General features: G+C 39.3%; 7 protein-coding genes and 1 pseudogene across 7 annotated transcripts; all 8 read right to left on the minus strand.

Moving 5' to 3' along the window:
- Window positions 1-1,388: 1,388 nt before the first annotated feature.
- LOC131488642 (olfactory receptor 52Z1P-like) lies at window positions 1,389-2,354 on the minus strand. The gene has a single exon (XM_058690504.1). It carries the CDS (start codon window positions 2,346-2,348, stop codon window positions 1,389-1,391), a length of 960 nt encoding a protein of 319 aa, XP_058546487.1. The 5' UTR covers window positions 2,349-2,354.
- Window positions 2,355-8,474: 6,120 nt separating this feature from the next.
- Window positions 8,475-9,413, minus strand: LOC131488643 (olfactory receptor 52A1-like). The gene has a single exon (XM_058690505.1). It carries the CDS (start codon window positions 9,411-9,413, stop codon window positions 8,475-8,477), a length of 939 nt encoding a protein of 312 aa, XP_058546488.1.
- A 6,308-nt stretch (window positions 9,414-15,721) lies between these two features.
- On the minus strand, window positions 15,722-16,660 carry LOC131488644 (olfactory receptor 52A1-like). The gene has a single exon (XM_058690506.1). It carries the CDS (start codon window positions 16,658-16,660, stop codon window positions 15,722-15,724), a length of 939 nt encoding a protein of 312 aa, XP_058546489.1.
- A 13,888-nt stretch (window positions 16,661-30,548) lies between these two features.
- LOC131488645 (olfactory receptor 52Z1P-like) lies at window positions 30,549-31,515 on the minus strand. Its single transcript, XM_058690508.1, has one exon. It carries the CDS (start codon window positions 31,507-31,509, stop codon window positions 30,550-30,552), a length of 960 nt encoding a protein of 319 aa, XP_058546491.1. The 5' UTR covers window positions 31,510-31,515; the 3' UTR covers window position 30,549.
- Window positions 31,516-38,094: 6,579 nt separating this feature from the next.
- Window positions 38,095-39,033, minus strand: LOC131488646 (olfactory receptor 52A1). Its single transcript, XM_058690509.1, has one exon. It carries the CDS (start codon window positions 39,031-39,033, stop codon window positions 38,095-38,097), a length of 939 nt encoding a protein of 312 aa, XP_058546492.1.
- A 6,587-nt stretch (window positions 39,034-45,620) lies between these two features.
- LOC131488647 (olfactory receptor 52A1-like) lies at window positions 45,621-46,559 on the minus strand. Its single transcript, XM_058690510.1, has one exon. It carries the CDS (start codon window positions 46,557-46,559, stop codon window positions 45,621-45,623), a length of 939 nt encoding a protein of 312 aa, XP_058546493.1.
- Window positions 46,560-56,021: 9,462 nt separating this feature from the next.
- LOC131488648 (olfactory receptor 52Z1P-like) lies at window positions 56,022-56,958 on the minus strand (annotated as a pseudogene).
- A 10,335-nt stretch (window positions 56,959-67,293) lies between these two features.
- Window positions 67,294-70,264, minus strand: LOC131486590 (olfactory receptor 51V1). Its single transcript, XM_058686498.1, has 2 exons — window positions 70,199-70,264; window positions 67,294-68,256 (listed from the first exon to the last, which is right to left on the minus strand). Exons 1-2 carry the CDS (start codon window positions 70,262-70,264, stop codon window positions 67,294-67,296), a joined length of 1,029 nt encoding a protein of 342 aa, XP_058542481.1.
- Window positions 70,265-72,089: the final 1,825 nt, after the last annotated feature.

A 72,089-nucleotide genomic window follows, 5' to 3' on the forward strand; every position in this document is an offset into this window, starting at 1 on the left:
CAAGGGTCATGGCAACATGCTTTCATTTCCCACATTGATTGTTATATATATATATATACACACACACATATATATATGATATGATATATATATGTGATATATATATGATGTATATTACATCATGTGTATATATACATCCTATATCATATATATATCATATATATATCATTAGCATGCATGTGTATATATGTGTGTTATTATATGTATATATATTACATTGTACATATATTAATGTGTCTAGTGTATACAAACACACATCACATATACATAATAGAAAAACAAAGAAAAAAGACTAACCCTAAAGAGGTTGCAAGTATTCAAGGTAATGCTTGAAAGTTCATTGTTTGTCTATCTTCAAGTGTATATAAGGTCAGATTGCACATTCTCAGAGCATGTGCTAAGGCCCGCTGAAGGAGAGATTGTAAGAATACTATCTTGAATGAAGAAATTACGGTACAATCTGGAGACAAGCTTCTATAAAATAATATTTGGTGTGAATAGAGCCTCTTGAAATACAACTATGTGTAAACATCTTATTTAGTCTTTCACTGCCTTTTAATTTTGGACCTGGGTATGGTATTTTTCATCTGTTAGTCCCTCCCTTGGTGAAGTCTGTTGACACCAGGATGCTTCATTAATGATTTGGGCCCAAAGTCTTCACTATGTAGGGAACAAAGCATTAACTTTAAAGTTGTCTGTGTGGTCTCAGGTGGGTTGATTTCACTTATTATTTGTTTTAATTCAGTATTATCTGTTCATTCAATAAACCTATACGATGTGCCTTTTCTATACAGTAGACTTTCTATCAGTGATTCAGAAAATATCTCATTTTAGAACTCGCATTTTAATTGCTGTAAAAGGTACAGATAGAAATAATTATTGCTTATTGTTTATTGTTTATTGTGGCTTCAAGCTCCTGGCCCAAGTATTTACTGACTGTGGTGGGAGTGTTTTATATTTCAGCAGAATTTCAACTGTCTCTACAAACACTCAATGACTCACTATTTTCGCTTCCCAGATCTACCCAACACAATTCCATCTGGGTTTAACCCTAAAATATGTTTTTCTTAGTGTTATCTTGTGTATGCTTAAGAATAAGTTAAAATGCAAGATAATAGGATATCTAGGAGAATTGAGAATATCATTCATTTATTTTTCTCAACAATTTTAAGTGCTTTAGGAAAATACATTGGAAACTTTGGCATTTATTATCCTTCTAAGTTTATTGAGAGTTACTTATGGATTCTCTTTATTCCCATTGCTCATTCAGTGTGTGTGTGTGTGTGTGTGTGTGTGTGTGTGTGTGTGTGTATGTGAGTGAGAAAGAGAGAGAGAAAAGTTGGGGGTGGTTATTCAGAAATAGCCAGCATTTCGCATTATTCTCCATTTTAACAATGCGTGCTGATGGGGCAGAAAAGCAAAATTACTCGGTCTTGAATGTGTTTGGTCTTCACCCCGTAAATGATGGGGTTTAGCATAGGGGGCACTACCACATAGAGGTTGGCTTCCAGGAGGTGGATGTGGTGAGAGATGGTTTTACCCCCAAAGTGATGGGCAAAAAAGGAAAAGAATGCTGGGGCATAGAACATAAGTATGACACAGATGTGGGAACCACATGTGTTGAGGGCCTTGAATCGGGCAGACCAGGAAGATATCTGAAACACTGTGCAAAGGATCATCGCATAGGACATAATGATGAACACAATGTCTAGTCCTGTAGACAGTAGGGCCACAGTCAGGCCATAAATGATGTTGACACTGATATTGTCACATGACAATCTGGCAATGCCCATGTGCTCACAGTAGGAATGGGGAATGATGTTTCTCCCACAATACGTAAGTCGGTGTACCGGGAAGATGAATGGAAAGCAGATGATAAAGCTCCTGACCACAGCTGCGATGCCAATTTTCCCAGTGGCTGAGGAGGTTAAGATTGTGGTATGTCTCAGTGGGTGACAGGTGGCCACATAGCGGTCAAATGCCATGGCCAGGAGAATAGCAGATTCTACCGCAAAGAGGAAATGGATGAAGAACATCTGAGATACACAACTCCCAAAGGATATATCCATGGAATGGAACCAGAAGATAGCCAGCATCCTGGAGGCTGTGGTTTTGGAGAGCAGGACATCTGATAAGGCCAGCATGGAAAGGAAGACATACATAGGCTCATGGAGACGGCGCTCAGTTACAATCAGGAAGATCAAGAAGATGTTGCCTATGACAGCCAAAATGTACATAGAACAGATAGGGATGGAGATCCAGGTATGAGAATCTTCCAGTCCTGGGATTCCAGTCAGGACATACCACATGTCCTGGGGATGGGTGTGATTGTAAGAGAAAGGGGCCATCTGGGGCAGTATATTCCAGACCTAGTATCTGGATTAAAGACCACAGGGCTGACTGAGGATTGAGAGGCAGCACCACTTTAGGTTGAATGACGTCTGATTAGATTGTTTCACAATATTTTCTTCTCTGTGAAAAGATAGTGAGATGTATTAATGCGCCCAATATTGCACTCTGACTCCTTCCATGGAAGAATTAAGTCGTATCTTGGGAAAAAAATGCTTCACATTAATAAGTGCTTAATATGTGCCATAGCACTTTATAAATATCACCTTATTAAATCTTCACAATAGCCTGTTGAAAAGACCTTTACAATGATCCTCAACATGAATACTGTTGTTATTCCAACAGATGCAAAAGTATTCCACAGACTTTCAGCTTCTTGTCCCAGGTCCCATTGGATTCAGGGTCAGACAGCATAGATTTGAAAGCTCTGATTGCAGCCACCACCCAATACTCCCTGTAAAAATAAAACTAGACAAAAAAAAACATGTCATCAAAATGTTCACTCTCATATCCCTGAAGTATTATACTGCGTAAGGAAGAGGGAGGTAATTCGTTTTTACCAAAATACATTTTGGGCAATACAGTACATATGTCCTTCTCAACCTTGATGGGCCGCTGGAATGATGCTAAGGGCCATGATAGGCACTAAACATCCACAGGTGACTTCATTGATTCTTGTCAGCTAATCAACATTATTTCTTAAAATTATATGATGAATATTATAAAACCTAAAGAATATGCAGCCTCAAACTGAGTTGGACTCTTAAATGGATGGATATGCCTGACAAGTGGTGAAGGAAAAATACACTGTCTCATTTGGGTCCCTGCTTGAAAATTAGACAATGTATTACTTCAAAATACCCCCAAGCAGGAGTAACAGGGTTGCACATTAGGGAGTAGGGGTCCCCAGGCTTTCAATAAAAGAGAGGGAGGGTAATCTACTGGTTACTACTTATCTGTAGTTGCAATAGAATGGATAAAAGCAAGGGATGTGTTGGGTGAAATGCCAGCAAGGAGATAGCCCATTTGAGTGGGATGTGTGTGTGAAGGGGCGTGTTCCTATAAACACATAGCTATGAGGGAGGGTATAGATATGGATACAAAGCAGGTGGATGACAAGTGGCTTCCATCCTCCCCCAGTCCCCATTCTCAAATCAAAGGGGGCTGAATGTATTTGCTTAAGAGGAACATGGGCTTAAGAGATGCCTGCCTTTTTACCTCTTGATTGCATTGGAGTCAGTATCATTGTCCAGCATAGTTTTACCACCTTTACTTTCAGTTTTTATTAGGTGTTCAGTATTCCAGTACTTCATATCATATGATTGAAATATTTGGAATCCATTTCTCCCTTTTTCTTTTTTTTAACTGAAGTATAGTTGATACACAATGTAGCATTAGTTTCAAGTGTACCACACTGTGATTCCACAAGTCTATATGTTGTAGTATGTTATATACTTGCCATGAGTGTGGTTCCCATATGTCACCATGCAATCCTATTACAATCCCACTGACTAGATTCCCCATGCTTGGCTTTTATTCCCATGACTGATAGCTTCTATCCCTCTCTCCCTTCACCCATGTTGCCTGTCCTCCGACCTGTGGCCTGTTTGACAAGCATTAGTTTGTTCTCTATATTCATTTGGACGCCATTTTTTGAGTTAAAGTTTAGCGGACATAATACTCAAAGGGTCAGCCCATTAGGACTTTCCTTAAGTTGGTATATGATTCTTTCAAATAATGTAATAAAATGTTGAGATGCTTAAGTCTATCGATCTACTTTAGTTCCATAAACCAACTGTGTAGCCATTTAACATGAAGCTAAAATTAATTGCTGAAAATTTATTTTCAATGGGATTATGGTGTTTTGGAGACAGAAAGAAAAGATTAATCTGTGAGTGAAGTGCAGTTATGGGGAGGGGATGTTTAGCGAGTGGGGATTCATCAGGACATCTGAGATGGGGAAGAGGAGAGTCTAAATGATGGAAGAAAAAGAAACAGAGGTAGAAGACACATAAGCCAAATTTTACAGATTTCCTTCTAACTTTCCTGGTGATCTTTTGGGACACCAGTGAGTGATCTGTTTTATTGTATTCCTTTTTGTTGTGATATAGCATTATCACCAGAGAGAGCAAGCATGAACACGGGAGGGCCAGAGAAAGAGGGAGAGAGGGAGAGAATCCCAAGCAGACTCTACGCTATCAGCACGGAGCCTGATGTGGGGCTTGAACCCACTAACTGCAAGATCACGACCTGAGATGAAATCAAGATTCGGCAGCTTAACCAACTCAGCCACCCAGACACCCCAACTTTAAACGATTCTTATATCTTATGATCTATTTCTTGTCTATTTCTGTACTTTGTTTTCTTATTTTATTCCCATATCTACCAATTATTCATAGAGAGAATGACTTCAGATTGAAGAAATATAATGTAGTTTCTCTAGGACACACAGTTTCTCTAGTTGGAGTTTCTAGTGTGGTGTGTGGGTGTTCATGCAGGGGAGACAGAGCATTTATCACCAGAAACATTTTTATTTTCATTTTAATTTTATTTGTATTTTTATTTTCTATTTTCAACAGAAGCTCTTCGCTGGAAATGCTTCCTGTTTTCCAGGAATATTGATAACAGTTGTGTACAGGAGAGTGAGGGGGTTCTTTCAGAGGAAGGCAGTTACTAGTTTTTTGTCAGTTTTAACTGACAACCATTTCTGTCATGGTTTTTCCTCCCACAAAATCAACACTTGCTCAAGAGTTTTCCATGCACTTTCCATGCACTTTCCTATTTCCATGCACTTTCAACTACTCCTATTAATTCCCCATTTGAGGAATATCTGACTCAAAAGGCCTCAGACCTGTTGACATTACTTTCCATCACAGGGTGGACTCTCTTTTTTGGCATTTGTGTCGGGGTTTGTGGTATTTCCAGTGTTTTCGCTAACAGTAGGCCACTGTCCCCCAACCCTCTCTCCCTAGACAGTCTTTTGTGGTGTGGCTTGGGGGCTGGCTCAGAAAGTAGGAGATTGTTTTTTTCCCTATCTGTGAAAATATGGGTTGGCTCTTCTTCTGCTCTTTATTGATTGAGTGAGGACAAGGAACGTGTAAACATACTGATATACAAGTGTCTACTGTTATCGTCAGGATCCCAGGAGCTTTCCTCAACATTTCGCAGGGATTTTATGCTATCTTCTAGATCTTGTATTACTGTGGAAATCGGCAAGGGCCTTCTGGTTTCCAATCCTATAGGTATCAGCTCTTTGTTTACTAACTTATTCGTTTCCCTTTTGAAGCTACTAGTGTGTCCTTTTTACTACTCCCATTTTATATAAAAACTTAATGATTGCCTGTCTGATTTGTAAACAATTGAGCCAATATTGATGCATTACTATTAACCAAAGCCCACAATTTACATCAAGATTCACCTTCTCTGTTACAGTTCTGTGGTTCCAATAAGTCCAGATCTATCCAAGAGTAGAACCTCCCTATGGAAACTTTCCTCAGCTGAAATGGCATAAAACAAAGAAGCAATTACCATTAATTCATATGAAAAATTGTTTTAGCATGTCCAGTCCCCCAAAATAATCTCTGTTAAGGTTTTCTGGCACCTTCAGACATGTCTTGCTAATAGATGCACAAAATTAATCCGGATAAAGCACAGATGCTCAGAGACATGTTTCAAAACTCTGGGGGGTTGATGCTGTGATGTTGAGTGTGGGTCCCCAGGAAGGCTGGCCTCCTCTCTCTCCCTCTGTAATGGCTCAATGCAAAACACACACTGAATGCTTGTTTTGCTTTTCACTTTTTTTGTAAAAGTGAAAATACTCTTCAGAGTTCTTTCAAGTAGTGACAACAGGTACTGAGGTAGGTCTTTCCGAAGAGCTAAGGGGCATGACGTGAACTTTCAAAAAGTGGGGGATACCTGTACATAATGTCATGTACCCACCATCACAGTATCATACAGATCACTTTCACTACTCTACAATTCCCTGTGTTCCACGCATTCAACCCTCCCTCTCTCTTCCTACACTCCTGGCTACACTCATCTTTATGCTATTTCTAATTTCTATAGTGTTGCCTTTCCAGAATGTCATATATTTGGAATCATATACAGATGTAACCTTCTCTGGATGGCTTATTTCACTCAAAGGCTCTTCCATGTCTTTTCATAGCTTGATAGCTCTCTTTTTTTTTTAATTTTTTTTAATGTTTATTTGCTTTTGAGACAGAGAGAGAAAGAGTGTGAGCAGGGGAGGGGTAAAGAGAGAGAGGGAGACATGGAATTCGAAGCAGCCTCCAGGCTCCGAGCTGTAGCGCTGAGCCCGGCGTGGGGCTCGAACCCACAAATGGCAAGATCATGACCTAGGCCAAAGTCAGAAGCTCAACCCACTGAGCCACTCGGGCACCCCTAGCTCTCTCTCTTTTTTTTAATCAAATACTCACATTGCATTTTAAAGAGGTGCCACGGTCTGTTTTTCCCTTCATCTTAGTTGCCTCCAATTTTTGGCAATTAAAAACAAACCTGCTCTAAACATTTATGTGCATGTCTTTGTGTGGACATAAGTTTTTAACCCATTTGGTACCATATCTAGGAGTGCAAGGCCAACCACATGGTAAGACTATGTTTCGTTCGGTGAGAAATGCAAAACTCTCTTTCAGCCTGGCTGTACTATTTTGTATTTTCACCAGCAATGAACGAGAGTCCCTATTATTCTATATCCTCACCAGCATTTGGTTTTGTCAGTATTTCAGGTTTTACCCATTCTAATAGGTGTGTATGGTATCCCATTGTTTTACTTTGCAATTCCTTAATGACAAATGATATTGAGCATCTTAAAACATGCTTATTGCTCTTTGTTATGTCTTTTTGGGGTGAAATATGTTTTCAGATTTTTGCCTGCTTTTTAAGCGACTTGTTTATTTCCTTATTGTTGAGATTTAAAAGTTCTTTGTATATTTTGGATATAAGTCCTTTGTTAAACATGTATTTTGCAAATACTTTCTGCCAGTCTGTAGCCATAGGCTTTTCATTTTCTTAACTTACTATGAAATTGTATTCTTTTTTCCCTGGGTACACGGTGGATACTCCCAATTTGGATTTGTGTCCTTTGGTTTTTGGAATAGTTTTGTATAATTTTCTAATATGTTCCTGGTCTAGTACAGTCCACCTATAATTTTATCTTCCTTGACTTTCTAGAACTCCTGTTTAGTGATATGTAGGTGTTCTTGTATTGGCCCTATATAGTTTTTCATCGCAGCCCCCATACTTAACACTTGTCCTTCTGTTCTACTTTCTTATATCTAACTTCTGAGAATTTCATTGTTTTTTTTCTTTTATTTCTCATATTGCCGTTTAATTTACAAATTATCTTTTTGTTCTCTAATTATTTCTTTTAGCAGTATTCTGTTCTATTTTTTGAAAGACAGAGAAAGACAGAGCACAAGCAGGGAAGGAGCACAGAGAGAGAGACGAAGAATTCGACTGCTCTGAGCTGTAGCACAGAGCCCTACAGGTGGCTCAAACCCATGAATTGAGAGATGACCTGAGACTTAGTTGGAGGCTTAACTGACTAGGCCACCCAGGTGCCCCTTCGATATTTTTATCTCATTACATCCTTAAAGATTTGGCTTCTATGTACATGTTTGCTCTTTGTTTGTTTCTTAGCCCAATATGCTTAAAATACACCTTCTCAAAAAAAACCTGTTTAGGTGACAAAAAGTTCAACCCAAATGAACACCTTGTTTTCTTTGAGTACCTGCATGTTCTAAAACAAAGAGTTTGGCGGCATTTGATTTCAATGATAGATGCATATTTATGAATCCTTCTGGAGAAGAATCCATAGAGAAGAAACTCAACCAGGAAATAAAAAATAAAAGAGGAAAGGAAACAATATATTTTCACTATTTTAATCTTTAGGTTTATTCCTCTTATTAGGCGGTAGCATCCCAAAACCGACCAAATAATAGTTGTCATGGGGTATAATGAAGTGAAAACCATAAAATGCAGACAAAATACACAAAACCAATATACAAAACTGAAGCATTGCAGATAATGTGGCTTCTTAAATGTTGTATTTAATTTTGAGAGATTGTTACTAATGCGGAGTTTGAAGAAGTTAATCACAGTGAATTTTATGAATAGAGCATCTTTAGCAGGTGATTCCGGATCTGCTTGGTCTTGGCACCATAGACAAGTGGATTGAGAAATGGGGGGACCAGCAAGTAGAGGCTAGAAAAGAGGATGTGTATATAAGGGGGAACATGAGCACCAAACCTATGTGTGAAGAAGGAGAAGAAGGCAAGGAGGTAGAACTGGAGGAAGACACACATGTGAGCGATGCACGTGTTGAATGCTTTCAACCGAGCCTCCTTCTGGGGCAAACGAAAAACTGTGGAAAAGATCTGTGCATAAGACAAAGTGATGAATGTGAGGTCAAACACTGCAATGGTGAATGCCACAAACAAGCCATAAATTTTGTTGACCCGCACATCTGATGCAGCCAGTTTCACAATGGCCATATGCTCACAGTAAGAGTGGGAGATGATGGTTGTATGGTAAAACTGAAACCGGAACTTTATCAGTATCAGGCACGGGGCTCCTAGGACAGCGGCCCTGAGTGTTATCACTGCCCCTATCTGGGTGACTAGGCGGTGCGTGACAATGGCAGCATGTCTTAGTGGATAACAGATGGCCACATAACGGTCCAGAGCCATGGCCAGGAGGATGCCTGACTCTATGCCCTGAAATGTGTGGATGAGCCACATTTGAAGCAAACAGGAATCAAAATAAATGTCTGGCACACGAAACCAGAAAATTCCGAGCATCTTGGGCATAATGGTGGTAACAAGCACAATATCTGTGACTCCCAGCATGCCTACGAAAATGTACATGGGCTCATGGAGGCTGTGCTCTGACCTGATGATGATCAGAAGCATGGAGTTTCCAATGATGGCAATGAGATACATGACACAGAATGGAATCCCAATCCAGCACTGCACAGTCTCTAGGCCTGGGATCCCTATCAGTGTCAACACAGAAGGCATGAAGACTGTGATGTTGGAAGTGGACATAATGTCTTTGGGCTTCCAGAAGCAAATGAAAGAAGCTTCTCAGTCAGTGGCACTCTTCTCCTCTATTCTTGTTTTTATAAAGTCATCATAGTGGGTCTCTGATTTTGTCAGAACTCTAAGATCATATCATCCTTCTTATTTATATTATGGAAGGAAAAACATCCGCCGATACACATTGTGTTTTCAGAACGGACATCCACGAGTAGTGTAGCACAATGAGAAGTTACATAGAAGGCAAGTCAATTGCATTACAACCAGCCAGATCACGTGGGTAACAGAGTAACTGCTGATCTCTCTGTTATGTCCCTCTGCACCTGGGGTTACAATAATTATACCTGTTAAACTTGCTTGGAAATGGCATTTCAAGCAGAGTTTGATGAATCTGCATATTCCACATTCCAACTACCTGATAATAGTCTGTTATTTTCCATTGTGTCTAGGTCTGGAACTGACACTTTGGATCAACAAATCTGACTCTGACCAGTACATTAGTAGATAAATCTCCATAAGGTTTATATTTTAAGGTTTTTTTTTTTAATAGAGAGAGACAGAGATCACAGGAGGGGCAAAGAGAAGGGAGAGGGAGAGTATCCCAAACAGACTCCATACCATCAGCACACAGCCTGACATGAGGCTTGAACTCACCAACCGCAAGATCTTGACCTGACCTGAAATCAAGAATGGCACGCTCAACTGAGTCACCCAGGAGCCTCTTTTTCTGTTTAATTCTCTTTTTTATTAAGTGAAAAAACTCCTTATGAAAGAGAACAGAGAAACTGGTCACAACCATAAGCACAATATACTCATCTATCTATATCATTTGTATCTACGTAAGACTGGATGTCTCTCTTTTCCATTAACAATTACACTTTTTAAATTTAAATCCATGTTAGTTAACATGTAGTGTAAGAAGGGTTTCAGGAGTAGAATTTAGTGATTCGTCATTAAATATAATACCCAGTACTCATCCCAACAAGTGCCCTCCTTAATGCCCATCACCCATTTAACCCATCCCCCCCAACACCACCCTTCCAGTAGCCCTCAGAGTGTTCTTTATACCCAGGAGGCTCTTATGGTTTGTCCCCCTCTGTTTTTATCTTACTTTTTCTTCCCTTCCCCAGAAGTCCTTTCAAAAGAAAGTAATGGAAGCGCTTTGAATAGATCATCCAAACCCATGCACTTTTGGTGAGTCTGAGTGAAAATTTCATGCCATTTTTACATGCCTCAAAAAACTCTATTTTATTTTGCCCACATATGAACAATTGAATTCCTGAAAATTAGTGGTGTGCTTAAAATCGCTGACATTTTGGAATACCCATTTCTGAATACCTAGATGGAAGGAATCTCTAGAAAACATGGAAACTCAGAGGCGATAATGTATAGAGGCAAGAGGACTCGATCTTGCTGACAACAGAGTTGGGAAAATGGGTACATGGGTAATTCATGGACGAGAGGCTAGGTTCTTGGGCTTAAACTGCTCACAGCTGCCAGTAACATGAGATTTGGCCAATGTAAGCTCATTAATTCTTAATGAAATATATATCACTTGAACATTTGAATTTTTCATGAGCTCATGCATGAGAAAAGAGTCAAAAATAAAGGGGTGAAAGGACACGTTTCCCAACAGGAGTCCAATATGGACGTAGGAATGGAAGACAGGGAGCAGACTTGGGATACCAGAAATGATGGAGGAGAGGGCTCAACTAACGAACATTTAATCACCTCGATTCATGATGACTGACTTTTCTGAAAACTAGGCTCTTAGTCTAGTTCAGATACATTTGTATCTGAAAAGATCATTGCTTTTTAAAAATCACATATCTTAAATTAGAAAGCCTCAAGCTACATTAGAAAGTTTCTATTTGGTGAAAACAGGATTCAGTTGTTTCATTCTTTCCTAGTTGGTCCAACATTGTTGCTTTCTGTCAGCAAGCCCATGATCATTTAATCATATATTTATTGTCACTAAAAATGCCAGTAATGCAGGAAGGGCTGTGGTTTATGTGGCTAAACCTCAAGTGAAGGAACCCACTCAACAGGTCCATTCTAGAAGCAAGTCTGTATCAGCTGATGCATATTTAGAATAGACCAGTTAGTCAACTAAAACATGATTTCCAAAGCTTTGCTCCCCAATGCTTAATCCTAGAGATTCCTCGATCATGGATTCGTTTATTCACTTCTTCTTTCTAGAGTTAATCGGAATTAGAAGAGAAATCCTTCAGTACCATTTACATTGTCTGGCATAGTTAACAGTAAGGAGCTGATGTGGCAGCATTACCTGACAGGGACAGGTGGTGGGAAGGCAGGTGGGAGAGGACCTAAGTGAGTACAGGGCAGGGGGGATGGAGTGGCTATCACTGGAAAAGCTGGTAGTGAAACATTATTGGGTGAACATGGGGAAGGAGACTTCATGCTTTGTTATTGGGGGCCAGTTGTGTTTTTACAAGACACCTGAAAACCATGGTCCGTCTTCGTAACCCTATCACTCATCACTCATCACTCATCACTCATCACTCACCTGTCATTCACTCTTTTTCCCCCTGATACTCTCATCTCATTCACTTGTGCTTATGCTGGCAGCGTCTCTTTCTTCTCTCTGCACCCTCTAGAACAGCCCGCTGTAAATATAATGAACTCTTATCCATTTGCTGCTCGGCCATCTGCGAAACTGTGCACATCTCTGGATTAGACTTTCCTCTCTTCTTCTGTCCCTGAAAAACAGACTTGCACCCTCTTTTGTGAATGTGTCTGAGCTCCTGTTGGTGGGATCACACTCCAACAAAACTCACAGGAAGGTCTATAATTTGCTAGACACAGCATAACTTTATTAAGCTTGAATTGGCAAGTATAACGTTCCCCAGTGTACATGGAGAGGGAGGAGGTCTGAATATGAGATTTCCTAGCCACTAACCCAAGCCCCCAGGGACCCAACAGCTCATAATGAAGCCCTCTTTTGTCCATCCACATCTAATGTCTCTGAAGCCATTTCTGCAACTTGCAGAATCCCCTTGGTCTCTTCATTTCCTTTTCTCCACCGGGGAGATGTAGAGAAATTAATATATACAATCTGCATTTTTTGACATTCCTTAAAAAATAAAAAGATTTCTGTAAAAATTAAGTAATTACATTTACTTTTGTCAGTTTCTTTCTGCTGTCCTCATTTGGAAAAAGATCAAAAGGACACTTAAACTTAAATGTATGTTCCTGTGCCAATGAGTTACATATAAATAAGTATTCTGTGACCTTATTTCACTGAGACACTTCTGGAGACAAAATCTGTATCCACAATGGCTCTCTGTCACACATTTAACACTCATTCTCTTGTAGTATCATTTTTTAGATGTTTATTTTATTGAAGCTTTGTAAATTAAGTAGTATTCTCACAATGACCAGTTATGATGGACATTTCCACATTCCGCTGATTAGTAGACTTTCATTACAGAAAACTACACATCTGATTGTTATTATTATTATTATTATCAATTGTAAATGATACATAATTATATATAATTATATCAAAATTTTTTTGGAATTATGCTTGTCACTTTTTATGTAAATACTTACAAAATAGTCTTTGTTTCCTTGCCCCCCGATAACCCAAACTATTTATTTGCATAAATGTTTGCTGAACTCTGACTAGAACATTAAAATTGCCTCCGATGTTTTTTTACTTTTATTTCAAAGAAATTGTTATTAAAGCACCACAACCCCTATTGGTAATCCAAGCAAATCCTATCTGGTAAATACTGACATTTATTTTTTTTCATATGAAATTTATTGTCAAATTGGTTTCCATACAACACCCAGTGCTCATCCCAACAGGTGCCCTCCTCAATGCCCATCACCCACCCTTCCCTCCCTCCCCCCCATCAACCCTCAGTTTATTCTCAGTTTTTAAGAGTCTCTTATGGTTTGCCTCCCTCCCTCTCTAACTTTTTGTTTTCCTTCCCCTCCCCCATGGCCTTCTGTTAACTTTCTCAGGATCCACATAAGACTGAAAACATATGGTATCTCTCTTTCTCTCTATGACTTATTTCGCTTAGCATAACACTCTCCAGTTCCATCCACGTTGCTACAAAAGGCCATATTTCATTCATTCTCATTGCCAAGTAGTATTCCATTGTGTACATAAACCACAATTTCTTTATCCATTCATCAGTTGATGGACATTTAGGTTCTTTCCATAATAAACACTGACATTTAAAACAGCCTCCAAAGATGCCTCAGGATAGCCTCTGGATTTACAAAGTGATCAAATTCAGTATTCATTGATAAGGCCAGTCCATAAAACAAGCCAGAGTATCTACATCCATGTGACGTGCAGTCTAATATTGCTTATGTATATAGTATTTTAAGTGTCCTAAATCAAAGTATGGACATCTGCACACTTGTGAATATTTTCCATGCTCTTTTTAAAGTGATCCATGAGATCAGGTTTTCAGGAACAGCCCACAAGCCTTAAGTTCTCAAGTCATTAATTTGGACAGAACCCTTCATGTGTTCATTAGTACAATAACCTTGAGTGATTTAAAAGCATGATGTTTTAAGCCCACTGAGAAGATACGCTGCCATGTGTCAAATAGATACACACATTCACACACATGCGCATTTTTGGAGTGAAAACTGGCCAGTGACATATGATAGCTTTCAGAATAAATTTCAAAAATTTTGCATAGTGTCCATAACCATTCTTGATATTTGTAGTTTTCTTGTCTCTACAAGATGTGCATTACATTGAGAAAAACTGTGCCATTTCTTGATTCTCTATTTAAGCTCCAAGACCACCTACCTGGCATGGTATGTCCTTACGTACCAGCCATTCATCTGTCATTCCTTAAGACTCCCTACAGGGAAAAACTAATACCACATGATTTCAAGCATATGTAGAATTTAAGAAACAAAACAAACAAGCAAAGGGAAATAAATAAGAGACAGAGAAAGAAAGGACTCTTAACTGTAGAGAACACATTGATGGTTACCAGCAGGGAGGTGTGTGGAGGGATGGGTTATATTGGTGATGGGGATTAAGAAGTCCACTTGTCATGATGAACACAAGGTGTTGTATGGAAGTGTGGAATCACTATATTGCACATCTGAAACTAATATAACACTGTGTGTTAACTAACTGGAATTAACAAAAAACTTAAAAGAGGAATCAGACTTTGTAATTAAAAACCAAAGAAAATAATAATAATTCTACAGATGCTGCTTTCCTTTGGATTTCAATGCTTCACTCTCGTGGCTAACCCCACATTCCAGAGGTACCTCTATTACTTCTTTCATTTTCGTTCCCTGGTCTCTCTCTTTCTCCCAGTAATATTAAGCTATAATGGCTATAAACCCAAAACACATAAACACTGTCAATTTGTCATTATGCTTCTATTCTTGAGTATAGCATTTATAATATTGTAGGGTTTTGATAACACTTGAGGAATTAATAAAGGCATAATTGGTGAGTGTGCATAAAAAGTCCTGAATTGTAAAATAGAATGCTGGATTGTTCATAATGTTTAAACCTTAATGCCCTGAATGACACCGGAAATGTTGAAGTTTGAGGAATATGTGTCTTTAGATTGCATACAGTTTTTTGTTTCTTTGGGTTTTTTGTTTGAATAAGAACAAAATGCTTCCTCTCATTTATTTTATTTCTTAAGTTTATTTATTTATTTTAATAAATGGAAAGAAAGTGCACAAGTGAGGAGGGGCAGAGAGAGAGAAGGTGAGAGAGAATCTCAAGCTGGCTTTGTGCTCTCAGCAAAGAACCCAGTGCAGGGCTTGAACTCATGAACCAGGAGATCATGACCTGAGCCAAAGTTGGACACTTAATCAACTGAGCCATCCAGGAACCCCTCCTCTCATTTACTTTAAAGATGATGAGGATGATCCAGAAACAAAAAGAATCAACAATGTGATTTCATCAAGTACCTGGACAATGCAAGACAATGATTCTTGGGTGCTTGGAAATTCACTGAGAAATAGATATTTATGGATCGTTGTGGAGAAGAATACTTAAGGAGAAAATTCAATCAGGAACTGAAAAATAAGAAAAAAAACTGGAAATGATACATATTCACTATTGCTGTTTCTACCATTCCCAACTCATTACCTACTAGGATTTAAATGGCACTGACTGATAGGTGTCATGGGCTGTGATGTGAAAACTGCCTAAAATGCAGGCAACTTTCACAAAACAATTAAGGAGACAAGTCAAACATCATGAATAATATGCATTTTTCTGTTTTATTCTGTTTTGAGAGATTGTTATTTTGCAGAAAGGAGAAGGTTGAAGGTGTTAATCACAGTGAATTTTATGAATACAACATCTTTACCAGGTGAATCCGGATCTGCTTGGTCTTGGCACCATAGACAAGTGGATTGAGAAACGGGGGGACCAGCAAGTAGAGGCTAGAAAAGAGGATGTGGATATAAGGGGGAACATGAGCACCAAACCTATGTGTGAAGAAGGAGAAAAAGGCAAGGATGTAGAGCTGGAGAAAGACACAGATGTGAGCAATGCATGTATTGAATGCTTTCAACCGAGCCTCCTTCTGTGGCAGACGAAAAACGGTGATAAATATCTGTATGTAGGACAAAGTGATGAATATGAGGTCAAACCCTGCAACGGTGAATGCCACAAACAAGCCATAGATTTTGTTGACTCGTACATTTTCTGCAGCCATTTTCACAATGGCCATATGCTCACAGTAGCAGTGGGAGATGATGGTTGTATGGTAAAACTGAAACCGGAACTTTATCAGTATCAGGCACGGGGCTCCTAGGACAGCGGCCCTGAGTGTTACCACTGCCCCTATCTGGGTGATTAGGCGGTGCGTGACGATGGCAGCATGTCTTAGTGGATAACAGATGGCCACATAACGGTCCAGAGCCATGGCCAGGAGGATGCCTGACTCTATGCACTGAAATGTGTGGATGAGCCACATTTGAAGCAAGCAAGAATCAAAATAAATCTCTGGCACATGAAACCAGAAGATTCCAAGCATCTTGGGCACAATGCTCGTGCCAAGTACAATATCTGTGACTCCCAGCATGCCTACGAAAATGTACATGGGCTCATGGAGGCTGCGCTCTGACTTGATGATGATCAGAAGCAAGGAGTTTCCAATCATAGCAATGAGATACATGACACAGAATGGAATCCCAATCCAGCACTGCACAGTCTCTAGGCCTGGGATCCCTATCAGCGTCAACACAGAAGGCCTGAAGACGGTGATGTTGGAAATGGACATAATGTCCTCGGGCCTCCAGATGAAAATGAAAGAAGGTTCTCAGTCAGGGGCACTCTTCTCTTCTACTCTTGTTTTAATTCAAAGTCATCATAGTGAGTCTCTGTGATTTTGGCAGAACACTAAGATCATCTCATTCATCTCATTTATATTATCAAAGGAAAAAGATCCATAGATACACATCACTGTTTCCAAGAAGGACATCCATAAGTAGTGTACCACAATTAGAAGTTATGTACAAGGCAGGCCAACTGCATTAGAACCACCCAGATCACGTGGTAAAGGAATAAATTGCTAATCTTTCTGTTATGTTCTTCTGGACCTGCGGATAAAATAATTATACTTGTTTATTTGCTTGGATATTGCACTTTAATCAGATTTTAATAAATCTCTCCCTTTCCCACATTTCAGCTGACCTTAGTATTCTAGTTTTTCCCCCAAACTCTCGGAGTCAGAAATCGTCAGTTTGGACAATCACATAATCAGACTCTAACCAGTATTTTGGTTTAAAAGGCTTCCTATGAAAGAGAAGTGAGATAGACATAGCTTCACCCAGGAACATAATATACTGAGATAGCTGTATCTGTGTATTATATATTTATGTAGGACTGGCTGTCCTTTTAAAAAAATTTGAAATAGAGCTTGAGAAAAGGTGATCAAATCCATGTAATCTTATTCTAAATCTGCTGGGTGCAAGGGTGGCTCAGTCAGTTAAGTATCCCATTCTGTGTTGTTGTTGTTATTGTTTTTAATGTTTATTTATTTGGAGAGAGAGAATGCAAGCAGGGGAGCGGGGATTGGGGGGTGGGTGCAGAAGATCCACTCACAGCAGAGAGCTCCATGCAGGGCTCCAGCTCCTGAGCTGTGAGGTCATGACCTTAGCTGAGGTCTGAGGCTTAAGGGACTGCAACTGCACCACTCAGGTGCCCCACACTTCCAACTTTTCATCTTGGCTCAGGCCATGATCTCATGGTTAAGAGACTGAGCTCCATGTCAGGCTCTGCATTCTCTCTCCTCTCTCTGCTCCTTATCATGCTCCTCTGTAAACGAACAAACAACCATTTAAGAAAAAAAAAATAGTTGCTATCCTGTATAAAACAACGTTTAGTTATTTCATTCATTCCTACTGTCTCCAACACTGTTGCATTATGTCATCAAGCTCATGACCATCTAAACATATACTGAATGTTAGGGCCACTGGGGTGGCTCAGCAGGTAAAGCAACTGACTTTGGGTTCAGGTCATGATCTTGTGGTTCATGAGTTCAAGCCCTGTGTCCGGCTCTCTTCTGACACCTTGGAGCTGGAGCCTGTTTCAGATTCTCTCTCTCTCTCTCTCACCCCCAACTGCTCATACGTGCTCTCTCTCTCTCTCTCTCTCTCTCTCTCTCTCTCTCTCTCACACACACACACACACACACATAAAGTAAACATTAAAAAAAATTTAGGGGTGCCTGGCTGGCTTAGTCGGTTGAGCATTCGACTTCAGCTCTGGTCATGATCTCACAGCTTGTGAGTTCAAACCCCGTTTTGGGCTCTGTGGTGACAGCTTGGAGCCTGGAGCCTACTTCTGATTCTGTCTCCCCCTCTCTCTGCCCCCAACCCACTCGAATTCTGTCTCTGTGTCTCTCAAAACTAAATATTAAAAAAAATTATTTTTAAAAATTTAAACATATGCCATATGCCAAGAGTCACCAAATATACCAGTAATTCAGCAACAGCTGTGGTTTAAGCTGCCAAAACTCTAGTGAAGAATCATAGACAGAGGGACCATTTATGAAGACAGGCTGTATCACCTGACATGTATTTAGGATAGACTAGTCAGTCAGGTAAGTTCTTGATTTCCAAATCATAGAAATCCTTCAGAAATGATCACCTTGTCTGACTTATTCAAGAATTAGGAGCTGACATAGGAGCATTACCTGACAGGTGCAGAAGGTGGGAAGGCAGGTGGGAGAGGATCTGCATGAGTACAGAGCAGGGGTGGGGGGGTGGTGGAGTGGTTATCCTTGGAAAGGCTGGAAATGAAACATTATGGGGTGAAATTGGGCGAGAGTGAGACTTCCTTGCCCTTTCTTGTTGGGAGCCAGTTCTGCTCTTACCAGACTCTTGAAGACCAAGGTCAGTCTTCATAATACAATCACTCAGCACTCACTTGTCATCCACTCTTTCTCCTCCTGAGATTCCCATCTCATTCACTTGCATCTCGTGCTGGCCATGCCTCTTCTTTCTATCTGCACCCTCTATAACAGCCCTCTTCAATGTCATGAACTCTGATCCATTTGCTGCTGGGCTATCTGCCAATACACCGGAAGTATCTCTGGGAGAGCCTTTCTTGCTTTTCTTCTGTTGCTGCAGGACATGCTCCCTGTTCTTTCAGTTTATCTGAGATCATGTTGGTGGGTTCATCTCCACCAAAACTCCCAGCAAGGTTTGTATCATGCTGAGGCAGCAGCATAAATTTATTGAACTCAAACTGTAGAGAACTCAAACAGTGAATGTGAGAAGGACCCGGTCTGAACACAGACTGAGAGACTTCCTAGCCAGTAGCCCAAGCCACAGGAGGCCCAGCAGCTCATAATTAAGACCCCTTGGGTCCAATCACGTCTCATGTCTCTGAAATCATTTCTAACACTTGCAGAATCTCCTTGCTCTCCTCTTTTCGCTTTCCCACGGGGTAAATGCAGAGAAATTAAAGTACCCATGTTGTATTTTTTAAGAGTTCAGTTCCTTTCCTGCTGTCCTCCTTTGGAAAAAGATCTAAAGAACCTTTAAATGTAGGCATGTTTCTATGCCATGAATTCTATAAGTATCCTTTTGACCCATGTTTCACTTAGGCACTTCTGGAAAGAAAAGTCTGTATCCACCAGGGCTTTCTATCACATATTTCACTCTAATTCTCTTGCAGTCTCCTTCCTCAGATTTTTATTTTATTGAAGCTTTTTTTGTAAATTCAGTGATTTTCTCAGAATGACCAGTTATGATGGACATTTCTAAATCCTTCCATACTGAGCCGTGAATCAGTTGTTGCACATTGGACTGAACTTTTCTCCATCCCTCCTTTTCATACATTTCTTCCACTTTTCTTGCACTCTTCCTTCAGATTGCAGGTGTTTTATGCCTCATAGATGTGAGGGAATCATGCCATTCTGAACTTGATGCAAATAAAAAGAAGATATGATATATCTTTCAAATTTTTAGAAATGTGGGGAGAAGAATTAGCATATCTTTAATCATGAGAACAAATGATGACTTCTAAAAAAACCAAACAAACTTATATACATTGTACCTTTCTTCTTGATATGATTTACCTGGTTTCCATACCTTTCTTGTATGTTGCTCACCTTAAGAGGTACTTAAAGTAATGTTGAGATGCTGGCAAATTTAGGAAGAATACCTTCAGTATGATGGAGGAAGACATTCATAATGGATTGCAGGGAGTATAAGAGGTGGAGGTCAAAGGGCAAGGGGGCCTTGCATGCTCTTTCCACAATTCCCTCTGTAAAGGAGACTGATACCATGGTATTGAGTCATGTTGACTGCAATTGATTCAGAGGTCAAACTGTCACATGTTGCCTAACAATAGCTCATTGTTAAGTCATCAAGAAAATTAGACTATTATACTTTTGTTTCCTTTTTCTTCCTCTCTTCTACTGACTTTACTTCGATAGATATACTTTCCTTTTTACTACAGTTGTAAGGGTTGTGGGAGCTAGGCTAATGAATCATCTTTAAAGGATCATCATTTGAAAATGTTCTGGTTGGGGGTGCCTGGTTGGCTCAGTCTGTTAAGTGTCCGTCTTCAGTTCAGGTCATGATCCAGTTCCTGGGTTCGAGCCCGGAGTCAGGCTCTGTCTTGACAGCTCAGAGCCTGGAGCCTGCTTTAGAGTCTGTGTCTCCCTCTCCCTGCCCCTCCCCCACTCTTTCTCTCCCTCTAGCTCTTGCTCTCTTGCTCTCACTCTCACTGTCAAAAATAAATAAACATTAAATTTTTTTAAAAAGTTCCTGTTTCTTCTAGCAATTTTATCATTTTCGATATTTCATTAAATTTATAAACCATTTTAAGTTAACTGTTATATAGTAAAAAGGTTGATTTTGTCTGGATATAGATATCAGCATTATTTGCAGAGAAAACTTCTTTCTCTGTTGAACAGCCATGATATTATTTATGATTTCAATTGACCCCATATGAAGACCTTAATTTCTTAGCTCTGTATTCCACATGATTTAGCAGTGATTTTGGCAATATGAGTCTCTTATTTACTGTAGCTTTCTTAAAGGATGGACAGGAAATTGATTTAATTGATTTTACTCTGCTAAAAACCTGGATTGCAAGATTGATGTATTATTCTTCATCATGAATACGAATCAGTATTTTGGGGAAAAACTTGAGTGATGTTTTTGAACTTAAAATCCGTATACAGAGCTACTAGCAGGCAGCATGAAATTAGTGGGGTGATTTCACACATTTCTATCAGATTTCATGGGAAAGCAATGATTAATAAAATCTAAGTAGTTATTGAGGAAATTCTACCAGGAACAGTGCAATTGCTTTATTTAGATCATTGCCTTTAATCTTCAAAGCATCAAAACTAAACTGTATTTTATCCCCCATTTATAAATGAGTAAACTGAATTCAAACAGGTCAGAACACAAACAATGTCCCATTTATATTAAGAGCAAAATAGCTAGAATATGGATATAAGTATACCTATTTAAAATTTTTTCAATGTTTATTTTTGAGAGAGAGACACAGACAGACAGACAAAGCATGAGCAGGGGAGAGGCAGAGAGAGGGAAAGACACAGAACTCAAAGAAGGCTCCAGGCTCCATGCTGTCAGCATAAAGGCCAGCAAAGGGTTAAACTCAGAGTGGGAGATCAGGACCTGAGCTGAAGTCAGAGGCTTAATGAAATGAGCCACCCAGGTGCCCTGGGGGACTTAAGTATATTTAATTCAATCATCCAACATCACATTGCAGACTTCCTTCTTGCAAGTACCACCTTTTCACTGTGTGACTTTAATAAATTTGCATAAATTCTTTGAGTTTCTTCAATTATGTAATGAGAATCGTAATACTAACTAGTTAACAGGATTGTCATGGAGATTGCCACTAATTATTGCTGTGGGATGGCTTCTGAAAATATCTTGAAGAATTAAGAACTGGGTCCAAAAAATATCCTTGTCCATTTTGGTGATTGCTGTGCATTGAGCACTTTCAAAGACAGATATATACAAAATGGAAGAAAACTCAATAAATTGAATGAATTATATAAAAGCAGAAAAAATTATATACATAATGCCACCCATCAACTTATATACTTATCACTTGTTCTAAGACAAAGACCTTGATACTCAGTAATTCTTCAAGGCTCTAGTTTATAAGAATATTCATTCTAGTTTGTGGAAAGTCACAACCATGTAGGAAAAAAGGTGAGTCTGCAGACCTGTCTAGGAAGTTTATCTCAAATAGTTCCTTCCCTCCCTCCCTTCCTGTTGATCAAAAGCAGGTCTCCTAATGTCTACTACCGGAAGATTGGTGTCTACCAGAGCTATGAAAAAAGTAGAGGCTTACATATTTTAGTCATTTCCTGCTGAAACCACTGTTTTCAGGTCACTGTTTTTTCTAACCATTAGCTAATTAAAAACAAAATGGTTTCTTAGGGTCAAATAGTTTTGACTGCAAATATTTGTTCTGTGTATTAAATAATTTTCACCTCTGTAAATCACTTCATAAGGTACCAGTTGAAAGGTATCACTGCTTCAGGGCACACACTCAGTGAATATTTAGTATCAGCACAATTAGTGTGTTTTCAAGTTGTTTACTTGCAAAAACTTTAAACAGGCACAAAACAAGCATTATAATGAGATTCCATCTACCCGTCACCGGGTTCAATAATTATCAACATTATACCATTCTTTTATCTTCCCTACTCGCACCATATCTACCCCAATAATTATTGTTAGTAATATTATCGTCATCATTATTATTATTTAGAGGGTTAGAAGTAAAATTGACATTCATGGAAGTGTGCAAATCTTAGCTGTACCAATTTGACAAATGAATACAACCATGTAGCTTACAATCCTAACATACGTATGGCATTTCCATCTTCTGGCAAATGTTCTCATGTGGTTCCCCAGTCATTCGGTCACCTCTACATCCATCAGAAGTAATCACTGTCGCAATACACCCATTATAATAATAACACACACTCTTTTTTGTCCTGATTCTTTTCCACTCACAAATATGTATCCCTAAGTTGCATGTACTTGGAAACAAAAACATCCCCAGGACCCAATCTGCCTATCCCTCGGGGAATAAAAACAAAGGAATCAAGTATTTAATGGCAAACAAAGGAATCAAGTATTTAATAGTTAATATTCCTTAACAAAGGAATCAAGTATTTAATTAAGATTGAATAGTGAAATGATGTCCTCACCAGGAAAAATCTCATGGCCCATGCCTCCTTCTAAAAGCTTACATCAAAGTAATGACATTCTCTATTTTCAGGGAGAAAGGTGAGGCTACTTTACTTTCTCCATCTACTAAACCTTGTAGCTTATTCATAACCAATAATAAACTATGGAATTTTTCCAATTGCAGAGCTCATATCCAGCCAATAAGACCTGATGTAAATTCCTATGTTCTTAGCATATTATCTGTCTTGATTAGACCTCATCCCAGTTTCTAGTCAGTGTACGGACAATGCTATTGCAAATTTCCTGAGTATAATACTATGGACGATCCGACTGACCACAGGTGGGAAGAACATGTAGGCATTGGCCATGACAGATTGGAGGAGTGGATCTAATCGCCACCCAAAAGGATGCAGCAAGGAGAAGCTGATCATGGGCACATAGTACACAAGAACAGCACAGACGTGTGACACAGGTGTTGAGTGCCCTCCACTTCCCAGCGCCAGAAGCTACTCCCAGTACCCTATGAAGAATCAACACCTAAGGAACAAGGAACAAGGAGTCCAGCCCAAATGTGGAGGTAATGACAAACAGACCCAGGATGCTATTGGGGCGGATGTCTCCACAGGGCAATTTGATTAGATCTGAATGGAGACAGTAAGAGTGTGTGAGGGTGTTGTAGCCCCAGAAAAGCAGACCTTTCACGGGGAAGAGCAGTGGGAACATGAGTACCACACTTCATAGAGACACCAAGTTCAACAACGGCCAGCATGGCCAGAAAGAGGTACATGGGTTGGTGCAAAGCAGGGTCAATCCGGATGATGGAAAGAATGGTGCCATTTCCTAGGAGAATGATGATGTACACCAGGCAGAAAGGGATAGATATCCAGATGTGCTCTGCCTCTTCCCTGGAGTGCCAACAAGACTGAAGGTTGCAGGTGCGCACTCAGTGGAACCGTCGAAAATGTCATGGCAAGACTTCCTTTGACGATACAGGGAAACACGTGGGGACTGGAGAATATCAATCTCTGGTCAGTTATTGTATGTCAAATGTCAAGCTCTTGATATCATATGTAAGATATTTCCTTACAAAAGAGATGGAAAACGTATTTCTGAAACAAGGACACATGTAAAGCACACTGTGTGGGAGAGAAATGTGTTTAGATGCCGGGCAGAGTGTTTCTACACGGGCCACATGCCAAACAAAAAAGGCATTGAGAGAAATCTCCACAGGGTCATTTATGGCAGTGAAGGTGGTGATAATAAGCATAGAAATGACAGCTTCCTGTGGAAATGGAAGACGGAAGGATCTGGTAACTTTCTGCAGTTTGTGCAAGAGTGATGGAAGTAGCAAAAGTAATGTAGCACAGTGATAAAGAGAGTTCATGGTTCTAACACTTAATGACTTGTGACCTTGGGAGAACCACTTAAGTTATCTGAGATCCAAGTATTTGACATAAACAAATAATACTTATATAAGATAATGTATGTAAATTGTTTACCATTATATTTGGAACAGTAAATACTCAACACAGGAAATAAAAGAAACAATTAAGTCTCTTAGAAAAGGAGGGTAGTTTCTCCCAGTTTTTAGAATTTTCTAATGCCCTTATTTAACTTACCAGTTCACTCTTTCTCCCCCTACTCTCCATGGATGATGGTGAAACCTTCTCTATATTTTGTAGGAGGGTAAGTGTCTCCTGCTGGAACCCGGGGCCAAAGCTGAGAGCAACACCAAAGCCATTAGGGTCTTACAGGCTGAATATGATGGCGAGGATGGAGTTTAAGGCGAGGGTTCTTTATCTGGGAACAAGTTCATGAACACTAAAATTCTACTCATCAGTAGCAGAGCCTTGGGTGTTAAGGTTAGGAGCCAGAGGTGGAATTCAAGATCAGGCTTGAGATAGAGTTGGTGAGTGAAAAGGGACAGAGATTTTAATAGAGTTGACAGAAAGAACAAGGAGAAAGGAGAGAAGTTTAACTCCATCTGGAATTTGTTTTGGGGACTTGGGTGACTAAGGATTTCATTTAGTTATTCACAAATGTAGAAACCACGTTTAACACATGTGTTAATGGATAGTCTGGTGTTTCCTCAACTATTTTGAGCAACTGTAGGTCTCATTTTAAATCTTTATGTAAATGTAGATCTATATCTTGATTCTGTATCCTGCTTTTGGATCCAATGCCTATTTTGTCAGAGTCACAGTGCTGCAAGTATCTGATTTTATAATACATAAGTTCGTATCTAATTGGTCAAGTAATTTTTTGTATTTTTCTGTCTAATTTTTATGTTTCTTCTTTTACATAAACACTACAACTCAGAATGCATAAAAATAGAGCAATGACACAAATATAAAAGTTACAATCATAAAATTCTTGGGAAAAAACATAGAGGTACATTTTCATGACCTTGGATTGAACAATAGATTCTCAAAAGCCACACCAAAGCCTGAGGATAAAAATAAAAAACATAGATAAATGGACTTCATCAAAATTAAAATTTCAGGGGCGCCTGGGTGGCGCAGTCGGTTAAGCGTCCGACTTCAGCCAGGTCACGATCTCGCGGTCCGTGAGTTCGAGCCCCGCGTCAGGCTCTGGGCTGATGGCTCGGAGCCTGGAGCCTGTTTCCAATTCTGTGTCTCCCTCTCTCTCTGCCCCTCCCCCGTTCATGCTCTGTCTCTCTCTGTCCCAAAAATAAATAAAAAACGTTGAAAAAAAAATTAAAAAAAAAAAAAATTAAAATTTCAACATTATCAAATGACATTAACAAAAAGTGAAATGATAAGCTACAAAACGGGATTTGCAAATTATATATCTAATAAGGGATTAATACCCAGAATATACAGAGAACTCAAACAACTCAAAACCAAAAAGATAAACAACCGAATTTAAAAATAGGCAAAGGAATTAAATAATTAATCCTCTAAAGAAAATATGCAAATGCCAATAGCACATGAAATAAAAATCAAAACCACAATAAGACACCACTTCACATCACTAAAATGTGTATAATTTTTTTAAAAATTTAAAAACTAGGGGTGCCTGGGTGGCTCGGTGGGTGGCTCGGTCGGTTGAGTGTCCGATTTCGGCTCAGATTATGATCTTGCAGCTTGTGAGTTCCAGCCCCAGGTCAGGCTCTGTGCTGTTGGCTTGGAGCCTGGAGCCTGCTTTGGATTCTGTGTCTCCTTCTCTCTCTGCCCATCCCCCGCTTGTGCTCTGTCTCTCTCTATCTCTCAAAAATAAATAAGGAAATGTAAAACACAGTTAAAAAATTAAAACACTAACAAGTTTTGACAAAATAGGGAACATTGGAACCATCATACATTGTGAAGGAAATGAAAAATGGTGCACATTCTGTGGAAAACAGTTTGCAGTTTCTTAAAAACTCAGGTAGAATTACATGTAATGCAGTAATTCCACTCCTGAGTATGTACCACCAAATTAAAAACAGGCATTCAAAGACATACTTGTACATGGATGTTCATTACAGCATTATTTACAGTAGGCAAATGGTGGAAGCAACCAAACTGCACATCCATAGATGAATGTACAAAACGATGTATACACACACACACACACACACACATATGTATATATATATGTATATATATTTATATGTATATATATATGTATATGTATATATGTATAAAATATATGTATATATATTTATGTATATATATACATATTATATGTATATATATATGTATATATATTATATTTATATATTATATATATATATATATATCTATATATATATATATATATATCGGGAACATTATGCATCAGTATAAAGGAATGAAGGATAAAAACATGCTACAACATGCATGACCTTTGAAAAACTTATATTCAGCGAAATAAGCCAGACAAAAAACATAAGTATTATATGATTCCACCTCTACAAGTAAACAAATTCATAGAAATATAAAGTAGGTTAGAGGTTAGCAAGGGAGTGGGGAATTATTACTCAGAGGCATAGGGTTTCTGTTTTGGGTGATGAAAGCTTTTGCTGCTGGTGGCAATAGGAACACAACATTGCAAATATGATTAATTGCTCTGAATCGTACACTTAAAAATCATTATTATCACAAACTTTATGGTACAGATATTTTGCCATAATAAAAATTTGAAAAAAATATCAGCATGGAAATGATAAAATATATTAGCATTTATTGGGATTATGGGGAATTTGTAGATCATTGTGGATGCCATATTATCATTACAATGAATAATATGCAATAAATATTTCCTACATGTATTTCAGACACATGTACAGTTTTGTTTACCATTTTAAATGATGTCATTTTCCACTTCATTTTTCTAATCATTCTAGTCACAATAAGACACTAATGTCTTGTCCCCCACCCCTGCCCCAGGTTTACTGAAGTGTAATTGACAAATCAGAAATTGCTAATAACAGATGTGTGTAACTGATGACCCAATATATGTATACATTATGAAAAACTCACTAAAATGAAGCCAATCAACATATCCATCACTTCACACCTGTGCCATTTTCCTATGTTTTTTCTCTTTTGTGATGAGACTACCCAAGGTCTACCCCTCAACACATTTCAAGCACACAATCCAGGATAAGTAAATATGGATTAGTATGCCATTCTTGTGGAACTCTGTTGGCTTTACAAAGACTAGGAAAATAATTAAATACAGAAATAAGGAAAAATAAATTAAGACACAAAACCTAGGATTTGTCTTCTTCTTTCCCCACTTCTTATTCTTCCTTAACTTATATTAGCTAAAACCCCAATTATAACACGATATTCTGCAACAGTTTTGACATGGCAAACTAGTGTCTTTAGCTCTTCCCACTTTTGGATACATTTTCCTAATACCCTATGCTTCATGTCACAGCGTTTCACCATGTCTGAGACCACTTAGGGCAGAGTAGAAACCATCGGGAGAAAGATTTGTTCTGACTCCATAGTATCTCTATATCTGCTACTGCTCAGCTACCCAGGTAATGTATTCTTTGAATCTCTGGGTCTCAGAGTCTGATATTAAATGACCCGGTGTCTTCCTCTCATGAAACACTGTACTCACTTTAACAATCTCAGTGCTTTTTTTCTTCCACTTCTTCTTTTTCTTTTTTAATTGTACCTGGAAGAGTAGGTCAGTTTTCTCTAAGCCCCTCCAGGGCTCTCCGTTTCTATCGTGCATGGTATACCGTTTTTTCTTACTCACTGTTACCCAGCGGGGGACTCTGTGGTCAAGAAGATGGTAGAATGGTAGGATAGGAGCATCCCCTTCAAAATTTCCAGGGCAACGACTCAGTGATTGTGCTTCTAGCAGCTCAGCACACACAGTGATATCCTGACTCCATCAGCATCTACCAATCCCTGAGCCCTGACCCTGAAAGCTTCTCTACAATTAAGGCTGACAACTCAATCATTGTTTATTCCTGTCATATTTCATACATTCTGGGTGGGAAATTGGTATTTTCTTAGTTCCTCACTGCCAAAACTCAAGCCTTAAAAACTCTTCTTGTTTTTATTATTTTTTAATGTTTATCTATTTTTGAGAGAGAGAGACAAAGAGAGAGAGAGAGAGAGAGAGCGAGCCTGAGTGGGGGAGGAGCAGTGAGAGAGGGAGACACAATCTGAAGCAGGCTCCAGCCTCCTAGCTGTCAGCACAGAGCCAGACACAGGGCTCAAACCTCAAACCATGAGATCATGACCTGAGCCGAAGTCAGATGCTTCACCACCTGAGCCACCCAGGCACCCCCTTAAAAAGTTTTCTCCTTGAAGGCTCACTTACACCACTCATTAAATATATTTTGTTATCATTCTGTACTCTATTTCCTCTCTGACTCCCCTTCAATCCTTGGAGAATTTACTTCTGAACCAGAATCCTATTTGCTACAACTATTAGCAACATTTTATGTGACTTCCGTATCTATGATGATGACCCATTCCAACCATTTTTCTATGAATTATTGTTAGCAGGGCTATGTTGAGTTTGGTGAGATCAGTTCTTTAATGTTTCTGTTCATAAAAGTTACCAACACCATCAAAATAAAATTTGCTTTTATTAAATTACAAATACATCATATGACATATTTCATTTAATTGTCAAGCCAATAAGGAAGGTACTAAAATAATTCCATTTTATTGGTCAAAAACCAATAGTTACATAACAGGACAATTTTATACAGTTAGTGTGGGACTGGGAAACCAGGATTTCTCATATCAAAGGGGTTTTTTTAACTCTTAAAATAGATTTCCTTGCTCAAATTCAAGTGAATATAACATAGATTTCAAAACAAAGTAGTTGTCCAGAATTCCAAGGGTCAAGGCAACACACGTTCATTTCCCACATTAATTGTTTTATATATATATCTGATATTATATATATATATATGTATATATACATACATATATATATAGATGTATATATATATATATATCATTTATATATCATGAGCATGCATGTGTATATATGTGTGTTTTTATAATGTGTATACAACATTGTACATATATTAATGTGTGTAGTGTATACAAACACACATCATATATACATAATAGAAAAACAAAGAAAAGAGACTAACACGGAAAAGGTTGCACGTGTTCAAGGTAATCCTTGAAAGTTCACTGTTTGTCTTCAAGGGTATATAAGGTCAGATTGCACATTCTCAGAGCATGTGCTAAGGCCTGCTGAAGGAGAGGTTGTAAAAATACTATCTTGAATGAAGAAATTACGGTACAATCTGGAGACAAGCTTCTATAAAATAATATTTGGTGTGAATAGAACCTTTTTAAATACAAATATGTGCAAACATTGTATTTAGTCTTCCACTGCCTTTTAATTTTGGACCTGGGTATGGTATTTTTCATCTGTTAGTCCCTCCCTTGGTGAAGTCTGTTGACACCAGGATGCTTCATTAATGATTTGGCCCCAAGGTCATCACTATGTAGGGAACAAAGTGTGGTCTGAGGTGGGTTGATTTCACTTATTACTTGTTTTAATTCAGTATTATCTGTTCATTCAATAAACCTATACGATGTGCCTTTTGTATACATAGACTTTGTATCAGAGATTCAGAAAATATCCCTTTAGAACTCACATTTTAATTGCCGTGAAAGGTACAGATAGAAATAATTACATAATTATCTTATGTATGCTTAAGAATAAGTTAAATTGCAAGATAATAGGATATCTAGGAGAAGTGAGAATATCATTAATTTATTTTTCTCAAAAATTTTATGTGCTTTAGGAAAATACATTGGAAACTTTGGCATTTATCATCCTTCTGGTTTATTGAGAGTTACTTATGGATTCTCTTTATTCCCATTGCTCATTCAGTGTGTGTGTATGTGTGTGTGCGCGTGCGCGCGCACGCGCGCGCGCGCGCGTGTGTGTGTGTGTGTGTGTGAGTGAGAGAGAGAGAGAGAAGAAAGAGAGAGAAGTGGGGCGGGGGGGGTTATTCAGAAATAGCCAGCATTATGCATTATTCTCCATTTTAACAATGTGTGCTGATGGGGGAGCAAAGCAAAATTACTCGGTCTTGAATCTGTTTGGTCTTCACCCCGTAAATGATGGGGTTTAGCATAGGGGGCACTACCACATAGAGGTTGGCTACCAGGATGTGGATGTGCTGAGGGACGGTTTTACCCCCAAAACGATGGGCAAAAAAGGAAAAGAATGCTGGGGCATAGAACATAAGTATGACACAGATGTGGGAACCACATGTGTTGAGGGCCTTGAATCTAGCAGACCGGGAAGGTATCTGAAACACTGTGCAAAGGATCATCGCATAGGACATAATGATGAACACAATGTCTAGTCCTGTAGACAGTAGGGCCACAGTCAGGCCATAAATGATGTTGACACTGATATTGTCACATGCCAATGTGGCAATGCCCATGTGCTCACAGTAGGAATGGGGAATGATGTTTCTCCCACAATACGTAAGTCGGTGTACCAGGAAGATGAATGGAAAGCAGATGATAAAGCTCCTGACCACAGCTGCGATGCCAATTTTCCCAGTGGCTGAGGAGGTTAAGATTGTGGTATATCTCAGTGGGTGACAGATGGCCACATAGCGGTCAAACGCCATGGCCAGGAGAATAGCAGATTCTACCGCAAAGAGGAAATGGATGAAGAACATCTGAGATACACAACTCCCAAAGGATATATCCATGGAATGGAACCAGAAGATGGCCAGCATCTTGGGGGCTGTGGCTGTGGAGAGCAGGACATCTGATAAGGCCAGCATGGAAAGGAAGACATACATAGGCTCATGGAGACGGCGCTCAGTTACAATCAGGAAGATCAAGAAGATGTTGCCTATGACAGCCAAAATGTACATAGAACAGATAGGGATGGAGATCCAGGTATGAGAATCTTCCAGTCCTGGGATTCCAGTCAGGACATACCACATGTCCTGGGGATGGGTGTGATTGTAAGAGAAAGGGGCCATCTGGGGCAGTATATTCCAGACCTAGTATCTGGATTAAAGACCACAGGGCTGACTGAGGATTGAGAGGCAGCACCACTTTAGGTGAATGATGTCTCATTAGATTGTTTCGCAATATTTTCTTCTCTGTGAAAAGATAGTGAGATGTATTAATGCACCTAATATTGCACTCTGACTCCTTCCACGGAAGAATTAAGTCGTAACTTGGGAAAAAAAATGCTTCACATTAATAAGTGCTTAATATGTGCCATAGCACTTTATAAATATCATCTTATTAAATCTTCACAGTAGCCTGTTGAAAAGACCTTTACAATGATCCTCAACATGGATACTGTTGTTATTCCAACAGATGCAAAAATATCCTACAGACTTTCAGCTTCTGTGAGTGAAGTGCAGTTATGGGGAGAGGATGTTTAGTGAGTGGGGCTTCATTAGGATATCCGAGATGGGGGAGTAGAGAGTCTAAATGATGGAGGAAACAGAAACAGAGGTAGAAGGGACATAAGACAAATTTTACAGATTTTCTTCTAACTTTCCCAGTGATCTTTTGGGACACCAGTGAGTGATCTATTTTATTGTATTCCTTTTTGTTGTGATATAGCATTATCACTGCAGCTCCCCAACTTATAACTCTGGACCTCCGGGAAGCATTTTTTATAATATTACTTATGGCAGATTCTGACTGAATCGTGAATATATGCATAGAGGCAGTGTGGTTAATAGGGATTGTGTACATCTGGGGCCCATAGAATTATGTTTAAGTGATGCCAACATCCTATTCTGACTGTATTACCACTAAAAACTACTTCATGGGAAGCTTGGTTTCCAGTTGTAAAACACCTAAAAGTAAACATCAATTACAAATGTGGGTCAGTATGTTAGGGTGGTTGCCACATAAGTCAGATACATTTTTAGCTCAGCAACAGATGAGATTAGGGAATTTACAAAATTACCATCATTAAGATTAAAATAATTATTACATTGAACAAGTTCAAATTTTTGGACTTTAAGCTTCGGATCCGCTAGACAGAGATTGAGCTAATTTAGAGTATCCATAAAGGCCAAGACTTACTTTCGTATGCTAGACACAAATGTGAATTGGTAATTTTCACCCCCAATCTATCATTTCTGTCTTACAAGGTGCAGACGGTTCAGCATGGTGAACTTGGCTTAGAAATGGAGTTTTAGGAGCACTTGAGTGGCTCAGTTGGTTAAGCGTCCGACCTCAGCTCAAGTCATGATCTCATGGTCTGTAACTTGGAGCCCTTGGAACCCTTGGTCAGACTGTGTGCTGACAGCTCAGGCTCAGAGCCTGGAGCCTACTTTGGATTCTGTATCTCCCTCTCTCTCTGCCCCTCCCCTGCTTTCACTCTGTCTGTCTCTCAAATACAAACAAACATTAACAAAAAGAAATGGGGTTCTATTCTAGACTCATGTTCAGTGTAACGTCTTTGTTATATAGGGAAGGGAGATGAAATCTCTGAGGTTCAGTTTTTTAATCTGTGTTTAGCCCAGCACCTGATGTATAATGAATAGTCAGCAAATTTTAGGGGGAAATGCGTGCAGGTATTTACATACATACATATATATATATATGCATTGTCTTTAACTACTAGACTTGTTTAGTTACGAAGCCTTGCTTTTACTACTGGAACTTGACTCCAAATTCATTGCATCTATGCACAGCATTCAGGCCCACATTTCAAAGAAAAAGAACCATTGCGTAACATATTCTAAAAGGAAAAATGCCCATTTGTGCCCGTTGCAGATGGCCCATTTAGGAAAAGAGCACAAAGAGATACTACAATTGTCCATGAGTCCCATTACAGCCATATCCAATGCCTCATAGAGCAAGGCTGAGAGAAATACAAGATGATCAGGTGCTAGGAAGACGGAGCTGCCTCTGGAGTTCCCTAAAATTTTCTTTCTTTCTTTCTTTTTCCTGTGTTTCCAGGTGCCTTTTTCTACATGTCTTTGCTGAGCAAAACTCAGCTTACTTACGTATACTTTTTTGGATCCTGAAGGTATTTAACTGGCTGAGAGGAAAAAATAAAAGCAAGATGATGTTCAGAAGACAAACAGCAAATGTGGAGCTATTTATACCTCCTCTAGGCATCTCTCAGGCCCTAGACCTTCAGTCCCCAGAGGACTGAACTTTACACACTGGTGGAAGGAGATGGCCCAGAGTCGGCTCCTGGGAGAAACACGCCCACTGTCTCTCCCTCTACAGCATGTGCAGGGTTTCCTTGGTCCAGCTCTCTGGGACATCCAAGTTAGCACACACTTGCATTGAGTACCCAGATCTCCTTTGCGTGGCAGAGATTCCTGCTAGTGCAATACTGTGTTGTTCCCATGGAGGCATCTGCAAATGTAGACTGTGAATGCCACATGTGGAAGGATTGTACGCTTTCTGAGGGCACCTAAGACTAGATTCTGTCACCTTACTTACCTTGAATTTTAAGGCTCTTTGGCTTTCTCTCTTTTCCATTGGTCACATGGTAGAATTCGCATCAGAAGGGTCCAGAAATGCCATTAGCTACCATAGAGAGTTTTATTTGGATTTTTATGTGGATTTTTATTTTCTCAGCCTGAGCTGCTCTTCTTCAATTCTTTCTCCCTTTCCTCCTCCTCCTCCTCCTCCTCCTCCTCCTCCTCCTCCTCCTCCCCTCCCTCCTCCTCTTCCTCCTCCTCCTTCTTCTTTCAGAGACAAAGAGAGTGGACAAGGGACATAGGAAGAGGGAAAGAATCCCTCTTCAGTGCTCAGTGCTCAGCGTGGAGCCTGACATGAGTCTTGGTCTTACAACCTGGGATCATGACCTGATCACGAGTCGAACGCTTAACTGACCGAACCACCCAGATGCCTCTCTTTTCCTTTTCCTCTTTCTTTTTAAACTTTCTCTACCCGGGTAACTTTTCTCTAAATGCATTGGGATTGTCTGGGGGGTTGGGCTAAGGTTCTAATTATAATCATAATCTTAATTTCACATTTCTTTTATTGTTTGATTTTCCTTTGTAAAAAAAAAATTTGGAGAATCCTTTCATATATGTAGTAAACCTTTTTTGTCTTTTCTGTATCTATCATGGACCCTCACACGAATTTTGTCTCTCTTGGTTATTATTCTTTCTCCATTCCTATTACAATAGGTTCGCTTTTCCCTTCTGCACACTGTGGAAGGTAATCTGAGAAGCTGACTGCAATCATGCCCTTCTCTATCTCTCTGTGTGTGCTGCTGCTATCTTCTGTGGTGGAGCCCAATCTTAGTCCCCTTGAACCTGGGATGATAGTTCTTGTGACCACATAATGTAGCAGGAATGATGGTGATGTTCTCGGCTGTCTGAACCAATGTAATATGAAGTCTGGCAACTTCTACCTTGTTTTTTATTCAAAGCCAGGCACCCATATTGGGAATAGAACTCCACTGAAATCATACCAATAGTATGAAGAAGCTATCCCCATGGTGAGAGGGTGACTGTGGAGATGAGCCCAAAGGCACCAGGCATGGGACTGAAGTCCGTGGACTTTTCAACTCAGCAGAAGCTGAATTCTTAGTTGAATGCTGCCTATTGAGGTACCACAGCCCACTCCTTATGGAAACAGAACCATACAGTCAAGCCTTACGTGGATTGTTGACCCACAGAATTGTGAGAAACAATAAGTCATTGTTGTTTGGAGACACTAAGTTTGGGGATGGTTTGTCACAGAAGAGATAACAATTATAACATAGCAAACATTTTGAAATGATTTCATAATTTTCTTTTGGTCCTGACTGCAAACAATTTGTTAAATTTAATTTTTTTTTAAGTTTATTTATTTTTGAGACAGAGCAAGCATGAACGGGGGAGGGCCAGAGAAAGAGGGAGAGAGGGAGAGAATCCCAAGCAGACTCTGTGCTATCAGCACGGAACCTGATGTGGGGCTTGAACCCACTAATCACAAGATCGTGACCTGAGATGAAATCAAAAGTCGGCAGCTTAACCAACTGAGCCACCCAGGCACCCCAACTTTAAACGATTCTTATATCATATGATCTATTTCTTGTCTATTTCTCTACTGTCTTTATTTTCTTATTTTATTCCCATATCTACCAATTATTCATAGAATGACTTCAGATCGAAGCAATATAATGTAGTTTCTCTAGGACACACCGGTGTGTGAGTGTGTCTGTGTGTGTTGTGTGGGTGTTCATGCAGGGGAGACAGAGCATTTATCACCAGAAACATTTTTATTTTTATTTTTGTTTTCTATTTTCGACAGAAGCTCTTCACTGGAAATGCTTCCTGTTTTCCAGGAATATTGATAACAGTTGTATACAGGAGAGTGAGGGGGTTCTTTCAGAGTAAGGTGGTTACTAGTTTTTTGTCAGTTTTAACTGACAACCATTTCTGTCATGGTTTTTCCTCCCACAAAAACAACACTTGCTGAAGAGTATTTTCAAGCCTATTTCCATGCACTTGCAAATACTCCTATTAATTCCCCGTTTGAGGAATGTCTGACTCAAAAGGCCTCACCCTGTTCTCACTACTTTCCATGACAAGGTGGACTCTCTTTTTTGGCATTTGTGTCGGGGTTTGTGGTATTTTCAGTGTTTTCGCTAACAGTAAGCTACTGTCCCCCGGAAAGTGGGGGATACCTGTACATCATGTCATATACCCTCCATCACAGTATCATACAGATCACTTTCACTACTCTACAATTCCCTGTGCTCCACCCATTCAACTCTCCCTCTCTCTTCCTACACTCCTGGCTACACTCATCTTTATGCTATTTCTAATTTGTATAGTTTTGCCTTTTCCAGAAAGTCATATAGTTGGAATCATATACAGATGTAACCTTCTCTGGATGGCTTCTATCACTCAAAACTGTGCATTAAAGGCTCTTCCATGTCTTTTCATAGCTTGATAGCTCTTTTCTTTTTAAATTTTTTTTAATGTTTAATTGCTTTAGAGACAGAGAGAGACAGATGTGAGCAGGGGCGGGGCAGAGAGAGAGAGGGAGACATGGAATTCGAAGCAGGCTCCAGGCTCCAGGCTCCAAGCTGTAGCGCTGAGCCCGGCGTGGGGCTCGAACCCACAAATGGCAAGATCATGACCTAGGCCGAAGTCAGATGCTCAGCCCACTGAGCCTCTCGGGCACCCCTAGCTCTCTCTCTTTTTTAATCAAATACTCACATTACATTTTAAAGAGGTGCCACAGTCTGTTTTTCCCTTCATCTTAGTTGCCTCCAATTTTTGGCAATTAAAAAGAAACCTGCTCTAAACATTTATGTGCATGTCTCTGTGTAGACATAAGTTTTTAACCCATTTGGTACCATATCTAGGAGTGCAAGGCCAACCACATGGTAAGACTATGTTTTGTTCGGTGAGAAATGCAAAATTCTCTTCCAAAGTGGCTGTACTATTTTGTGTTTTCACCAGCAATGAACGAGAGTCCCTATTATTCTATATCCTCACCAGCATTTGGTTTTGTCAGTATTTCAGGTTTTACCCATTCTAATAGGTGTGTATGGTATCCCATTGTTTTACTTTGCAATTCCTTAATGACAAATGATATTGAGCATCTTAAAACATGCTTAATGCTCTTTGTTATGTCTTTTTGGGGTGAAATATGTTTTCAGATTTTTGCCTACTTTTTAAGCGACTTGTTTATTTCCTTATTGTTGAGATTTAAAAGTTCTTTGTATATTTTGGATATATGTCCTTTGTTAAACATGTATTTTGCAAATACTTTCTGCCAGTCTGTAGCCATAGGCTTTTCATTTTCTTAACTTACTATGAAATTGTATTCTTTTTTCCCAGGGTACACGGTGGATATTCCCAATTTGGATTTGTGTCCTTTGGTTTTTGGAATAGTTTTGTATAATTTTCTAATATGTTCCTGGTCTAGTACAGTCCACCTATAATTTTATCTTCCTTGACTTTCTAGAACTCCTGTTTAGTGATATGTTGGTGTTCTTGGATTGACCCTGTATAGATTTTAATCACAGCCCCCAGAGTTAACATGTGTCCTTTTGTTCTGGTTTCTTATATCTATCTTCTGGGAGTTTCATTGTTTTTTTTCTTTTATTTCTCATATTGTTGTTTAATTTACAAATTACCTTTTTGTAAACATGTTTGTTTTTTGTTTGTTTTAGTACAATATGCTTAAAATACACCTCCTCAAAAAAAACCTTTTGGTGACTAAAAAGCCACATGAACACCTTGTTTTCTTTGAGTACCTACACGTTCTAAAACAAAGAGTTTGGCTGCATTTAATTTCAGTGATAGATGCATATTTATGAATTCTTCTGGAGAAAAATCCATAGAGAAGAAATTCAACCAGGAAATAAAAAATAAAAGAGGAAAGGTAACAATATATTTTCACTATTTTGATCTCTATGTTTATTCCTCTTATTAGGCGGTAGCATCCCAAAACCGACCGAATAATAGTTGTCATGGGGTATAATGATATGAAAACCATAAAATGCAGACAAATTAAACAAAACAAATATACAAAACTGAAGAATTGCAGACAGTGTGGATTTTTAAATGTTATATTTAATTTTGAGAGATTGCTACTAAGGCGGAAGGTTGAAGGAGTTAGAGTGAATTTTATGAAGAGAACAACCTTGCCACATGAATGCGGATCTGCTTGGTCTTGGCACCGTAGACAAGTGGATTGAAAAATGGGGGGACAAGCAAGTAGAGGCTAGAAAAGAGGATGTGGATATAAGGGGGAACATGAGCACCAAACCTATGTGTGAAGAAGGAGAAGAAGGCAAGGAGGTAAAACTGGAGGAAGACACACATGTGAGCGATGCACGTGTTGAATGCTTTCAACCGAGCCTCCTTCTGGGGCAGACGAAAAACGGTGATAAAGATCTGTACGTAGGACAAAGTGATGAATGTTAGGTCAAACCCTGCAACTGTAAAGGCCACAAATAAGCCATAGATTTTGTTGACCCGTATATTTTCTGCAGCCATTTTCACAATGGCCATATGCTCACAGTAGCAGTGGGAGATGATGGTTGTATGGTAAAACTGAAACCGGAACTTTATCAGTATCAGGCACGGGGCTCCTAGGACAGCGGCCCTGAGTGTTACCACTGCCCCTATCTGGGTGATTAGGCGGTGCGTGACGATGGCAGCATGTCTTAGTGGATAACAGATGGCCACATAACGGTCCAGAGCCATGGCCAGGAGGATGCCTGACTCTATGCCCTGAAATGTGTGGATGAGCCACATTTGAAGCAAACAGGAATCAAAATAAATGTCTGGCACACGAAACCAGAAGATTCCAAGCATCTTGGGCATAATGGTGGTAGCAAGCGCAATATCTGTGACTCCCAGCATGCCTACGAAAATGTACATGGGCTCATGGAGGCTGCGCTCTGACCTGATGATGATCAGAAGCAAGGAATTTCCAATCATAGCAATGAGATACATGACACAGAATGGAATCCCAATCCAGCACTGCACAGTCTCTAGGCCTGGGATCCCTATCAGCGTCAACACAGAAGGCATGAAGACGGTGATGTTGGAAGTGGACATAATGTCTTTGGGCTTCCAGAAGCAAATGAAAGAAGCTTCTCAGTCAGTGGCACTCTTCTCCGCTACTCTTGTTTGTATAAAGTCATCATAGTGGGTCTCTGATTTTGTCAGAACTCTAAGATCATATCATCCTTCTTATTTATATTATGGAAGGAAAAACATCCGCAGATACACATTATTCTTTTCAGAAAGACATCCACTAGTAGTGTAGCACAATAAGTTATGTAGAAGGCAAGTTAATTGCATTACAACCAGCCAGATCACGTGGGTAACAGAGTAACTGCTGATCTCTCTGTTATGTCCCTCTGTACCTGGGGTTACAATAATTATACCTGTTAAACTTGCTTGGAAATGGCATTTCAAGCAGAGTTTGATGAATGTCCGTATTCCACATTCTAACAACCTGATAATATTCTGTTATTCCCATTGTGTCTAGGTCTGGAACTGACACTTTGGATCAACAAATCTGACTCTGACAAGTACATTAGTAGATAAATCTCCATAAGGTTTATATTTAAGGTGTTTTTTTTAATAGAGAGAGACAGAGACCACAGGAGGGGCAAAGAGAAGGGAAAGAGTGAGTAACCCAAACAGACTCCATACCATCAGCACACAGCCTGACATGAGGTTTGAGCTCACCAACCCCAAGATCTTGTCCTGACCTGAAATCAAGAATGGCATGCTCAACTGAGACACCCAGGAGCCTCTTTTTCTGTTTACTTCTTGATTTTTTTTAAGTGAAAAAACTCCCTATGAAAGAGAACACAGAAACTGGTGACACCCATGAGCACAATATATTCATCTATCTATATCATTTGTATCTACGTAAGACTGGATATCTCTCTTTTCTTTGTTTTTTTCTTTTCCAATAGCAATTTCACTTTTTAAATTTAAATCCACATTAGTTAACATATAGTGTAGGAAGGGTTTGTGGCGTAGAATTTAGTGATTCGTCGCTTAAATATAATACCCAGAACTCATCCCAACAAGGGCACTCCTTAATGTCCATCACCCATCTAACCCATCCCCCCCCACCCTTCCAGTAACCCTCAGAGTGTTCTTTATTCCCAGGAATCTCTCATGATTTGTCCCCCTCTGTTTTTATCTTATATTTCCCTCCCTTCCCCAGAAGTCCGTTCAAAAGAAAGTAAAGGAAGCGCTTTGAAAAGATCATCTAACCCCATGCACTTTTGGTGAGTCTGGGTGAAATTTCATGCCATTTTTACATGTAGTTAAACTCTATTTTATTTTGCCCACATACTAACAATTGAATTCCTGAAAATTAGTGGTGTGCTTAAAATCGCTGACATTTTGGAATACCCATTTCTGAATACCTAGATGGGAGGAATCTCTAGAAAACATGGAAACTCAGAGGCGACAATGTATAGAGGCAAGGGGACTCAATCTTCCTGACAACAGCGCGTGGGAAAATGGGTACATGGGTAATTCATGGACTAGAGACTAGGTTCTTGGGCTTAAACTGCTCACAAATACCAGTAACATGAGATTTGGCCAAGTAAGCTCATTAATTCTTAGTGAAATATATATCACTTGAACATTTGAATTTCATGAGCACAGGCATGAGAAATGAGTCGAAAATAAAGGGGTGAAGGACATGTTTCCCAACATGAGTCTAATATGGAAGTAGGAATGGAAGATAGGGAGCAGACTTGGGATATCAGAAATGATGGAGGAGATGGCTCAACTAACGAACATTTAATCACCTCGATTCATGATGACTGACTTTTCTGAAAACTAGGCTCTTAGTCTAGTTCGGATACATTTGTATCTGAAAAGATCATTGCTTTTTAAAATTCACATATCTTAAATTAGAAAGCCTCAAGCTACATTAGAAAGTTTCTATTTGGTGAAAACAGGATTCAGTTGTTTCATTCTTTCCTAGTTGGTCCAACACTGTTGCTCTCTGTCAGCAAGCCCATTATCATTTAATCATATATTTATCGTCACTAAAAATGCCAGTAATGCAGGAAGAGCTGTGGTTTATGTGGCTAAACCTCAAGTGAAGGAACCCACTCAACAGGTCCATTCTAGAAGCAAGTCTGTATCAGCTGATGCATATTTAGAATAGACCAGTTAGTTAGTCAACTAAAACATGATTTCCAAAGCTTTGCTCCCCAATGCTTAATCCTAGAGATTCCTCGATCATGGATTCTTTCATTCACTTCTTCTTTCTAGAGTTAATCAGAATTAGAAGAGAAATCCTTTAGTAGAATTCACATTGTCTGGCATATTTAAGAGAAAGAAGCTGATGTAGGAGCATTTCCTGACAGGCACAGGTGGTGGGAAGGCAGGTGGGAGAGGACCTAAGTGAGTACAGAGCAGGGGGGATGGAGTGGTTATCACTGGAAAAGCTGGTAGTGAAACATTATTGGGTGAAATTGAGGAAAGAGACTTCATGCTTTGTTGTTGGGGGCCAGTTGTGTTTTTACAAGACAACTGAAAACCATGGTCTGTCTTCATAACACCATCACTCATCACTCATCACTCACCTGTCATTCACTCTTTTTCCTCCTGAGACTCTCATCTCATTCACTTGTGCTTATGCTGGCAGCATCTCTTTCTTCTCTCTGCACCCTCTAGAACAGCCCGCTGTAAATATCATGAACTCTTATCCATTTGCTGCTCGGCCATCTGACAAACTGTGGACATCTCTGGAATAGACTTTCCTCTCTTCTTCTGTCCCTGAAAAACAGACTTGCACCCTCTTTTGTAAATTGTGTCTGAGCTCCTGTTGGTGGGATCACACTCCAACAAAACTCACAGGAAGGTCTGTAATTTGCTAGACACAACATCACTTTATTAAGCTTGAATTGGCAAGTATAACGTTCCCCAGTGTACATGGAGAGGGAGGAGGTCTGAATATGAGATTTCCCAGCCACTCACCCAAGCCTCCAGGGACCCAGCAGCTCATAATGAAGCCCTCTTTTGTCCATCTACATCTAATGTCCCTGAAGCCGTTTCTGCAACTTGCAGAATCCCCTTGGTCTCTTCATTTCTTTTTCCCCACAGTGGAGATGTAGAGAAATTAATATATGCAATCTTTTTTTTGACATTCCTTACAAAATAAAAAGATTTTTGTAAAAATTAAGTAATTACATTTACTTTTGTCAGTTTCTTTCTGCTGTCCTCATTTGGAAAAAGATCGAAAGGACACTTAAATGTACTTAAATGTATGTTCCTGTGCCAATGAGTTACATATAAATAAGTATTCTGTGACCCTTCTTTCACTGAGACACTTCTGGAGACAAAATCTGTATCCACAATGGATCTCTATCACACATTTGACACTCATTCACTTGTAGTATCATTCTTCAGATCTTTATTTATTGAAGCTTTGTAAATTCAGTATTCTCACAATGACCACTTATGACGGACATTTCCACCTTCCCCTGATTAGTAGACTTTCTTTACAGAAAACTACACACCTGATTGTTATTAGTGTCAATTATAAATGATTCATAATTGTATATAATTTCATCGAAATCTTTGTGGAAATATGCTTTGTCGTTTTTTATATAAATACTTACAAAATAGTCTTTAAATGTTTCTTTGCCCACGATAACCCAAACTTTATTTGCATAAAAGTTTGCTGAACTCTGATTAGAATATTAAAATCACTTCCGATGTTTTTTTTTACTTTTATTTCAAAGAAATTGTTATTAAAAAACCACAACGCCTATTGGTAATCCAAGCAAATCCTATATGATAAGTACTGACATTTCTTTCTTTTTTTTTCATACGAAATTTATTGTCAAATTGGTTTCTTTTTTTTTTTCTTTTTTTTCTTTTTTTTTTTTTTAATTTTTTTTTCAACGTTTTTTATTTATTTTTGGGACAGAGAGAGACAGAGCATGAACAGGGGAGGGGCAGAGAGAGAGGGAGACACAGAATCGGAAACAGGCTACAGGCTCTGAGCCATCAGCCCAGAGCCTGACGCGGGGCTCGAACTCACGGACCGCGAGATCGTGACCTGGCTGAAGTCGAACGCTTAACCGACTGCGCCACCCAGGCGCCCCTGTCAAATTGGTTTCCATGCAACACCCAATTCATCCCAACAGGTGCCGTCCTCAATGCCCATCACCCACCCTCCCCTCCCTCCTACCTCCCATCAACCCTCAGTTTATTCTCAGTTTTTAAGAGTCTCTTATGGTTTATCTCCCTCCCTCTCTAACTTGTTTTTTCCTTCCCCGCCCCCGTGGTCTTCTGTTAAGTTTCTCAGGATCCACATAAGAGTGAATACATATGGTATCTGTCTTTCTCTGTATGACTTATTTCACTTAGCATAACACTCTCCAGTTCTATCCACGTTGCTACAAAAGGCCACATCCCATTCTTTCTCATTGCCAAGTAGTATTCCATTGTGTATATAAACCACAATTTCTTTATCCATTCATCAGTTGATGGATATTTACGCTCAATCCATAATACATACTGACATTTAAAACAGCCTCCAAAGATGCTTCAAGATAGCCTCTAGATTTACAAAGTGATCAAATTCAGTATTCATTGATAAGGCCCAGTCCATAAAACAAGCCAGAGTATCTACATCCATGTGACATGCAGTCTAATAAATTCTAATGTATACATTGATTTAAGTGTCATAAATAAAAGTATGGACACCTGCACACATGGGAATATTTTCCATGCTCTTTTTAAAAATGATCCATGAGATCAGGTTTTTGGAACAGCCCACAAGCCTTAAGTTCTCAAGTCATTAATTTGGACAGAACACTTTGTGTGTTCATTAACACAATAACCTTGAGTGATTTAAAAGCATAATGTTTTAAGTCCACTGAGAACATACGCTGCTGTTTGTCAAATAGATACACACATTCACACACTTGTGCATTTGGAGTGAAAACTGGCCAGTGACCTATGATAGCTTTCAGAATAAAGTTCACCCATTTTGCATAGTATCCATAGCCATTCTTGACATTTGTAGTTTTCTTGTCTCTACAAGTTGTGCATTACATTGAGAAAAACTGTGCCAATTCTTGATTCTCTTTTTAAGCTCCAAGATCATCTACCTGGCATGGTATGTCCTTACCTACCAGCAATTCATCTTTCATTCCTTAAGAATCAGCCCCCCTATAGGGGAAAACAAATACCACATGATTGCAAGCATATGTGTAATTTAAGAAACAAAACAAACAAGCAAAGGGAAAAAAAAAATAAGAGACAGATAGAAATCAAGAAAGGACTCTTAACTGTAGAGAACACTTTGATGGTTACCAGCATGGAGGTGGGTGGAGGGATGGGTTATATTGGTGGCGGGGATTAAGAAGTCCACTTGTCATGATGAACATAGGTGTTGTATGGAAGTGTGGAATCACTATATTGCACATCTGAAACTAATATAACACAATAGAATATGCTTCTATTCTTGAGTATACATTTATAATGTTGTAGGGTTTTGATAACACTTTAGGAATTAATAAAGACATAAATGGTGACTGGGCATAAAAAGTACTGAATTGTGAAATAGAATACCGCATTGGTCATACCGTTTAAACCTTAATGCCCTGAATGACACCAGAAATGTTGAAATTTGATGACTATGTGTCATTAGATTGCATACAGTTTTTTGTTTCTTTAGGTTTTTTGTTTGAATAAGAACAAAATGCTTCCTCTCATTAATTTTACGTTTTAAGTTTATTTATTTATTTTATTTTATTTTATTTTATTTTATTATTTTTTTTAACATTTTTTTTATTTTTTTTTTATTTTTGGGACAGAGAGAGACATAGCATGAACGGGGGAGGGGCAGAGAGAGAGGGAGACACAGAATCGGAAACAGGCTCCAGGCTCCGAGCCATCAGCCCAGAGCCTGACGCGGGGCTCGAACTCACGGACCGCGAGATCGTGACCTGGCTGAAGTCGGACGCTTAACCGACTACGCCACCCAGGCGCCCCAATTTATTTATTTTAAAAGAGGGAAAGGAAGTGCACAAGTGAGGAGGGGCAGAGAGAGAGAAGGTGAGAGAGAATCTCAAGCTGACTTCGTGCTCTCAGCAAAGAACCCAGTGCAAGGCTTGAACTCATGAACCAGGAGATCATGACCTGAGCCAAAGTTGGACACTTAATCAGCTGAGCCATCCAGGAACCCCTCCTCACATTTACTTTAAAGATGATGAAGATGATCCAGAAACAAATAGAATCAATAACGTGATTTCATAAAGTATATGGACAATCCAAGACAATGAGTCTTGGGTGCTTGGAAATTCATTGAGAAATAGATATTGTGGTAACTTGTGGAGAAGAATATTTAAATGAAAGAATTCAATCAGGAATTGCAAAATAAGAAAAAAAAAGGGAAATGATGCATATTCACTATTGCTGTTTCTACCACTCCCATTCTCATTACCTAGTAGGATCTAAATCGCACTGACTGATAAGTGTCATGGGCTGTGATGTGAAAACTGCCTAAAATGCAGGCAACTTTCACAAAACAATTAAGGAGACAAGCCAAATATCATGAATAATATGCATTTTTCTGTTTTATTCTGTTTTGAGAGATTGTTATTTTGCAGAAAGGAGAAGGTTGAAGGTGTTAATCACAGTGAATTTTATGAATACAACATCTTTACCAGGTGAATCCGGATCTGCTTGGTCTTGGCACCATAGACAAGTGGATTGAGAAACGGGGGGACCAGCAAGTAGAGGCTAGAAAAGAGGATGTGGATATAAGGGGGAACATGAGCACCAAACCTATGTGTGAAGAAGGAGAAGAAGGCAAGGAGGTAGAACTGCAGAAAGACACAGATGTGAGCGATGCACGTATTGAATGCTTTCAATCGAGCCTCCTTCTGGGGCAGACGAAAAACGGTGATAAATATCTGTACGTAGGACAAAGTGATGAATGTTAGGTCAAACCCTGCAACGGTGAATGCCACAAACAAACCATAGATTTTGTTGACCCGTACATTTTCTGCAGCCATTTTCACAATGGCCATATGCTCACAGTAGCAGTGGGAGATGATGGTTGTATGGTAAAACTGAAACCGGAACTTTATCAGTATCAGGCACGGGGCTCCTAGGACAGCGGCCCTGAGTGTTACCACAGCCGCTATTTGGGAGACTAGGCGGTGGGTGAAGATGGCAGCATGTCTTAGTGGATAACAGATGGCCACATAACGGTCCAGAGCCATGGCCAACAGGATGCCTGACTCTATGCACTGAAATATGTGGATGAGCCCCATTTGAAGCAAGCAAGAATCAAAATAAATCTCTGACACATGAAACCAGAAGATTCCAAGCATCTTGGGCACAATGCTCATGCCAAGTACAATATCTGTGACTCCCAGCATGCCTACGAAAATGTACATGGGCTCATGGAGGCTGCGCTCTGACCTGATGATGATCAGAAGCAAGGAGTTTCCAATCATAGCAATGAGATACATGACACAGAATGGAATCCCAATCCAGCACTGCACAGTCTCTAGGCCTGGGATCCCTATCAGCGTCAACACAGAAGGCCTGAAGACGGTGATGTTGGAAATGGACATAATGTCCTCTGGCCTCCAGATGAAAATGAAAGAAGGTTCTCAGTCAGGGGCACTCTTCTCTTCTACTCCTGTTTTAATTCAAAGTCATCATAGTGAGTCTCTGTGATTTTTTCAGAATTCAAAGACCATCTCATCCATCTCGTTTATATTATCAAAGGAAAAAAATCCATACTTACACATCACTGTTTTCAAGAAGGACATCCATAAGTAGTGTACCACAATTAGAAGTTATGTACAAGGCCGGCCAACTGCATTAGAACCACGCAGATGACGTGGATAAAGGAGTAAATTGCTGATCTTTTGGTTATGTCCTTCTGGACCTGCGGATAAAATAATTATACTTGCTATTAATTTAAACTTATATAAATTTATAAATGTTATAAATTTAAATTAAAATTAATTTGCTTGGATATTGCACTTTAATCAGATTTTAATAAATCTCTCCCTATCCCACATTTCAGCTGACCTTAGTGTTCTATTTTTTCCCCCAAACTCTCGGAGTCAGAAACCATCAGTTTGGACAATCACATAATCAGACTCTAACCAGTATTTTGGTTTAAAAGGCTTCCTATGAAAGAGAAGTGAGATAGACATAGCTTCACCCAGGAACATAATATATTGAGATAGCTGTATCTGTGTATTATGTATTTATGTAGGACTGGCTGTTCTTTTAAAAAAATGTGAAATAGAGCTTGACAAATGTGATCAAATCCATGTAATCTTAATCTAAATCAAAGTTCCATGCTGATTTTTACATTATAAGTAATACTTTATTTTTTTTTTTAATTTTTTTTTCAACGTTTTTTATTTATTTTTGGGACAGAGAGAGACAGAGCATGAACAGGGGAGGGGCAGAGAGAGAGGGAGACACAGAATCGGAAACAGGCTCCAGGCTCCGAGCCATCAGCCCAGAGCCTGACGCGGGGCTCGAACTCACGGACCGCGAGATCGTGACCTGGCTGAAGTCGGACGCTTAACCGACTGCACCACCCAGGCGCCCCAAGTAATACTTTATTTTATTTTGCCTATGTAAGTAATGGCAGAATTCTTTGACATGAATTGTACACTTCAAATAATGGAAATTCTGAAATACACGCTTCGGAATGACTAGAAGGGAGGAATCTCTAGAAGGCAAAAAAATCTAGAGAAACAGTGCATAGGCAAGAGGACTCATTCTTGCTGACTAGGGGATATAGGTGAACAGGTAACTTAGCAAGAATAAAGGTTAGTTTCTGGGGTTGAAAGTGCTCAGGGTTACTATCACCAAAAGACTGGCAAGTTTAGGCTCATTGATTCTTAATAATATGCAGACCATTTGATTGCTTCACTCATATTGTGAGCTCAAGCCTAAAGAATGAATAAAAATAAAGAGGTGAAAAGACTGTCTCCTTAAGAGGAGTCCAAGATAGAAGTAGAAATGGAAGACAGAAGGCAGACCTTGGGGTTCCAGAAATGATGCAGGAGAGAGGGCTGTGGAGCAACTAAGGAAACTTTAGTTGCTTCAATTCCCTGATGACTGAATTTCCTCAAAACTTGGGTTCTTAGTGCCTGTATGAAAGTTCTTTTCTGATAAAGATCATTGCTTCTAAGAATTGCATATCTAAAGTCATGAAATTCTCAAGTTGTACAATAGAAAAATATCTGCTGGGTGCAAGGGTGGCTCAGTCAGTTAAGTATCCCATTCTGTGTTGTTGTTGTTGTTGTTGTTGTTTTTAATGTTTATTTATTTGGAGAGAGAGAATGCAAGTAGGGGAGCGGGGATGGGGGTGGGGAAGATCCACTCACAGCCGAGCTCCATGCAGGGCTCCAGTTCATGAGCTGTGAGGTCATGACCTTGGCCACGGTCTGAGGCTTAAGGGACTGCAACTGCGCCACTCAGGTGCCCCACACTTCCAACTTTTCATCTTGGCTCAGGTCATGATCTCATGGTTAATGAGATTGAGCTCCATGTCAGGCTCTGCATTCTCTCTCCTTCTCTCTCTGCTCCTTCCCATGCACTTCTCTAAACAAACAAACAACCATTTATGAAAAAAAATAGTTGCTATCCTGTATAAAACAGCTTTTAGTTATTTCATTCATTCCTAGTCTCTCCAACAGTGTTACATTATGTCAGCAAGCTCATGATCATCTAAACATATACTGAATGTTAGGGCCCCTGGGTAGCTCAGTAGGTAAAGCAACTGACTTTGGTTCAGGTCATGATTTTGTGGTTCATGAGTTCAAGCCCTGTGTTGGGATCTGTGCTGACACCAGGGAGCCTGGAGCCTGTTTCGAACTCTCTCTTTGTTTCTCTCTTACTCTCTCTCTCTCTCTCTCTCTCTCTGCCCCTCATCTGCTCATTATATATATCTCTGTCATACATAAAATGAACATTAAAAAAATTTAGGGGTGCCTGGGTGGCTCAGTCAGTTGAGCATCTGACTTCAGCTCAGTTCATGATCTCACAGCTCATGATTTCAAACCCGTGTCGGGCTCTGGGCTGACAGCTTGGAGCCTGGAGCCTGCTTCCGATTCTGTCTCCATCTCTCTCTGCCCCTAACCCACTCGCATTCTACCTCTGTCTCTCTCAAAACTAAACATTAAAAACATTATTTTTAAAAATTTAAACATACACCGAAAGTCACCAAATATACCAGTAATTCAGCAATAGCTGTGGTTTATGCTGCTAAAACTCTAGTGAGGAATCATAGTCAGAAGGACCATTTATGAAGACAAGCTGTATCACCTGACATGTATTTAGGATAGACTAGTCAGTCAGCAAAGTCCTTGATTTCCAAAGCATAGAAATCCTTTAGAAATGATCACCTTGTCTGACCTATTCAAGAGTTAGGAGCTGACATAGGAGCATTACCTGACAGGTCCAGACGGTGGGAAGGCAGGTGGGAGAGGATCTGCATGATTATAGAGACGGGGGGCGGGGGGGGATGGAGTGGTTATCATTGGAAAAGCTGGAAATGAAACATTATGGGGTGAAACTGGCGAGAGTGAGACTTCCTTGCCCTTTCCTGTTGGGAGCCAGTTCTGCTCTTACCAGACACTTGAAGACCAAGGTCAGTCTTCATAATACAATCACTCAGCACTCACTTGTCATCCACTCTTTCTCCTCCTGAGATTCCCATCTCATTCACTTCCATCTCGTGCTGGCCATGCCTCTTCTTTCTATCTGCACCCTCTATAACAGCCCTCTTCAATGTCATGAACTCTGAGCCATTTGCTGCTGGGCTATCTGCCAATGTGCGGGAGGTATCTCTGGGAGAGTCTTTCTTGCTTTTCTTCTGTTGCTGCAGAACAGACATGCTCCCTGTTCTGTCAGTTTATCTGAGATCATGTTGATGGGTTCATCTCCACGAAAACTCCCAGCAAGGTTTGTATCATGCTGAGGCAGCAGCATAAATTTATTGAACTCAAACTGTAGAGGAAAGCCCCTGACCACCACTTGTAATGTTCCCCAGTGAATGTGAGAAGGACCCGGTCTGAACACGGACTGAGAGACTTCCTAGCCAGTAGCCCAAGCCACAGGAGGCCCAGCAGCTCATAATTAAGACCCCTTGGGTCCAATCACATCTCATGTCTCTGAAATCATTTCTAACACTTGCAGAATCTCCTTGCTCTCCTCTTTTCGCTTTCCCACGGGGTAAATGCAGAGAAATTAAAGTACCCATGTTGTATTTTTTAAGAGTTCAGTTCCTTTCCTGCTGCCCTCCTTTGGAAAAAGATCTAAAGAACATTTAAATGTAGGCATGTTTCTATGCCATGAATTCTATAAGTATCCTTTTGACCCATGTTTCACTTAGGCACTTCTGGAAAGAAAAGTCTGTACCCACCAGGGCTTTCTATCACATATTTCACTCTAATTCTCTTGCAGTCTCCTTCCTCAGATTTTTATTTTATTGAAGCTATTTTTGTAAATTCAGTGATTTTCTCAGAATGACCAGTTATGATGGACATTTCTAAATCCTTCCATACTGAGCCTTGAATCAGTTGTTGCACATTGGACTGAACTTTTCTCCATCCCTCCTTTTCATAGATTTCTTCCGCTTTTCTTGCACTCTTCCTTCGGATTGCAGGTGTTTTATGCCTCATAGATGTGAGGGAATCATGCTATTCTGAACTTGATGCAAATAAAAGAAGATATGATATATGCTTTCAAATTTTTAGAAATGTGGGGAGAAGAATTAGCATATCTTTAATCATGAGAACAAATGATGAGTTCTAAAAAAAACAAATTTATATACATTGTACCTTTCTCCTTGACATGATTAACCTGATTTCCAGACCTTTCTTGTATGTTGCTAATCTTAAGAGGTACTTGAATTAATGTTGAGATGCTGGCGAATTTAGGAAAAATGCCTTCAGTATGATGGAGGAAGGCATTCATAATTGATTGCAGGGAGAATAAGAGGTAGAGGTCAAAGGGCAAGGGGGCCTTGCATGCTCTTTCCACAATTCCAAATGTAAAGGAGACTGATACCATGGCAGTGAGTCATGTTGAATGCAATTGATTCAGAGGTCAGACTGTCACATCTTGGCTAACAATAGCTCATTGTTAAGTCACCGAAAAACTTAGACTATTTTATACTTTTGTTTCCTTTTTCTTCCTCTCTTCTACTGACTTTACTTCGATAGATTTACTTTCCTTTTTCCTAAAATTGTGAGGGTTGTGGGTGGTAGGCTAATGGATCATTTTAAAGGTTCATCATTTGCAAACGGAATTTGCAAATTATATATCTAATATGGGATTAATGCCCAGAATATACAAAGAACTCAAGCAACTCAAAACCGAAAAGATAAACAACCGAATTTAAAAATAGGCAAAGCAATTAAATAATTAATCCTCTAAAGAAAATATGCAAATAAAATAAATAAATAAACGCTATGGAGCCTGCTTTGGAATCTGTGTCTCCTTCTCTCTCTGCCTATCCCCCGCTTGTCCTCTGTCTCTCAAAAATAAATAAGGAAATGTAAAACACAGTTAAAAAATTGAGACACTAACAAGTTTTGACAAAATAGGGAAAAATTGGAACCATTACACATTGCCAGAGGAAATGAAGAATGGTGCACATTCTGTGGAAAACAGTTTGGCAGTTTCTTAATTAAAAACTCAGGCACAGAATTACATGTATGCAGTAATTCCACTCCTGAGTATGTACCCCCCAAATAAAAACAGGTATTCAAAGATATACTTGTACATGGATGTTCATTGCAGCATTATTTACAGTAGGGAAATGGTGGAAGCAACCAAACTGCACATCCATAGATGAATGTATAAAACGATGTATACACACACACACATATACATATACATATATATATAAAGGAAACATTATGCATCAGTATAAAGGAATGAAGGATAAAAACATGCTACAACATGGATGACCTTTGCAAATCTTATGTTCAGTGAAATAAGCCAGACACAAAACATAAATATTATATGATTCCACCTCTACAAGAAAACAAATTCATAGAAATATAAACTAGGTTAGAGGTTAGCAGGGGAGTGGGGAATTATTGCTTCAGAGACATAGGGTTTCTGTTTTGGGTGATGAAAGCTTTTGCAACTGGTGGCAATAGGAACACAACATTGCAAATATGATTAATTGCTCTGAATCGTACACTTAAAAATCATTATTATCACAAACTTTATGGAACAGATATTTTGCCACAAAAAAAATTGAAAAAATATCAGCATGCAAACGATAAAATATATTAGCATTTATTGGGATTATGGGGAATTTGTAGATCATTGTGGATGCCATATTATCATTGCAATGAATAATATACAATAAACATTTCCTACATGTATTTCAGACACATGTACATTTTTGTTTATCATTTTAAATGATGTCATTTTCCACTTCATTTTTTTAATCATTCTAGCTACAATAAAACACTAATGTCTTCTCCTTGACCCCTGCCCCAGGTTTACTGAAGTATAATTGACAATCAGAAATTGCTTATAACGGATGTGTGTAACTGATGACCCAATATATGTATACATTATGAAATACTCACTAAAAAGAAACCAATCAACATATCCATCACTTCACACCTGTAGCATTTTCCTATTTTTTTTTCTCTTTTGTGATGAGACTACCCAAGGTCCACCCCTCAACACATTTCAAGCACACAATCCAGGATAAGTAAATATGGATTAGTACGCCATTCTTGTGGAACTCTGTTGGCTTTACAAAGACTAGGAAAATAAATACAGAAATAAGGAAAAATAAATTAAGACACAAAACCTAGGAGTTGTCTTCTTCTTTCTCCACTTTTTATACTTCTTTAATTATATTAGCTAAAACCCCTATTATAACACGATATTCTGCAACAGTTTTGACATGGCAAACTAGTATCTTTAGCTTCTTCCCACTTTTGGATACATTTTCCTAATACCCTATGCTTCATGTCACAGCGTTTCACCATGTCTGAGACCACTTAGGGCAGAGCAGAAACCATCAGAGGAAGATTTGTTCTGACTCCGTAGTATCTCTATATCTGCTACTGCTCAGCTACCCAGATAATGTATTCTTTAACTCGCTGGGTCTCAGAGTCTGATATTAAATGATCCGGCGTCTTCATCTCATGAAACACGGTTCTCACTTTAGCAATCTCTTAGTGCTTTTTTTTCTTCCACTTCTTCTTTTTCTTTTTTAATTGTATCTGGAAGAGTAGGTCAGTTTTCTCTAAGCCCCTCCAGGGCTCCCCGTTTCTATCGTGCATGGTATACCGTTTTTCTTACTCACTGTTACCCAGCGGGGGACTCTGTGGTCAAGAAGATGGTAGAATGGTAGGATACGGAGCATCCCCTTCAAAATTTCCAGGGCAACGACTCAGTGATTGTGCTTCTAGCAGCTCAGCACACACAGTGATATCCTGACTCCATCAGCATCTACCAATCCCTGAGCCCTCACCCTGAAAGCTTCTCTACAATTAAGGCTGACGACTCAGTCATTGCTTATTCCTGTCATATTTCATACATTCTGGGTGGGAAATTGGTATTTTCTTAGTTCCTCACTGTCAAAAATCAAGCCTTAAAAAGTATCCTTTTTTTATAATTTTTTAATGTTTATCTATTTTTGAGAGACAGAGACACAGAGAAAGAGAGAGAGAGTGACAGAGAGCCTGAGTGGGGGAGGAGCAGTGAGAGAGAGACACATTCTGAAGCAGGCTCCAGGCTCCTAGCTGTCAGCACAGAGCCCAACACAGGGCTCAAACCTCAAACTATGAGATCATGACCTGAGCCAAAGTCAGATGCTTCATCACCTGAGCCACCCAGGCACCCCCTCAAAAAGATTTCTCTTTGAAGTCTCACTTACACCACTCATTTAATCAAATATTTTGTTATCATTCTGTACTCTATTTCCTCTCTGACTCCCCTTCAATCCTTGGAGAATCTAATTCTGAACCAGAATCCTATTTGCTACAACTTTTAGCAACATTTTATGTGACTTCCATATCTATGATGATGACCCATTCCAACCATTTTTCTATGAATTATTGTTAGCAGGGCTATGTTGGGTTTGGTGGGAACAGTTCTTTAATGTTTCTGTTCATAAAAGTTACCAACACAATCAAAATAAAATTTGCTTTTTTTAAATTACAAATACATCATATGACATATTTCATTTAATTGTCAACCAATAAAGAGGGTACTAAAATAATTCCTTTTTAAGGGCAAGAACCAATAGGTACATAACAGGACGATTTTATATATATTTTTTTTAATTAAAAAAAAATTTTAACGTTTATTTATTTTTGAGACAGAGAGAGACAGAGCATGAAAAGGGGAGGGGCAGAGAGAGAGGGAGACACAGAATCTGAAACAGGCTCCAGGCTCTGAGCTGTCAACACAGAGCCCCACGCGGGCTCGAACTCACGAACCGTGAGATCATGACCTGAGCCGAAGTCGGTCACTTAACGACCGAGCCACCCAGGCGCCCAACAGGACAATTTTATACAGTTAGTGTGGGACTGGCAAACCAGGATTTCTCATATCAAAGCGTTTTTTTTTTAACTCTTAAATAGATTTCCTTGCTCAAATTCAAGTGAATATAACATATATTTCAAACTAAAGAAGTTATTCAGGATTCCAAAGGTCAAGACAACACGCTTTCATTTCCCACATTGATTGTTTTATATATATATGTGATATATATATATATGTATATATGTGATATATATGTGATATATATATGATGTATATTACATCATGTGTATATATACATCCTATATCCTATATATATCATATATATATCATTAACATGCATGTGTATATATGTGTGTTTTTATAATGTGTATATATATTACATTGTACATATATTAATGTGTCTAGCGTATACAGATACACATCACATATACATAATAGAAAAACCAAGAAAAAAGGCTAACCCAGAAAAGGTTGCACGTGTTCAAGGTAATGCTTGAAAGTTCATTGTTTGTCTATCTTCAAGTGTGTATAAGGTCAGATTGCACATTCTCAGAGCATGTGCTAAGGCCCGCTGAAGGAGAGATTGTAAGAATACTATCTTGAATGAAGAAATTACGGTACAATCTGGAGACAAGCTTCTATAAAATAATATTTGGTGTGAATAGAGCCTCTTTAAATACAACTATGTGTAAACATCTTATTTAGTCTTTCACTGCCTTTTAATTTTGGACCTGGGTATGGTATTTTTCATCTGTTAGTCCCTCCCTTGGTGAAGACTCTGTTGATACCAGGATGCTTCATTAATGATCTGGGCCCAAAGTCTTCACTATGTAGGGAACAAAGTGTTAACTTTTAAGTTGTCTATGTGGTCTCAGGTGGGTTGATTTCACTTATTATTTGTTTTAATTCAGTATTATCTGTTCATTCAATAAACCTATACGATGTGCCTTTTCTATACAGTAGACTTTCTATCAGTGATTCAGAAAATATCTCATTTTAGAACTCGCATTTTAATTGCTGTAAAAGGTACAGATAGAAATAATTATTGCTTATTGTTTATTGTTTGTTGTGGCTTCAAGCTCCTGGCCCAAGTATTTACTGACTGTGGTGGGAGTGTTTTATATTTCAGCAGAATTTCAACTGTTTCTCCAAACACTCAATGACTCACTATTTTCGCTTCCCAATCTACCCAACACAATTCCATCTGGGTTTAACCCTAAAATATGTTTTTCTTAGTGTTATCTTGTGTATGCTTAAGAATAAGTTAAAATGCAAGATAATAGGATATCTAGGAGAATTGAGAATATCATTCATTTATTTTTCTCAACAATTTTAAGTGCTTTAGGAAAATACATTGGAAACTTTGGCATTTATTATCTTTCTAAGTTTATTGAGAGTTACTTATGGATTCTCTTTATTCCCATTGCTCATTCAGTGTGTGTGTGTGTGTGTGTGTGTGTGTGAGTGAGAAAGAGAGAGAGAAAAGTTGGGGGTGGTTATTCAGAAATAGCCAGCATTTCGCATTATTCTCCATTTTAACAATGCGTGCTGATGGGGCAGAAAAGCATAATTACTTGGTCTTGAATGTGTTTGGTCTTCACCCCGTAAATGATGGGGTTTAGCATAGGGGGCACTACCACATAGAGGTTGGCTTCCAGGAGGTGGATGTGGTGAGAGACTGTTTTACCCCCAAAGTGATGGGCAAAAAAGGAAAAGAATGCTGGGGCATAGAACATAAGTATGACACAGATGTGGGAACCACATGAGTTGAGGGCCTTGAATCGGGCAGAATGGGAAGGTAACTGAAACACTGCAAAGGATCATTGCGTAGGACATAATGATGAACACAATGTCTAGTCCTGTATACAGTAGGGCCACAGTCAGGCTATAAATGATGTTGACACTGATATTGTCACATGACAATGTGGCAATGCCCATGTGCTCACAGTAGGAATGGGGAATGATATTTCTCCCACAATACGTAAGTCGGTGTACCGGGAAGATGAATGGAAAACAGATGATAAAGCTCCTGACCACAGCTGCGATATCAATTTTCCCAGTGGCTGAGGAGGTTAAGATTGTGGTATATCTCAGTGGGTGATAGATGGTCACAGAGCGGTCAAACGCCATGGCCAGGAGAATAGCAGATTCTGCCACAAAGAGGAAATGGATGAAGAACATCTGAGATACACAACTCCCAAAGGATATATCCATGGAATGGAACCAGAAGATGGCCAGCATCTTGGGGGCTGTGGCTGTGGAGAGCAGGACATCTGATAAGGCCAGCATGGAAAGGAAGACATACATAGGCTCATGGAGACGGCGCTCAGTTACATTCAGTAAGAACAAGAATATGTTGCCTATGACAGCCAAAATGTACATAGAACAGATAGGGATGGAGATCCAGGTATGAGAATCTTCCAGTCCTGGGATTCCAGTCAGGACATACCACATGTCCTGGGGATGGGTGTGATTGTAAGAGAAAGGGGCCATCTGGGGCAGTATATTCCAGACCTAGTATCTGGATTAAAGACCACAGGGCTGACTGAAGATTGAGGAGCAGCACCACTTTAGGTTGAATGACATCTGATTAGATTGTTTTGCAGTATTTTCTTCTCTGTGAAAAGATAGTGAGATGTATTAATGCGCCTAAAATTGCACTCTTACTCCTTCCATGGAAGAATTAAGTCATATCTTGGGGAAAAAATGCTTCACATTAATAAGTGCTTAATATGTGCCATAGCACTTTATAAACATCACCTTATTAAATCTTCATAATAGCCTGTTGAAAAGACCTTTACAATGATCCTCAACATGGATACTGTTGTTATTCCAACAGATGCAAAAATATTCCACAGACTTTCAGCTTCTTGTCCCAGGTCCCATTGGATTCAGGGTCAGACAGCGTAGATTTGAAAGCTCTGAGATCAGCCACCACCCGCTACTCCCTATAAAAATAAAACTAGACACAAAAACATGTCATCAAAATGTTCATTGCTTGTATCCCTGAAGTATTATACTTTTAAGAAAGAGGGAGGGAATTCGTTTTTAACTAAATACATTTTGGGCAATACAGTACATATGCTCTTCTCAACCTTGATGGGCCGCTAGAATGATGCTAAGGGCCATGATAGGCACTAAACATCCACAGGTGACTTCATTGATTCTTGTCAGCTTATCAACATATTTCTTAAAATTATATGATGAATATTAAAAATCTAAAGAATATGCAGTCTCAAACTGAGTTGGACTCTTAAATGGATGGATATGCCTGACAAGTTGTGAAGGAAAAATACACTGTCCCATTTGGGTCCCTGCTTGAAAATTAGACAATATATTACTTTAAAATACCCCCAAGCAGGAAGTAACAGGGTTTCACATAAGGAAGTGGGGTCCCCAGGCCTTCAATAAAAGGGAGGGAGGGTAATCTACAGTTACTACTTTTCTGTAGTTGCAACAGAATGGATAAAAGCAAGGGATGTGTTGGGTGAAATGCCAGCAAGGAGACAGCCCATTTGAGTGGGATGTGTGTGTGAAGGGGCGTGTTCCTATAAACACATAGCTATGAGGGAGGGTATAGATATGGATACAAAGCAGGTGGATGACAAGTGGCTCCCATCCTCCCCCAGTCCCCATTCTCAAATCAAAGGGGGCTGAATGTATTTGCTTAAGAGGAACATGGGCTTAAGAGATGCCTGCCTTTTTACCTCTTGATTGCATTGGAGTCAGTATCATTGTCCAGCATAGTTTTACCACCTTTACTTTCAGTTTTTATTAGGTGTTCAATATTCCAGTACTTCATATCATATGATTGAAATATTTGGAATCCATTTCTCCCTTTTTCTTTTTTTTAACTGAAGTATAGTTGATACACAATGTAGCATTAGTTTCAAGTGTACCACACTGTGATTCCACAAGTCTATATGTTATAGTATGTTATATACTTGCCATGAGTGTCCCGTATGTCACCATGCAATCCTATTACAATCCCACTGACTAGATTCCCCATGCTTGGCATTTATTCCCGTGACTACAAGCTTCTATCCCTCTCTCCCTTCCTCATGTTGCCCGTCGTCCGACCTGCAGCCTGTTTGGCAAGCATTAGTTGTTTTCTATATTCATTTGGATGCCATTTTTTGAGTTAAAGTTTAGCGGACATAATACTCAAAGGGTCACCCCATTAGGACTTTCCTTAAGTTGGTATATGATTCTTTCAAAATAATGTAATAAAATGTTGAGATGCTTAAGTCTATCAATCTACTTTAGTTACATAAACCAACTGTGTAGCCATTTAACATAGAGCTAAAATTAATTGCTGGAAATTTATTTCCAATTGGATTACAGTGTTTTGGGGACAGAAAGAAAAGATTAATCTGTGTGTGAAGTGCAGTTATGGGGAGGGGATGTTTAGTGAGTGGGGCTTCATCAGGACATCCGAGATGGGGAAGAGGAGAGTCTAAAAATGGAAGAAAAAGAAACAGAGATAGAAGAGACATAAGACAAATTTTACAGATTTTCTTCTAACTTTCCCAGTGATCTTTTGGGGCACCAGTGAGTGATCTGTTTCATTGTATTCCTTTTTGTTTTGATATAGCATTATCACCTGCAGCTCCCCAACTTATAACTCTGGGGCTCTAGGAAGCATATTTTATAATATTACTAATGGCAGATTCTGACTGAATCGTGAATATATGCATAGAGGCATTATGTGGTTAATAGGGATTGCATACATCTGGGACCCATAGAATTATATTTAAGTGATAGCTACATCCTATTCTGACTGTATTACCACTAAAAACTACTTAATGGGAGGCTTAGTTTCCAGTTGTAAAACACCTAAAAGTAAACATCAATTACAAATGTGGGTCAGTATGTTAGGGTGGTTGCCACGTAAGTCAGATACATTTTTAGCTCAACATCAGATGAGATTAGGGCACTTGCAAAATTACCATCATTAAGATCAAAATAATTATTACATTGAACAAGTTCAAATTTTTGGACTTCAAGTTTCGGCTCCTCTAGACAGAGATTGAGCTAATATACAGTATCCATAAAGGCCTAGACTTACTTTCGTATGCTAGACACAAATGTGAATTGGTAATTTTCACCCCCAATCTGTCATTTCAGTCTTATAAAGTACAGGCGATTCAGCATGGTGAACTTGGCTTAGAAATGGAGTTTTAGGAGCACTTGGGTGGCTTAGTCAGTTACGCATCCAACTTCAGCTCAAGTCATGATCTCATGGTTTGTGAGCTGGAGCCCTACGCCAGACTCTGTGCTGACAGCTCAGGCTCAGAGCCTGGAGCCTACTTTGGATTCTGTATCTCCCTCTCTCTCTGCCCCTCCACTGCTTTAACTCTGTCAGTCTCTCATATATAAATAAACATTAAAAAAAAAGAAATGGGGCTCTATTCTATCCTCATGTTCAGTGTATCATCTTTGTTACATAGGGAAGGGAGTTGAAATCTCTGAGTTTAGGTTTTTTTAATCTGTGTTTAGCCCAGCGCCTGATGTATAGTGAATAGTCTGTAAATTTTAGGGGGAAATGCATGCATGTATTTACATACATACACATATATGCATTTTCTTTAACTACTAGATTTGTTTAGCTACAAAGCCTTGCTTTTACTACTGGAACTGGAATCCAAATTCATTGCATCTATGCACAGCATTCAGGCCCACATTTCAAAGAAAAAGAACCATTGCGTAACATATTCTAAAAGGAAAAATGCCCATTTGTGCCCGTTGCAGATGACCCATTTAGGAAAAGAGCACAAAGAGATACTACAATTGTCCACGAGTCCCATTACAGCCATATCCAATGCCTCATAGGGCAAGGCTGAGAGAAATACAAGATGATCAGATGCTAGGAAGACGGAGCTGCCTCTGGAGTTCCCTAAGATTTTCTTCCTTTCTTTCTTTTTCCTGTGTTTCCAGGTGCCTTTTTCTACATGTCTTTGCTGAGCAAAACTCAGCTTACTTACCTATACTTTCTTGGATCCTGAAGGTATTTAACTGGTTGAGAGGAAAAAATAAAAGCAAGATGATGTTCAGAAGACAAACAGCAAATGTGGAGCTATTTATACCTCCTCTAGGCATCTCTCAGGCCCTAGACCTTCAGTCCCCAGAGGACTGAACTTTACACACTGGTGGAAGGAGATGGCCCAGAGTCGGCTCCTGGGAGAAACACGCCCACTGTCTCTCCCTCTACAGCATGTGCAGGGTTTCCTTGGTCCAGCACTCTGGGACATCCAAGTTAGCACACACTTGCACTGAGTACCCAGATCTCCTTTGCGTGGCAGAGATTCCTGCTAGTGCAATACTGTCTTGTTCCCATGGAGGCATCTGCAAATGTAGACTGTGAATGCCACATGTGGAAGGATTGTACGCTTTTTGAGGGCACCTAAGACTAGATTCTGTCACCTTACTTACCTTGAAATTTTAAGGCTCCTTGGCTTTCTCTCTCTTCCATTGGTCACGTGGTAGAATTAGCACCAGAAGGGTCCAGAAATGCCATTAGCTACCATAGAGAGTTTTATTTGGATTTTTATGTGGATTTTTATTTTCCCAGCCTGAGCTGCTCTTCTTCAATTCTTTCTCCCTTTCCTCCTCCTTGTCCTCCTCCTCCTCCTCCTTCTTCTTTCAGAGACAAAGAGAGTGGACAAGGGACATAGGAAGAGGGAGAGAAAGAATCCCTATTCAGTGCTCAGTGCTCAGCGTGGAGCCTGACATGAGTCTTGATCTTACAACCTGGGATCATGACCTGATCTCGAGTCGAAGGCTTAACTGACTGAGCCACCCAGGTGCCTCTCTTTTCCTTTTCCTTTTTCTTTTTAAACTTTCTCTATCCTGGTAACTTTTCTCTAAATGCATTGGGATTGTCTGGGGGGTTGGGCTAAGGTTCTAATTATAATCATAATCTTAATTTCACATTTCTTTTATTGTTTGATTTTCCTCTGTAAAAAAAAAATTTGGAGAATCCTTTCATATATGTAGTAAACCTTTTTTGTCTTTTCTGTATCTATCACGGACCCTCACACGAATTTTGTCTCTCTTGGTTATTATTCTTTCTCCATTCCTATTACAATAGGTGCTTTTCCCTTCTGCACACTGTGGAAGGTAATCTGAGAAGCTGACTGCAATCATGCCCTTCTCTATCTCTCTGTGTGTGCTGCTGCTGTCATCTGTGGTGGAGCCCATTTCTCCTCCCCTTGAACCTGGATGACAGTTCTTGTGACCACATAATGTAGCAGGAATGATGGTGATGTTCTTGGGTGACTGAGCCAATGTAATACGAAGTCTGGCAACTTCTACCTTGTTTTTTTATTCAAAGCCAGGCACCCATATTGGGAATAGAACTCCACTGAAATCATACCAATAGTATGAAGAAGCTATCCCCATGGAGAGAGGGTGACTATGGAGATGAGCCCAAAAGCACCAGGCATGGGACTGAAGTCCGTGGACTTTTCAACTCAGCTGAAGCTGAATTCTTAGTTGAATGCTGCCTATTGAGGTACCACAGCCCACTCCTTATGGAAACAGAAACATACGGTCAAGCCTTACGTGGATTGTTGACCCACAGAATTGTGAGAAACAATAAGTCATTGTTGTTTGGAGACACTAAGTTTGGGGATGGTTTGTTACACAAGAGATAACAATTATAACATAGCAAACATTTTGAAATGATTTCATAATTTTCTTTTGGTCCTGACTGCAAACAATTTGTTAAATTTAATTTTTTTTAAGTTTATTTATTTTTGAGACAGAGCAAGCATGAACGGGGGAGGGCCAGAGAAAGAGGGAGAGAGGAAGAGAATCCCAAGCAGACTCTGTGCTATCAGCGTGGAGCCTGATGTGGGGCTTGAACCCACTAATCGCAAGATCACGACCTGAGATGGAATCAAGAGTCGGCAGCTTAACCAACTGAGCCACCCAGGCACCCCAACTTTAAACGATTCTTATATCATATGATCTATTTCTTGTCTATTTCTCTACTGTCTTTATTTTCTTATTTTATTCCCATATCTACCAGTTATTCATAGAGAGAATGACTTCAGATCGAAGCAATATAATGTAGTTTCTCTAGGACACACCGGTGTGTGAGTGTGTCTGTGTGTGTTGTGTGGGTGTTCTTGCAGGGGAGACAGAGCATTTATCACCAGAAACATTTTTATTTTTATTTTTATTTTCTATTTTCGACATAAGCTCTTCACTGGAAATGCTTCCTGTTTTCCAGGAATATTGATAACAGTTGTATAAGGAAGAGTGAGGGGGTTCTTTCAGAGTAAGGTGGTTACTAGTTTTTTGTCAGTTTTAACTGACAACCATTTCTGTCATGGTTTTTCCTCCCACAAAATTAACACTTGCTCAAGAGTACTTTCAAGCCTATGTCCATGCACTTTCAACTACTCCTATTAATTCCCCATTTGAGGAATGTCTGACTCAAAAGGCCTCAGATCTGTTCTCACTACTTTCCATTACAGGGTGGACTCTCTTTTTTGGCATTTGTGTCGGGGTTTGTGGTATTTCCAGTGTTTTCGCTAACAGTAGGCTACTGTCCCCCAACCCTCTCTCCCTACACAGTCTTTTGGGTGTGGCTTGGGGGCTGGCTCAGAAAGTAGGAGATTGTTTTTCTCCTTATACATGAAAATATGGGTTGGCTCTTCTGCTCTTTATCGATTGAGGGAGGGCAAGGAACGTGTAAACATACTGAGATACAAGTGTCTACTGTTATGGTCAGGATCCCAGTAGCTTTCCTCAACATTTCACAGGGATTTTATGCTATCTTCTAGATCCTGTGTTACTGTGGAAATCAGCAAGGCCATTCTGTTTTCCAATCCTACAGGTATCAGCTGTTTGTTTACTAACTTATTCGTTTCCCTTTTGAAGCTACTAGTGTGTCCTTTTTACTACTCCCATTTTATATAAAAACTTAATGATTGCATGTCTGATTTTTAAACAATTGAGCCAATATTGATGCATTACTATTAACCAAAGCCCACAGTTTACATCAAGATTCACTTTCTCTGTTACAGTTCTATGGTTCTGATAAGTACAGATCTATCCAAGAGTAGAACTTTCCTATGGAACGATTCCTGAGGTGAAATGGCATAAAACAAAGAAGCAATTACCATTAATTCATATTAAAAAATTGTTTTAGCATTTCCAGTCCCCCAAAATAACCTCTGTTAAGGTTTTCTGGCGCCTTTAGATATGTCTTGCTAACAGATGCACAAAATTAATCCGGATAAAGCACAGATGCTCAGAGACACGGTTCAGAACTTGGGGGGTTGATGCTGTGATGTTGAGTGTGGGTCCCAGGAAGGCTGGCCTCCTCTCGCTCCCTCTGTTATGGCTCAATGCAAAACACACACTGAATGCTTGTTTTGCTTTTCGCTTATTTTGTAAAAGTGAAAATACTCTTCAGAGTTCTTTCAAGTAGTGACAACAGGTACTGATGTAGGTCTTTCCGAAGAGCTAAGGAGCATAACGTGAACTTTCAAAAAGTGGGGGACACCTGTACATAATGTCATGTACCCACCATCACAGTATCATAAAGATCACTTTCACTACTCTACAATTCCCTGTGCTCCACCCATTCAACTCTCCCTCTCTCTTCCTACACTCCTGGCTACACTAATCTTTATGCTATTTCTAATTTCTATAGTTTTGCCTTTTACAGAATGTCATACAGTTGGAATCATATACAGATGTAACCTTCTCTGGATGGCTTCTTTCACTCAAAACTGTGCATTAAAGGCTCTTCCATGTCTTTTCATAGCTTGATAGCTCTTTTTTTTTAATTTTTTTTAATGTTTATTTGCTTTTGAGACAGAGAGAGACAGAGTGTGATTAGGGGAGGGGCAGAGAGAAAGAGAGAGACAGAATCCGAAGCAGGCTCCAGGCTCCACGCTGTCAGCACAGAGCCCGATGCGGGGCTCAAGCTCACAAGCTGTGAGATCATGACCTGAGTCAAAGTCAGACTCCTAGCCGACTGAGCCACCCAGGCCCCCCCAGATGGTATTTTTAATACCTGTGGTAGGTCTGTCAATTCTCAATGTGAGGACCCTAGTTGATGGCTCTAAAATTGCCATCCTCCCTAGGAAGGGGTTTAGTTATTTTATGTTAGTGCTCCAAGATAGAGAGGCCTATGTAAAGCATACAATCTAAAGCACAAACTTTCCTAACTTGTTCCTTTCTGTGTAAAACCCAGTAATCAGGAAGTGTATTTTCATCAGCTTCCGTCCTTCATTTTCCTTCCTTTGACCCCCTTCCACTGGGTCATGGATTTTAAGACAATCTGAAGTTCTTCACAAGTCTCATCATTATAGTCCAAATACCCAGTTCTAGAACCAGCTGTGATTTCTGAGTATGTACCAGATATTTTCAAGCCCATTGTCCACAGCCATTGGTTCCAACTATTTTGGCTCATATTCCTACAAGTTGCCATAATCTGAGGTGCAGATACTCAGAGCCTTGATGAATAGAGTCTTCAAATGGACCTTCCCACTCCTCATATTAAACATGACTCTCCAACCAACGACTCAGGTGTGTTAGGCATATGTCTCTGTTCCGTTAACTCCATATAAGTTCACATCAGTCCTCCCAGCATGCCTGGCAGGGCAGAACATGTCCTGCACCTGCAGAGGCCCCTGCTTCCCCCAAACGGAGTCAGTGCTGAGCAAAGGTGATTATGTAGCATCAAGACATTGAAGGGAAGCTTGTCTAGCCGCTGAGCGATGTGTGCCCAAAGATGATCCATGAGACACAACATGACCTCTGCCGACTCAGTAGCTCACTCTCGTTTCATTCTAAAACTGGGTCATACGTATCTTGTGAAATTGGCACATGCCAAGGTGCTTTGCTCTGTCCAGGAACTATTTATTTCCCCACTTTTAAGCGGTTGGAAACTAAAGTGTGTCTTTTTGCTTTCTACACTGACTACTTAATTGAATGGAACAATAACAAGGAGAGAAATATATAAACACAAGTCTGAAATAAAAATTTTAAGTACAGGGGCACCTGGGTGGCTCTGTTCGTTAAGCATCTGACTTCGGCTCAGGTCATGATTTTGCAGTTCGTGGGTTCAAACCCTGTCTCCGGCTCTGTGCTGACAGCTCAGAGCCTGGAGCCTGCTTCAGAGTCTGTGTCTCCCTCTCTCTCTCTCTGCCCCTCCCCTGCTCACGCTCTGTCTCTCTCTGTCTCAAAAATAAATAGAAATAACATTAAAAAATTAAAAATAAAATTTAAGTACATAGATTTAGGTTCATATCTAAAAATATTAAGAAATACTTGCTTACTTGGTGTAAGATTACTCTGATGCATTAATCTGCTGAGTATTAGCTAACACTTTCCTCCTTAGGTACCTAAGAGATTTTAATAATATTAAACCAATTATTTTCTCTTTATCTCTGCACAGATACCTTTTTCCTTTCTTTCTTCCCTTCTTTTGAAAATTGAACTATATTACTTAGAAGGGAACCTATTTATTTTTTTTATATATTTTTTTTAAATAAGAATCAATCAGGGGCACCTGGGTGGCTTAGTCGGTTAAGCATCCAACTTCAGCTCAGGTCATGATCTCACAGTCTGTGAGTTCGAGCCCCGCGTCGGGCTCTGTGCTGACAGCTCAGAGCCCGGAGCCTGTTTCAGATTCTGTGTCTCCCTCTTTCTCCCTCCTCCCCCACTCATGCTCTGTCTCTCTCTTCTCAAAAATAAATATATGTTAAAAAATTAAAAAAAAAATAAATCAGAATCAATCATAAGCCTAAAGTTTCATCTGCTCAAATTATTCCCCTATTTAGATTTAAAAGTGAAGGATTTGGAGCCAAATCCACTCCCACATATGGAGTCTACATATAAAATATAACAAGTGAGGATTCCAATTTAAGGTAGATGTGACGGATGCCTGACTGGATCAGTTGGTGGAACATTCCAACTCTTGATTTGGGGTTGTAAGTTCAAGCCCATGTTAAGTATAGAAATTACTTTAAAACATTTTTAAATCTTTAAAAAATAAATAAAGTAGATGTGGAGAAAATTGAATCCATAGTCATATTCCATTTTATGTGCTCTTTATATTTGCAGTGTCCAATAAAGCAGCCATTGCATTGTCCAAAACAACCTTCTTTTAACATTTAAATATAAATTAACTACAATTAACCAGATCAAAAATGTACTTGCCCAGTTATATTATTTACATTTCAAGGACTCAATAGCCACATGAAGCTATTGTTATATGTTCGTCTATATTATTCTATATTAGAAAACGTCTCCATCCTTTTAGAAAAATTCTACTGCACAATTCTGGTCCATCTAGTTATCACAACATCCTTGTGAGTTGGGCACTTTCCCCATTTTGAAGATTAATTGAGTCTCAGAATTAAAGAAGCTTCAAGGTATCCACCTTTGAAACCAGAAGACCTAGGATTTGAATCCAGCTCTGTTTCAATGCAAAGAAAATACTTGAATATCCATTTGGGGCACAATAACTAGTTTTATCCTTTCTTGAATATGATCATACTTATGGCATGAACATACTGTCTTGTTTTACACAAATTGACAGTTGGTAGAAAATTTATGGAATGTTTCAGATGGAGTCTCCCACCTCTAGCCCTAAGAACAGTTGACTTCCAAAACATAGCCTAAAATGGGACTTGTTTCTGCATTTATGTTTAAAATGTATTTTAAAATCAAGAATCATAGACCCTGGGCTAAATCTCTAATTCTAATAAAATTCATTTTTTGGTATTGAATTTTGTGTGTTAGTTATTGTTGCTGTTTTGTTTTTTTAAAGACCTGAGCACCTCAATATATTTTCAGAGAAAAGAGTCTGAGCATTCTGCTACGAATCTGCTGGGTCTTGACACTGTAGATGATGGGGTTCATCAAAGGTGGAAAAAGGATGTAGATGTTGCCCATAAGTACATGGACCACAGGGGAGAGATGCTTGCCAAAACGGTGCATCATTGTGAGGCTAATGATAGGGATGTAGAACACGAGAACAGCACAAATGTGGGAGACACAAGTCTGAAATGATTTATGCCGCTCTTCCTGAGAGGCAATTACCAGCACTGACCTAAGAATCAGGAAATATGAGTAAAGGATTAGAATAGCATCCAACAATAGTGTGAAAATGACCAGCATCAGGGCATAGTAGCTATTGAATCTTATGTCTGAGCAAGCGAGGCGGAGAAGATCCTGGTGTAGGCAGAATGAGTGAGAGAGGATGTGGGAATGGCAGTAATGGAAAAATTTCAGGTTGATGATGGGGGGTGTAATAAAGAAGAAACTCCTACCTACTATGGTGAGCCCAATTTTGAAAATCCTGGAATTAGTCAGAATGGAGGAATAACACAGTGGATTACAAATAGCAACATACCTATCAAAGGCCATCGTAAGGAGAACAGAGGACTCCATGAAGGAAAGACCATGGATAAAATAGGACTGGGCAATGCAGGAATTCAGGCTGATTTCTCGAATGATCCCCCACAGGATCCCCAGCACCGTGTGGAATGTGGACAGCCCCATGCACAGGTCAGTGAGGGCCAGCATGGCCAGGAAGTAGAACATGGGCTGGTGCAGGCTGGGCTCTGTCCGGATCACATGTAGCACCATGCAATTGCCCGAAAGCACCATGGCATAGATGGTCAAAAAGGGAATGGAGATCCAGGGATACTGCTGCTCCAGGCCAGAAAATCCAGTGAGAAGAAAGGAGGAAGAATTCATGATAGGGCTTACCAAACCGGTAATTCTGGAACTGAGATACTTCTTCCGAGCAGAAAGAAAGTATTTTTCAAAAGAAATCCTCCAATTTCAGATGAGTAAGGTGAAATTTCTAAGTAAATGAAAATATACTTAAGGTTAATTAAGTTTACAAAGTATTAGATGAGTAACTCTCTTCTTTAGCCGTGTATTATCTGCTACCTGGAAGAGAATAGTGTTCTCCTGATGTCATTTAAGAGCCATTATACATCCACTGGCAAGATGCATAGATGTCCTTAGAAGCCACAAGTGAAAGCCAATAGACTAGAGGAAGCTAATTTTCAGAAAAGATATGTTACCTGGAATATTTTTCCAGAGGTTCTGGTAAAAGGTGTACCTGTAAAATTGAGAGCTGAGGTTTTTAAAGTAATTATAAGTTTCTTCCCTCTAATTCATTAAGCATTGAAAATAAAGAGTAAGAATTGGCAGGGCAACTGGGTCGTTCAGTCAGTTGAGTGTCCAACTTCAGCTCAGGTCATGATCTTGCCGTTGGCGAGTTCGAGCCCTGTGTTGGCGAGTTCAAGCCCTGTGTTGGGCTCTGTGCTGACAGCTCAGAGCCTGGAGCCTGCTTCAGAGTCTGTGTCTCCCTCTCTCTCTGCCCCTCCCCCACTCATGCTCTGTCTCTCTTTGTCTCAAAAATAAATATAAACATTAAAAAAAATTTTAAAGAGTAAGATTTAGCTTTTAAGTATCCAAAATCTGTTTAAAAAGTCACTGTGTACCCATAGTTTTCCATTTTCTGCTGCTCTCCAAGTATATTTTTCCTCCAAATAGTACTTAGGGAAAGAGGCTCCTGTTTTATTCCACTTCAGATAACATAGCCAAGAAGTACTTTTTGTTCTCCTGTGGTGATAAGTAGAGAGTAATATTTATGCAAGAGGCCTTTGGTGAGTGATTCCCAGAAGAATTCTCACCCCCTGAGATGTTCAACTTATCTGTGCCCTTGTGATATGGAGACTTAGGTTGAAGACAGTCTCAGACATCAGCCCACTTAGTCATTTATTGAATCAGTAGGTTAAGTATTCATTTAATATACATTTATTGAACGTATGAGCAGGGTTTTTTTTTCTCTTCCCGAGAACCTACCATTCTAAAGATTCGAAAGAGGGCCAATGTGAGACAGTTAAGTCCAGAATTTTAAAAAGCCTCATTGCAACAGAATTGACTTGCTTCTTCCTCACATTGAGTTCTGCCCCTGGGAGTCATGATAAAAGGTTTAAGCCTCTTATAATGTAGGCAGATGTTTAAAAGTCCATACTGGCTTTTGTGTTTGATTTAATTGTTCCAACATGTTAAATTAGCCTCAGATTCTGACTTCATCTTGTGACCTATTTCCCATCTTTGTCATACTAGCCCACCAGGCAGCTCCTCAGGCTAACCTTCTTCTGAATGCACCCTGTTTCCCTGTGAGACCTTTTCTAGAATCCTGTCTATTGTTATTGCTTGCCCCGAACCTCTCTCCGCATTAGATAACTTAGCCTGCTATTTTTAATTGTCTCCTTCATTGAATGATTGGAGTGTTTGCTCTTGGAAGACAAATCTGTTAGCCTCAGCCTCAAGCACTTACCTTCTTTTATTTCTCAAACACCATTTTTCTTCTTTCATGAGATTTCCTTCCAAATATTCTTTCTGCCTAAGATGCTCTTTTCACAGAGATGGTCTTCCCCATCTTCTCCCCAACCTCTCCTCCACTTTGAAAACCAGCCTGTCCCTTTCGTCTTCAATTCAACTATTACTTCTCAGGAAGCCCCTTAACTAAGACAGATTTCCCCCGCATATCTATTATTTGGGTAACCATATTTATCTTTATATAACTTATTGAATTTACAATTTGATATTCATTAGCCTACATAAGAGACTAAGGTCTCTACTAAGTTCCCTGAGAGGGGACATAGTGTTAATTTTTATTCACCATTGTAGCCTGAAATTTACACCTCAAAGTCCTCACCTCTCTTGTGAGCTCATACTCATGGATACAGCTGCCTACTTTGATATCTTCATCTGGATATTTCATCTCAAAACTCAAGTTATAACAAAAAATATTTGGTTTTCCTCATAAAATGCCTTCACCAATCTCAATATTGCTTAAGAAAACTCTCAAGAATCTTTCTCAATTCTTCCCTTTCCTTCCTTTTCCTGGATATCAAATCCTTCATCTATTTCTATAGTTTCCACCCTAAAAAATACCCAGAATGTGTCCACTTCTTACCTATACATTACACACTGTCACTGTAGTGGTAACATCATCAACTGTTCCTTGGCTATTGTAATTGGCTAATTTACCAGCTAGATTTATTGTTTTTGCACTTGCCCCTTAAAGTTGTATTTTCCCCAAAGAAACCAGATTGTTCTTCTGCAAACATCTACTGGATCACATGAGCTTATGTTAAACAAAACAAAACAAAGCAAAACAAAACAAATGCCACTGATGGATTTTCATTGCTCTTAAAATAAAAAATAATTTATTTCTCATAGTCAGAAAACTTTAATGATCTGACCCTCACACACCTCTCCATCTACATCATAGACCACTGTTATTTTAGCTCCCTAATATCCAGGAATCTTTAATTCCTCAGAACAAATTAAGAGTATTCCTGCCTCAGAGTCTTTGTTCTTAATCTTCTCTCTGCTTAGAATGATCTGTTTCAAGTATTTGCACAAAACCTCTTTTCTTCATTCAGGATTCTTCTGCTCCAGATGACATAGCCAACAATTACTTTTTCTTCTTTGGTAAAGTTCATTGTGGCTTCCTCAGAGGGATTTTTGTAACCCACCAACATTTCTTCTTTCTCTCAAATAAGTTACTCTTGGCACAATACCCTGCTTTGTGTTTATACCACTTATCATATGCTGATTTTCCATTAGATCTATTGGAAGTTCTGGAAGACCAGGAGCCATGTCTGGTTTATGCTCACTGAAATGCAAAATAAGGTTTAGCACCAAGTGGGCATTTAGCAAATAATTATTGAATTATTTGAATTAATGTATGAGTTAAGAGCTGCACAATTACAAAGGTATAAAAACAAGTTAGGGTTGCCTGGGTGGATCAGTCAGCTAAGCATCTAATTCTTGATTTCAACTCAGGTCATGATCTCACAGTTTATGGGTTCAAGCTACATAGCCTGCTTGGGATTCTCTCTCTCTCCCTCTCTCTCTATCCCTCCCTTGCTTGCATGCCTTCTCTCAAATAAATAAACAACAACATCAAGAAAAAAAAAAGAAAAACAAGATAAATTCAAATACATTGTAAAAAATATTGTGAAATCTAAACACTCATATCTTGAATTACACATCTGGCCCTTGCTGGTCATGTGCTACAAAACATGTGTCATCCTATGTAAGTTTTATATGATATGTAAAACAGATACAGCCCTAGGCATTCCTGCTGACCCTGAACACAATACTCAGAACCCAAATATGATTGTTATCGTTCACAACCTGACCCAGACATGGAAGCTCAGCCATGGGATTGGTGACAAAAATTGAAACATTCTGTGAGTATAGGCATACATTAAAAGCCATACTCTCATTCAGGCTTCTTCAGACTAGCCACGAAGGTTAATGGTGCTGCCTCAATGTTGGAGAATTTTTTTAAATTCTATTTTGAGAGAGGGTGGAAATTAGGAGAAGATAGGGCTGATGAGATGAATAAATGAAGATTTCAAGAAGAAAGTGGTTAGATATGTCAGATGCACTGTATGCTCCATCTGTATCAACAAGGGAAAAAAGAATATCATTTCCCCAAACATCATGCTATGCTATGGTCCCTCAAAGTCAGTGTGTGTAATATTTCTTTCTGAATTTCTAGCAACCAGAACAATGCCAGGCACAAAATAAAT

The sequence above is a fragment of the Neofelis nebulosa genome, chromosome 10 (assembly GCF_028018385.1).
Source record: "Neofelis nebulosa isolate mNeoNeb1 chromosome 10, mNeoNeb1.pri, whole genome shotgun sequence".
NCBI lineage: Eukaryota > Metazoa > Chordata > Mammalia > Carnivora > Felidae > Neofelis > Neofelis nebulosa.

What these genes read in the sequence shown, in the direction of transcription:
- LOC131488646 (XM_058690509.1), bottom strand. Translation starts at nt 39,033, where the DNA reads ATGTCCACTTCCAACATCACCGTCTTCATGCCTTCTGTGTTGACGCTG.
- LOC131488645 (XM_058690508.1), bottom strand. Translation starts at nt 31,509, where the DNA reads ATGGCCCCTTTCTCTTACAATCACACCCATCCCCAGGACATGTGGTAT.
- LOC131488647 (XM_058690510.1), bottom strand. Translation starts at nt 46,559, where the DNA reads ATGTCCATTTCCAACATCACCGTCTTCAGGCCTTCTGTGTTGACGCTG.
- LOC131486590 (XM_058686498.1), bottom strand. Translation starts at nt 70,264, where the DNA reads ATGAAATATCCAGATGAAGATATCAAAGTAGGCAGCTGTATCCATGAG. An exon ending in AGTATGAGCTCACAAGAGAG is followed by an intron (nt 68,257 to 70,198) that starts GTGAGGACTTTG and finishes TCTGCTCGGAAG; the next exon opens with AAGTATCTCAGTTCCAGAAT.
- LOC131488642 (XM_058690504.1), bottom strand. Translation starts at nt 2,348, where the DNA reads ATGGCCCCTTTCTCTTACAATCACACCCATCCCCAGGACATGTGGTAT.
- LOC131488644 (XM_058690506.1), bottom strand. Translation starts at nt 16,660, where the DNA reads ATGTCCATTTCCAACATCACCGTCTTCAGGCCTTCTGTGTTGACGCTG.
- LOC131488643 (XM_058690505.1), bottom strand. Translation starts at nt 9,413, where the DNA reads ATGTCCACTTCCAACATCACAGTCTTCATGCCTTCTGTGTTGACACTG.